Genomic DNA, 72,089 nt, shown 5'->3' on the forward strand with positions numbered 1-72,089 from the left:
ATATTCATAAGAAACATTAAAGATAAAAGTAAACTACAAATACATCTTTCTTGTGGGTCAAATATTCAATGTGGTGAGATAACAATTCTCCCAGAACTGACTGATACCTTTGTTGCAAAAACTTCTAGTAAATGCACTAGCAATGGTCGGGAAATTCAGAAAAAAAAAAATAGAAACACTACAAAAATCTGTGACTGGATTTTAGCCCTGTGAGAATCCTGCACTCCGTCCACAGGGCCTGCCTGTGGCTGAGGAGGAGGAAGCTCTGGAAATGTTTTGATGTCAGAGGAAGTGAATCCCGGTGTGGCATGGGCACACTGCTTTTGCCTATGCCATAGATGGGCAGTGGACTCGTTGTCTTGAGGGCTGATTCAAAAAGTGTGGGTGCAGAGGGGCTGGGATTGGAAGCCCCTGGGCACTGAGTCTGTGCAGACCCCCACAATGTGCCTCTGTGCTGATAGTTCTGTTCATCATCTCAACTTGGTGAAGGACCCTGTGACTTGAGACCTGTTGGAGAATTGCAACCAAAAGGGCACTTTACAGGGATGCCTGGGTGGCTCAGTGGGTTAAAGCCTCTGCCATTGGCTGAGGTCATGATCCCAGAGTCCAGGGATCCAGCCCCACATCAGGCTCTCTGCTCAGCAGGGAACCTGCTCCCCCCCCCCTCTCTCTGCCTACCTCTCTGCCTACTTGGGATCTCTGTCTGGCAAGTAAACAAAATCTTTTTTAAAAAGGCACTTTACTGAGGAAGGCATGATCTGATTCAGAAGCTCTGACTTGACTTCCAGATGTTCCAAATGAAACCTGCACCCATATAATTCCTGAGAAGACAGTCTGAAGAAACTGATCATAGAATAGATCACCTCCAACAAATGCCTTGGACTATGTTCAAAAAGCACGAGTTTGTATCCCTACAACATATGGGGTGTCATTTGCCTGGACTTGTGGGTGTGTATGCAGTGGGAAGTATGCTTATTGGTGAAATCCTGTGTTCCCTGACATAGGCTTCCTTGAGACTCAGATTCTTACGGCTTCTGTTGGACTCAGGATTCAGATTCCCCTGTTCATCAGCACTTATCATAGATTATTCCAGAGAAAAGTACCCAGGAAGGGGCCAGAAAGTTGGAGCTTATGATATAGATATGGAGCAGAGAAATAGACTGAGACAACTGTGCCTTAGCCGTGGGACCTAAGGAACAAGAGTTTGGATTGTGTACACCACATTTTGGATTCCCCTCCACCTCACTGTCCCTAACACAACACAGGTAAGGGATCCTGATGCTCATGCTCATGGAGGCATCCCTCCCCAGCTGTGCTTCACTCCCTCCACTGTGTGGACCCTGCCCTGGGCCTACAGCACCTCTCCCTGCTGACCTGGCCTTCCTCAGGGACTGGGATCCCAGGACAGAAAGTCATTATCTACTGTCCTGGAAGAAGCAAACACAATGTGGCTGAAAGGTATAATTTTGACTCATCGGCACTTGAGATATGTCCTCAAAACTCTGGACCCCTAGCAACAAGCATATACTCTTGGGATATTGGTTCTCTTTATTGTCTCCATGTCACTCTTGATTGCATCTGAAGGATGAAGCTGAACACCATGAACCAGCACAATGAAAATGTCCTAGTACCCTTCTTGTGCCTCAGGCATGGGGAGAAATGAGATTCACGCTTCATGAGCACAGCAGCCAATTTCATCTCTATATGCAGACAATGTTAGGTTGATTCTTTCTCCATTTTTTGTCAGTGTTTCCTCCTATGATCAACTAAGGAAATGAAAAAAAAATTAGTTTGTATTTGGGCTTCTTTGAGTATACCCCAACTCCATACATTTGGTGAGTGCAGGAGAATTCTCGGTTTATACTCAGATTTATGCAGTCCCATACTCAGTGATTCAAACCTTTCTGCAACCCTGTTGGTGGGTCCAAGCCTTGTGCTCTGACTCCTTATGTGATATAGGCTTTGGATAAAGTGAGCAGAGTCACCAAATCTCCCCTCTCCATAAAAATTTTTTTTAAAGATAGATCATATATTTGTTTGTTTGTTTAGAGAAAGCAGGAATGGGAGGTGAGGGACAGAGGGAGAGAGACAATACCAAGCAGACTCTCATGACTCTGAGATTATGATCTGAGATAAAATTAAATGCTGGGCACTCAACTAACTGGACCACCCAACACCACTCTCATATCTTATATTGTTTTCGTTCTGGTTTCCGGGCTCTGCAGGCACATCCGTCCATAAAGATTGTGCTAATGAGTGAAGACTCCCATAGTGTAATACCACAGCCTAGATGGCTAAATCAATATATCATTATTTTCTCACAGTTCTGGAGTGTTATCAGTTTTTGTTTGTTTGTTTATTTGTTTGTTTTGTTGTTGTTGTTGTTGTTGTTTTAGGCCCTCTCTTTGGTTTGCAGATGGTCAAGCACCTTTGGGTCCTCACATAGCCTTTCCTCTGTGTGCTCAAATATAAAGTCTCTACTTCTTTTTATAAAGACACCAGCCCTATTTATTAGGACAGCAACTTTATGACCTCATTTACCCATAATTACATCCTTCAGTGCCTTGCCTCCAAACATGACAGTGTGAGTTAGGGTTTCCATATTGGATTTTGAGAAGACACAGTTCAGTCCATATCAAGGGGTGAGGACAGACACCAGGACCAGAGTCCACCTGTGCCTGCCTCAGGATACCCAAATGTCCAGATCCCTCACTGCATTCCAGACTTGGGTCTAGGAGCTCAGCTCACAGTGCAGGAAATACAGGGTGTGTCCCTATGCTCAGAAAGCTGACATTACCTAGGGGAAGAGAGAGGACTCACAAGCAAAATACACTGTGTCTCAAACTGACTTCCCACATGGGGCTGAAATGTCTCTGCAGTCCCAGGTAACAACCACAGAACAAAGCTTCTGGATGAGAGAAACTGGCCCTCCCTGGCCAACAAATCAAGAACCCTAGCTTTCAGGATGACTGGACCAGATCATTCCACCATATTTCCTGACAACATGGTGACCAGGAAGGAGATTGTCTGATTGGTTTGGGAAACAGAGGACGTGTTTCATTGACTAACCATGTAGCTGAGAGACATGGGGTCCAAAGAGAAGAAAATGATGGAAGGTTCACCAAATAGCTTCTCAACATCTGCTTTCTCTTCCCTTCACCTTTCTTTTTTTTTTTCCAGACAAATTAATTTTATTTTTAAAAAAATTTTATTATATTTTATTCACCCTCTTAGAAATTCATGTTAGGATACAGACTATGGACTGTGGTATCTGGGATACAGGACACAGGCCTGGCAGTTCCCATCCCATAAAACTACACATTGTCCCCCTGAGCAGTCTTTTGTTCCTGTACCCATCCAATTTCAGGCCAAGACACCCTCACTTCCTGTGCAGGAAATACAGGGTGTGTCCCTATGTTCACAGCGCAGTGTGGTGATCTGAAATTTAGGTGGTCTCATGAGAGGCAGAAAGTAGAAAAAATGTTGCTCACAGGATGGTCTCCTATTCCCAGAGGTAGTAATAACGACAAGGAGTTCCTAGAAACTTCAGTGTGGCCACTTCCAAACACACCACATCTGGCTCCTCTCCTCCACCAGTCCCTCTGTCAGGTGAGTACCAGACTCCAGTATAATCACAGGAACCACTTCTTTTGTTCATACTTCATACAAGCCTCTGCCTGCTCCCAGGCTCCCTCAGTCACCTCTGTGTCCTTGCTGAGTGTCCCACCCTCATAGAGTCCTGCTAACAGGGATTGAAATCACAGTCTGTCTGACACTGATTCCACCATGACTTTGCCCCTCTGGGACACAGGCCAACTATTAAGAGTTACAATTGAACTCTCCCGGTTTTTCCCCCACCTTGGGCTCTCCTTGTTGGTGTCTTTCCAGAATGCTCCCTTTCTATTAATGTTATTTTATATCTTCATGTCTTGTGACATTTCTTTTTCCAAGTTCTAGTCTCTTCCTTATATTTTCAAACCTTCCCACCACTCAGATCATGATCCCAAACAATCACCTCCTGTCCATTGCCACTATAAGCACGTGTGGGGTGGATTTCAGTAAAAAGTTTACTTCCTAGGAATCACTCCAGGACCTAAGAAAAGTCATTCTGAGGTTAAATACTTCAGACCCAGACAAAACAGTGTGACAAGACTGGGTAGACTGGGTAGAAAGATCCCTGGGATATTTCAGTCAATATCCTCCAAATGTGACTGATTGTAATTTTCAAAATATTGCACTCATGACTCTCTTATAAATAGAGTATCAACATGGGTCACAAAATTTGACTCTTATTTTACTGATGGAGCCTGAAAAATGGAACGTATTTTAAATAATATTTTTTTAAATATAGTAATTAGATTCCACCAAGATATTTAAAAAAAAAAGATAATTTCTGTGTTGAAGATGAGCTCTTTCATGTTCTAAAAGGTAGCAAATTATGAGCTTTTCATTTGATGGAAGGACCAAGGGGTGTTGGATGTAAGTGATGAATCACGAAACTCTCTCTGAAACTAATGAAAAGTAAAGTAAATGAAAATAATAAAAGTTTATAAATAAATTAAAAAATAAAATTTGAAAAAAAATGAACTGTGGATTTATCTTCTCCTGTGAGAAAAATCATCAGCATGATTTCATATGAAACATTAAAGGAGGCCATCTAGACATTAGAATGCCCCATGTTGGACTTCCCATCTGATCCTCCAAAGGGAAACTATTTTCCCTCCATCCTCATGCACCTAGCTTTACCTGCTCCCACTTTGCTGCATAGCTCTGGCCTGTCTTCCTTTCCAGAGCCTCCACACATCATGCTGATCCAGTAAGCAAGCCCATTGACCTGACCAAACAAAGCCCACCTTGCTGGGCTCTTCAGGCCCTTCTCTGCCTGAGTCTCCTTTTTCTGAATGCTCATGCCCTTGTTGCTGAGATTCCTCTTCCCCTGAGTCATGTTATTCATCTCTTTCTCCCTCTGTTTATACACACCAAGTGGACTCTTCATCTAAACCCAAGGGACCTTTGAGTTATGTTCTTGCTCTCTCTTCTGTCCTTTTGTCTCAGGTTCCCTTTTCCTGGGATCCCATCAGGCTCCATACCCTGATCCATGGGTGCAGCAGTACAGTCTCTGGTCTTTCTGCATCCAGTGGTGAAGGTGAGGTAGGGAGGTCCATATTTGCCTCCCCCAATCTTGATTCTTCTTCACTGGAAGGTCCATGAGGCAGAGGAAGAAGCTGTCAGGCTCAGACTGGCTTCCACTGACAACCACTGCAGCCAAAACCAGGCAGGGGCCCAGTAAATAGTTACCATTGCAGACATGCCCCTCACCACTCAGGCCACGTGACACTGGGCCTGGATGGGGACCTGTCAGCTGTGTACATACTCCTTCTTCTGCCCCCACACTGACAGGAAGCAATCCAGCTTCACTCTCAGGCCTTTGAACTATGATTTGTTTGCCCAGGGACCAAAAGGGGGCACTGATGACCTGTTCTGTGGTCCTTACACAGCTGCTCAGTGAGGACCATTCAACAAAGGGAAACTGCTTGGAGGCTGGGCCCTGTGCTCCCTGATGGGGACTCAGTGGCTGTAACATCTCTGGCCTTGCTGAGTCCCCTGAGTAGAGACCTGTGTGTGATCTCAGCCCTCTCCCCAAGGCTAAAGCCAACTACTATCATTCTCAGTGTGTGGTATGAGCTGAGCTCCACCACCAGGGCTCAAGGAGGAGCTGGGCAGTCATTGGATGGACCCCATGTTCATGGACAGCCCCTCCTGTGACAGAGGATGGAGGAGGAAAGGAGACCGGGGATAGCTCATCCCATTGTGGGGACAGGAGCCTGTGACATCATGGCCTGGAGTTTTAGCCCTTTGCCCTGTCACTGCAGAAGTATGGGTTCACTTCTGGGACACAGACCAACCTATCAGCCTATGTCAGCCACTCTGGCTTAGAAGTCTAGATAAATTTAATCTGATGCCTGATGAATCACCCTTAAATTTGTTAGCAGGTTCCATGTCCTAGTCTATGCTGACTCAGCCGCCTTTTCTTTCTCTGCATCCCTGGGATCATCAGCGAGATTCGCCTTCATCGTGAGCAGTGTGGGGACCTCTGCCTTAACCTGGTTTCAGCAGCAGCCAGGAAGCCTCCCGAGCATCTGCTGAGGTGATACTCAGACTCAGCATTTCTCTGGGATCCCCAGCCACATCTCTGGCTCCAAAGATGCCTTGGTCAATTCAGGGTTTCTGCTCATCTCTGGGCTGCAGCCTGGGGATGAGGCTGAGGATTACTGTCATACAATTCTTGACAGAGGAAGCAGCTTTCATTACTCACAGTGTCTCACATAATGAGGAAACTGGTCAAAAACCTCTGGACCTAATAATCTTGTTTGCCATACTCTTTTCAGTAAATAAGCTTGCCTGAAGAGACATGCAAGATTGTTTCTTCTACATAATGATCTATCATTCAACAGGGAAAGAGAGTGTCATATAAGGCATGTAGAGTAGACAAATGGGGAGATCCCAGGAAGACACAAACCGTTACTGTAGCAGAGCCCAACTACACATTGTCACTCAATCTGGGGAAGATGAACAGGAATAAGTATTGTGTTTACAATTGAACACGCACAATACAAAAACATTAATCCACAATCAATTTCACCATCTTATTCCATATAGTATGACCTAGTGTCACTGATAATGTATCCACAGCTGATATGCTGACAATAACCCTGGTCACAGACCCAGTCTCTTCCTTCTGAACCAGCTACACATGAACTTGGAAAAGATCCTAGACTCTCTTTGACAACCCCCCCCCCCCCACACACACACACAGATCCTCCTCCTCTTCTCCTCTCTGCTCTTGCATCTCTCAGGCTTCAGGCTCTCTGTCTGGCTCTTCAATCTGAACTACATCTCCATGTCAAGATTTCAGGGGAAACTGGAAATGATCATGCTATAGATTCCAGTTTCCAGGGTCCATCTCTAGGGAGAAAGATAACCAGAAAATTGCCCTGCATGAAATCCTTCATATTCTACATTTTGCTTCTGTCACTCAAGAGTACCTAGACTTATGATATAGAAAATAATGAAAAGGTCTGCTTTCAAATTGGTCTTCACTGACTAAATGAATCCTTCCCTATAGAGAACATAGGGCCCCTGACTCAGTGCTGCACCCATGGAGTTCAGAGCCCATGAGATGTGGGACACAACCCCCTGTTTTCTCAAGGCTGGACTCTCATTTCCTCAGTCAACCCCTGACACCTCCAGAGAAGCTGGACTTCTGCTGGGGGAATCCTCTGTTCTGACCTAGGTCCACAGGGTTGTAATATCAGGGACATGGTTCCTCTTAACTCCAAATCTCCTCCATTCAGATATGGGAAATTGGACAAAAACTTCCAGTCTAGTTGGTCTTGGTAATAGAACTTCCTTCATCTAGTCATGAGTGGCTTAGTGAGCAATTGCTCTGTCCCAAACATGCTAAACACAAAGCACAGGGAGTACAGCTATGCCCACCCCTGGACACAGGGATGGGCATAGCTGTACTCCCTGTGCTTTGTCCAAATTTTTACTTCCTGGAGGCTCTGTCTGTTTGGTAATTCTGTCTCTGAGATGGCTCTGAAGTTTATAGAAACAGCTTCTTCTTGGGGTTCACTGGGCACCATGTCAGCTTTTTTCCTGCAGGACCAGATTTTAGGAACAAATTTATAGGCTCCTACTCAACTGAAAACAGAAGAAAATTATTTCCCCCTTTTTCCTCATCTGTGCTTTTAACCATAAATTCCATCCATTTTCTCTCTGTGACAAATAAAGATCTGACAAAAGTACACAAGTCATTGTACTTGCACCATATCATTGGCATTGCCCCTGAATTTAAATCAATCTGACTGAGTTAAATTTAGATAAACTAACCTGCATCCATTTCAGGTGCACAGTTGGCCAAATGGTTACTAATAAATAAAATGTGTCACTGCATCACTGTCACATCAGCAGTGTCACTCCTTCCCTTATAGGACCTCCTACAGGTCTGTCCCTTGTACTCTGTGGTCAGTGCCAAACATACTCATGTTTCAGGGCTTCTGTGGACTTGTGTCTGTACTGGGAGTTCTGAAACTAGGAGGGAAACACTGCCCAGAGTGTCTGTAGAACTGTTGTTAGGAGCAGGTAGAAACGGTGACAGATGACAAAGATGTTCAATGAGCATCACCTCTCGGAATGCATGTCAAGGTTTCTACAAACAACCTAGAGACAAATGTTCTCCATCTCCTCAGTGCTTGTGCTGGAAACCACAGAGAAGTCACATAAACAAGGAGCCAAGTGTCCATGGGGACCTGTTATTGCACTGAACTCCGCCCTGATCTAAGGGGAGTTTGTGCGGAGACACCGTTTGAGTTCTGATCCATGAGAGCTATGGATAGACTCACTCTGAGGTTCTGAGTCCAGCATAAAGTATGTCCTACTATGATGGGAGGAAACATAAGGGGAGGCCTGGCCTGGCTTTAATGCATAGACAGTGGTCAGTGTAGTGGGAATGCCACTTTCTGATGAGGTCTGGTCAACATATCACACAAGGATATGTCTGAGTCTGGACACCAGAGGGTGTTTGTGTCCCATTTATCAGGGCTCAGAGGTGATCAGATGTGGGACCTGCCACCTGGCCCTGAATGTGTCTGGGTTCCCAGCTGGAATATTCCCAGCCCTGGCCCCACACAGACCTTCCTCTGACCACACCCATGACATCTTCAGGCAGATGGACTTGACCCAGGACCAGTGAGGGTTCAGAGAGCTGGGAGTCTTATTTACATAAATGGTCCCACCCCCTCTCACAGGATGAAGAGGGAGAGAGAACTGAGGAGGCTCTGCTCAGCTGTGGGGCCACAGAAGGCAGGATCGGTGATGACCTCCACCATGGCCTGGTCCCCTCTCCTCCTCACACTCCTCATTCACTGCACAGGTGACTGGATGTGGGTATAGGGGAAGGGTCCCTAGGAGGACATGTGAGGTACTTTTTCTCCTCTTGTCTGCAGACCACAACATCACCCTCTCTGTGTCTCTCCCCCTTGCAGGGTCCTGGTCCCAGTCTGTGCTGACTCAGCCACCCTCTGTGTCTGGGACCCTGGGCCAGAGGGTCACCATCTCCTGCACTGGAAGCAGCAACAATATTGGAGATTATGGTGTAACCTGGCAACAACAGCTCCCAGGAACAGCCCCCAGAACCATTATCTATGCTAATACCTATCGACCTTCAGGGGTTCCAGATAGATTCTCTGGCTCCCAATCTGGCAGCGATGCTACCCTGACCATCACTGGGCTCCAACCTGAGGATGAGGCCGAGTATTACTGTGCAACATGGGACAATAGTCTCAGAGCTCACACAGTGTCACAGTCCTGTGGGGAAGTGAGACAAAAACCTACTTACCCATTTGCAAAGTGAATGAGCACCCCAGAGGCTGCCTGATTAGTCTCTGCCTGTGATTCTCCTTATTCTTTCTTTGACACCCTGGCCCAGGTTGATCCTGGGGCACCCCCTGGGAATGGTGGCTGCGTTTCTCCTTTCTGCCCTCACAGTTGATCAGAGGAGCTCAATTTAGACAAAGGGCCTCAAAGGAAATAGAAAGTTTTTCCTTATGAGTTGGAACAATTTACTTCTAAGCTAGTGTACATTCATTTATCATCTTCTGATTTTTCAGTAAATGAAATCCTTTCAGGTCATGAGGCCAGCATGGTCCCTCGGCACTGCTCCTGCTGTAGCTCTCTGTGCAGCTGGAATCATTATTGGTTTAGCTTTAACCAAATGACCAGTTCTGGTTAGTATTTGATGTTTGAATGGAATACATGAAAAATTTCAAACATAAAATTATAAAAGCCAAAGAGGGAAACACACACACACACTTTCTAAGGATAAGCCCTCATGTGAATGCTTATGGAAACTATTCATAATCTCACCTCAAGGCAGTCAAAAATCTGCACACTTATTTTCATACTAGCTTTTCATAAAATGACCAAGACTTGAGGTAACAAAGGTGTCCTTTAATATGATGGGGATATCAGTCAAAATGTAAAGGAAATGAGCTCTTGATTCTGAAAATATACATGAATTTTAAATGCCCATTTCTTAGGAAAGAAGAACCTCTAAAAGGCTGCATTATGTATAATTGTGGTTGTATCACATTTTGGATAAGGCAGGAATCCAGAGGCAGTAAAGAAACCAGGGATTGACGGGAGGTGAGGATGGAGGAGGAGGGTGCATGTGTGAAGCAGCTACTGTATTTGTGGTGGTTTCACTCTTGTGCAGGGCACTGTGATGGTGGCCGCACTGTGTGACTGGGTTGTCACAGCCCAGTAAACTACAGCATAGCGAAAGCATCATAGTGCATGCATGGAAACTCATTTAGGAGTCTGGGGTCCATGACAGAGGGCACAGCGCGACTTCATCCTGTCCTCTGCTCTACAAAGGTATGAACCTGCCTCACTGAAGAGGGAGGAAAGCAAGGTGTGGACCTGAGTAATTTGAAAGGTGTTTTATGAAAGGGGAAAAGAAACTGCACATGAGCCCCTTATTCCCATTGGCAGAGTTGTGTCCCATGGGGTGAGTAGTCAGTAATGTGATATTTCTGAGCTGTGCCTGGAATTGAACAAATAAGTCAATAATCACAAATGGTGGGAACCAGTGTTCTCCCTTTCAGGAACAAAAGTTCATGCTTTGTGCAGGTTTCAACCTCTTCATAACCAGTGCTGTGGTTGGACTCACCCTTGTGGTCCTTATTATGACTGCAAGACACCCTTCTGCTATAACACAGAAAACTTTGAAAAATGAAGGTGTACTATTTACAAAACCTGGAAATTATACAACACAACTGGGGCCACAGAGGTCATGGGTGGACAAAGCAAACCTGTGCCCTCCCCACCAGGAGTGTGGACAGAGACTCAGGTGACAGAGTGATGACCTGGGGTGAGAGATAGAGATCAAGACACAGAGAGACAGAGAGAGACCAAACCTGTAGGGACCCACAGTGTAGTCCTTGGGTGAAAGTTCACTGATGCTTTTGTCTTTCTGCTCTCAGCCCTGGGGATAGTGTTGACACCCTGCCTCACTCTAATAACGGAGAAGCATGGAGCCATGGAGGCAGTTGAAGACAGTCCTCAGGGAGGAGATTTAGCAGGGGATTCTGAGTCAAGTGAGGCCATGAAACTGCAGCCCAAGGAAGGCTGAGTGTGCCTGTCTTCTGTGGAGACTGTCAGGGGAACCACACATTGGAGGCAAGGGTAGGAAACTCTGCTCTGGGCTCCTGTTCCCTTATGTCCATCAGCGGGGACCATGGTCGAGGCAGCAGGGGCACTGTGATCCTGTCCCTGGGCCCATCATGTGATGGCAGCTGTGGAAACAGCTCCTTCCTGAGTCTGGGCCCAGGGCCATCTGCTTTCACTATAGGGCCCCTAGATATCATGTGGGTCCTCAGAGTCCTCTCCCCATGACAGACACTAAAAAGAAGAAGTAGGGGTGCAGACTAGTGACCAGAATTCAGTGCTCCTCCCACTGGGGACAGAAGGGGATGAGAGAGAGCCTGTAGCTCTGCCTCCCCATGACTGAAATTCCTGCGGATGTGCAGGTGGGGTGAGAAGTTTGGGTTCTTCTTTGTTCCCATTTCTTCATGATGCCCACTGTCCCAGGCACTTCAGCCTGACCTTGGACATTCACACTCATGCTCCTAAATGAAGGTCTGCAAACATCACCACCAAACTCATCTTCATTGTCTTCAGCCCTCCCAGGAACATTTATGTGGGAAAGACAAAGCGGGGTTAGTCCTGTCTTATTCTTTCACCCAGCTCACCACGTGGGAGCCTGAGCAGAAGGTAGGACATCTCTAACACACATGTTGCAAGAATGATGAAGGGATTAAATATGGGATCCAGCCTGGACTGAGAAACTCTGCTTCCAGAACTCCTGTCACCCACTCTGTATATGGAGACAGTGCCCGGGTTTCTGTCCCAGGCTCCTGCCCCTCCTACGTGCCCAAACCTGCCCCAGAGACTGGTCAGCCCAGTTAGACACTAGCATCAGGGGTGGACATTGCTTACTGTCACTCAAGGTCATGGTCCACCATTCCCAAGCTTTAAATTTTGTGTTTCTGCTTGTTTTCCAGATCTTCAACTCTTTCATGAACCGACACACATCTTACTATCTAATTTTCTACTGCAGTAAACAGCAGCACCACCCAGTGGGTCAGTCAAAGCAGAAATCCCCAGTTCTCACTATACTCTTCCTCCTTCTCTCCCCCAGTTCCTTCTGCTCCACAATCCTGAACATGTTCTTTGAGCACAACTTCCTTTATCCTTACCTCTTGTTTCCTGCATCAGTTATTCTTCCCAGACCACATAGGGTCTTCAATCCTGCACTGTTGTGTCCATACTCCCATTCTGGGTTCACATTGTCACCAGATGAATTTCCTTCTATGAAATTGCCATTTCTTATCCCGACTTGATTATATTCATGGCCTGGTTTGAGTTTTCCTTCTATGACTCCATGTGCAGGACATGGTCACTCCTCTCTTGAGAAGAACTTGGAAGGTCCTTCCTTGGAGGAACTCTCTCAATGTCCCAGGAGGTGAGATAATTTCATGATTTTGTATGATTTCAGTTTTCTGGACATTCCCATTCTCCCAGGAGTGCTTATTTCTTGATGACTTACCCTCATATTGCAGACATTGAATTCATGTTCTTTCAATCAGACCCAAAATAGTGCTTCGCACAGTTGTTCGGGTCATTGCTGAAGGCTACAATGCAGCCCTGAGGAGTCAACCTCAGGACACTGAGGCTGCTGCAGCCAGGAATGCAACCAGCAGGAGGTATTGTGAATCTCCCTGGGCCCTGCAAGGGGGCCCTCCCAGCTGCAGGAGCCCCTGGTTTCAAGGCTGGGCAGAGACTAAGTTGTCTCCTGTGGTCGCTGATGAGACCCACCAGCCTAGTCCCTCAGGGCCTGGCAGAGGCTCCTGTGAACGATTCTGTGGGTGTCCCCACAGTTGCTCCCTCCATCCCCTCCTGGGTCCCACTCACAGCAGGCCCTTCCCTTAGACTTCTTGTCCTCAGGTCCTATCACTGCTACTGAATTACTAATCAAGTGGGGTCTGGGAGAGTCTGGAAGGGGATGCAAATTTGCGTAAAGAGCATTTTCATTTCCCTGGGAGCAGTTGGAAGGATAAGACAAGCCTGCAACAGGCCGGCTCCACTGTGGGTTCCAGGGGCTGTGTCACCACGTCCAGGACTCCTTTCCTCCTCTTGATCTCTCTCTGCTCAGGTAGGCACATCATCTGACTTCTCAGGGAAACTCCCAGATACTACTAATGCCTAAGAATCAGAAACTCCCAGCATAAATGTCCCATCACCAATGAGTGAATGCCTTTGCAGTCTATCTGTCCCAGCCTGTGCTGATCCAGCCACCCTCCTTCAGGGCATCTCTAGGAACAATAGTCAGACTCATCCGCACTCTGAACAGGGACATCAGTACGGCAGCTATATGATGTACTGATATCAGCAATAGCCAGGGAGCCCTCCCAGGTTTTTCCTGTACTAATACTCAGTCACAGACAAGAAGTGGGGACCTGGGCAGAGAGAGAATATCAAGACGAAGAGAGGAACCAACAAGGGGAAGACTAATTCTCCCCTCTCTCCCACTTGGAAGAGCCCTGAGCCTCCTCTGACAGGACTGGGAGCAATGACCTTTCCAAGTGTGTGTGACTCTCCTCCACTGTGAGCCTTTAACCCCATGGAGAAATTGGATGCTGGTCTCCCTCAGCTGCTGGGGAAGCCAAGTCATCTCCTCCTTCTTCCTGTGACTAGGACCATCACCAGCCCAGAGTGATGCAGGGATTAGACATGGAGGGATGGCAGAAGCATATTTACATGAACATATATTCCTAAGAATAAAAGAAAAGAATGACTGAAACTCAGTGTCCCCAGTTCCATAGTGGGCCTCAGGAGGCTGAGGTATTATGTTTCCTACATGGCTACATATTCCTTTGCAACATATAATCCACATGAGATCGCTCTGTTACCCAAGTGCAGCTCACTGAAGAGTGCCTTTCCTCACTGCAGGTGGTGGTGTCACCTGAGTCCTACCTGATATAGGATTCCAGGAGAGTCACCTGCTCCCTCCTGGTGTCTGGAGCAACAGGAACATCCAACTTAGCACAATTATGATCCCTGCCCAGCTAACTAAATATCAGGGAGCACAATGGGGAACAAGGTTCTTCTAATGGGAGGACATGTTGTGGGGTATCTTGAGAGGAGTAAGGCAGTGGAACTCCCACAAAGTGGAAGACACAATTTTCTCAACTCACAAGGGCATCTCTGAGTTGAAAATTTCCTGATCAGTGACTGGACCAATCTTCTCCTTTTCCTCGTCGTCCTCCTCCTCCTCCTCCTTCTTCTACTTCTTAAGATTTATTCTTATTATTATGGACATTGGGGAGGGTATGTGCTTTGGTGAGTGCTGTGAAGTGTGTAAACCTGGTGATTCACAGACCTGTACCCCTGGGGATAAAAATATATGTTTATAAAAAATAAAAAATTAAAAAAAAAGATTTATTTTTATTTATTTATTTATTTATTTATTTATTTATTTAGAGAGAATGAAGGGAAGGGCAACCCTGAAGTCAGGGCCTAAGCCAAAATCACATGTCACACAGTTAACTGACTGAGATTCCCAGGTGTCCCAGTGACTAGATCAATTTTCTTGCTGGTTCTCTGTGCCTGTCCTGCTTCCTCATGCCCGAGCCATTCATTCCACCATACTCCACAGATTCCTCAGAAAACTGCTGTCTGGAGAAGCAGGGACGATATGCTGGGAACCTGCAATCAACTTAGGCAGAGGGAGTCCTTTCTCTATGCATTAGATGCTCCTCCCTCCTCCTACGTTTCCTTGTTTCAACTTCTTCCTGTGCCATGGCATCCCTACAACTCTGATAGCCAACCCCAAAGAGTAATTGAACCGTCCCTATCCCAACCTATTTCTCAGTGGATGGAGCAGGGGGGGGGGGTCCTACCTTCACTTGGAATTCCTTGAGGGACCTCTCTCCTCTTTTTCCAACATTTCGAGTCATAGCCTGGACCATGTTCCTCTCAATCCCTTCTGAGAATCTGTTACTTATTTCTGCTTCCACTTTCCCTTTCTCATACCTACCCTAGTCCATGACCAGAAGCTGATATGGGATACACATGTGGAATGGATATTTGGTCACAAACAACTACCCCATAGAGAGAAGATGCATCATGCCCTGGGGGCGGGGGCAATGTTCTGGTGAATATCCATGTGTCTTCCTGAGTGTCCTCATTAAGTTCCTTCCTCACATGGGGATCTCATAGGTGGGCTGGACACACAGATCTTGGGGAGAACTAATGGTTTTTGGCAATCTCATCACCTAAGGATTCACTCCAATGATCCCAATTACCCTCTAGCAAGCATCCCTGAACATCATGCACATGTCAGATCATATGAATATCTATTTTTATGTTGGTCAAATTATTGATACTATATGTGAAAATGATGCGATTGATAAATATCTGGCTCTCACTGAACAGGATAAATGCACTATAATTTGTATAAATTAGAAAAAAAACTGAAAAACTCTCAGGTTTGGAGTATATGAATCAATGAAATAAAAGTATAATTATCTTTTATTTCTTTTTACTTTTTCTTTTTTTACTTTCATTTATTTATTTACAACATAACAGTATCATTATTTTTTCACCACACCCAGTGCAATCCGTGCCCTCTATAATACCCACCACCTGGTACTCCGACCTCCCACCCCCCTGCCACTTCAAACCCCTCAGATTGTTTTTCAGAGTCCATAGTCTCTTGTGATTCACCTCCCCTTCCAATTTACCCCAACCCCCGTCTCTCTAACTCCCCATGTCCTCCATGCTGTTTGTTATGCTCCACAAATAAGTGAAACCATATGATAATTGACTCTCTCTGCTTTATTTCACTCAGCATCATCTCGTCCAGTCTCGTCCATGTTGCTACAAAAGTTGGGTATTCATCCTTTCTGATGGAGGCATAATACTCCATAGTGTATATGGACCACATCTTCCTTATCCATTCATCCGTTGAAAGGCATCGTGGTTCTTTCCACAGTTTGGTGACCGTGGACATTGCTGTGATAAACAATGGGGTACAGATGGCCCTTCTTTCACTACATCTGTATCTTTGGGGTAAATATCCAGGAGTGCAATGGCAGGGTCATAGGGAAGTTCTATTTTTAATTTCTTTTCTTTTTTCTCTGAGATAGACTTATTTATTTATTTATTTTTTCAATTTATTAATTTCAGAAAAACAGTATTCATTATTTTTTCACCACACCCAGTGCTCCATGCAATCCGTGCCCTCTATAATACCCACCACCTGATACCCCAACCTCCCAGCCCCTGCCACTTCAAACCCCTCATATTGTTCTTCAGAGTCCATAGTCTCTTGTGATCCACCTGCCCTTCCAATTTACCCCAACTCCCTTCTCTTCTCTAACACCCCTTGTCCTCCATGATATTTGTTATGCTCCACAAATAAGTGAAACCATATGATAATTGACTCTCTCTGTTTGACTTATTTCACTCAGCATAATCTCTTCCAGTCCCATCCATGTTGCTACAAAAGTTGGGTATTCATCTTTTCTGATGGAGGCATAATACTCCATGTGTATATGGACCACATCTTCCTTATCCATTCATCCATTGAAGGGCATCTTGGTTCTTTCCACAGTTTGGTGACTGTAGCCATTGCTGCTATAAACATTGGGGTACAGATGGCTCTTCTTTTCACTACATCTGTATCCTTGGGGTAAATACCCAGGAGTGAAATTGCAGGGTCATAGGGAAGCTCTATTTTTAATTTCTTGATGAATCTCCACACTGTTTTCCAAAGAAGCGGCACCAACTTGCATTCCCACCAACAGTGGAAGAGGGTTCTCCTTTCTTCACGTCCTCTCCAACACATGTTGTTTCCTGTTTCGTTAATTTTGGCCATTCTAACTGGTGTAAGGTGATATCTCAATGTGGTTTTAATTTGAATCTCCCTGAGGGCTAATGATGATGAACATTTTTTTCATGTGTCTGATAGCCATTTGTATGTCTTCATTGGAGAAGTGTCTGTTCATATCTTCTGGCCATTTTTTGATATGTTTGCCTGTTTCGTGTGTGTTGGTTTTGAGGAATTCATTATATATCCTGGATATCAACCTTTTGTCTGTACTGTCATTTGCAAATATCTTCTCCCATTCCGTAGGTTGCCTCTTTGTTTTCTAGACTGTTTGCTTTGCTGTGCAGAAGCTTTTGATTTTGATAAAGTCCCAAAAGTTTATTTTAGCTTTTGTTTCCTTTGCCTTTGGAGACATAACTTGAAAGAAACTGCTGTGGCTTATATTGAAGAGATTACTGCCTATGTTCTCCTCTAGGATTCTGATGGATTCCTGTCTCACATTGAGGTCTTTTATCCATTTTGAGTTTATCTTTGTGTATGGTGTAAGAGAATGGTCTAGTTTCATTCTTCTACATATAGCTGCCCAGTTTTCCCAGCACCATTTATTGAAGAGACTGTCTTTTTTCCACTGTAATTTTTTCCATTTTTGTTGAAGATTATTTGCCCATAGAGTTGAGGGTCCATATCTGGACTCTCTACTCTGTTCCACTGGTCTATGTGTCTGTTTTCATGCCAGTTCCATCCCATCTTGGTGATCACAGCTTTGTAGTAAAGCTTGAAATCAGGTAACGTGATGCCCCCAGTTTTATTTTTGTTTTTCAACATTTCCTTAGCGATTCCTGAACTTCATCAAATCTATCTATGAATGACCCACAGCAAATATCATCCTCAATGGGAAAAAGCTTGCGTCCTTCCCATTGAGCTCAAGAACACGACAAGGAAGCCCACTCTCACCACTCTTGTTCAACATAGTATTAGAAGTCCTAGCAACAGCAATCAGACAACAAAGTGAAATAAAAGGTATCCAGATTGGTAATGAAGAAGTCAAACTCTCTCTCTTTGCTGATGACATGATTCTTCATATGGAAAACCGAAAAGACTCCACCCCCAAACTTCTAGAACTCATACAGCAATTCAGCAACGTGGCAGGATACAAAGTCAATGTACAGAAATCAGTGGCTTTCTTATACACTAACAATGAAAATACAGAAAGGGAAATTAGAGAATTGATTCCATTTTCTATAGCACCAAGAACCTTAAGATACCTGGGAATAAACCTAACCAATGAGGTAAAGGATCTGTACTTGAGGAACTACAGAACACTCATGAAAGAAATTGAAGAAAACACAAAAAGATGGAAGACCATTCCATGCTCTTGGATCTGAAGAATAAACATTGTTAAAATGTGTATACTGCCTAGAGCAATCTATACTTTTAATGCTATTCTGATCAAAATTCCACCGGTATTATTCAAAGATCTGGAGCAAATAATCCCAAAATTTGTATGGAATCAGAAGAGACCCTGAATCGCTAAGGGAATGTTGAAAAATATAATTATCTTTGAATAATTTATACTAAACATTGCTTATGCTTTTAACTGCACAGTCCCAATGTAAATATATTGTTGAATTAGTGGGGTGGAATGCCTTTTCCCCCTCTATCTTCACGTAATCCAATAGTCCAAGGTGGGTGTCAAAGCTTGAGAGGTTATCTTTGGATGTCACTGAACCTCTCAAAAAAAGAGTAGTCTGGGCCCATGGAGAAGTTAGTTGGAGATGATGGAGGCTGGAGTAGGGAGTGGGGAGTTGGTCAACCAGCAGAGAGGGCCTGGGTGTGGGGAAGTTGGTGTCCTCTCCCAGGGACCACCCCCTGAGGAAACAGAGAGATGGAAGCAGAGCTGTCTTCTCTGTCCTGACAAAATCACTGGTTTAGAAGCACAGAGTGGACTCCTTCCTGAGCCTCCTGATTACTTCTTTACCTGTACCAGTCAGAAAATGGTGCTTCCAAATATGTTTAACAAATAACTACATAAGTTCTAGAACATATTAGTGAGTTATTTCTCAAACTAAAAATTAAAAAAATAAACTTTATGCATTTTTTATTTATCCATAAGTATTGTAGGCAGAGCAGGTTCAATTTAGTTCTTACGCTCATCCTATTTTCAGAGTCTGTTTCAGAGTCTGTTTTCAGAGTGTTTCAGAGATCACTCATTTCATCCACATGTATTCAGAGCTTCCTCCCTCTTCCTTCATTACATGTTCCTACTCTTCCAAAAGAGGGAACATGTTCTGTTATCACCCGTAAGTTGTGTCTATCTAGCATCAACTACAGAAGTCCATGTAGTAAATTCCCTACAACAACCAGGTGATTTTCTTTACAGCAACAGTGAAGAAGCCCACAAGGACATTAAACAACAACATCATCATCATCAACAACAACAACAACACAACAATCAATTCTATTTAAGGTAACATCAAAAAGAATAGAACTTTTAGGAGTCAACTTAACCAAGTAGGCAAAAGCCTGTAAGTTGAAAAGTGCAAAGGATTGCCGAAAATACTAAGATTTAATTAAGTGAGAGGAGCCCACATCCATCAGTTGGACGACTTAATATTGTGAACGTATAACCAACACCACCCAAATCCATCTCCACATTCAGTTCTCTCCTCCCATGAGCTTGTTGCCCCCAGTTTAATCCCACAATGTCTGCTGCTCACCCCCTGCTTGTTGGAGGGTTTTGAGTAAATGTCTGTTCTTTGGACTCAGGTTTAGACACTCAATTCCCATGAGTTCCATATTAGTCCATGAGGGTTTTCAGTGTAGGAGAGATAGAAGAACCCCTCAACTGAAGAGGGCTCCCTTTACAGTAATGTTCTGTGTATACCAATCTTCATACTAATTAAAATTATAAAGTTGATTTAAAGAGTATTAAATATATAAGAGAGTCAAATATGAAAGCATCTTTCAGGCTAAATTTCAAGGAAACTTTGAGCCCAGAAAAGTCAGCAAAGGAAAGTGACTACTTTCCTGGCACCATTCTGTTCTCATGGCAGAGACTGGCATCATAAGTCCTTGTAGTCCTTGCAGGCTCAGGGGACCTCACAGGAGAATCTAAACCCTCAACAATAGCAACGACTGCCAAACTGGATGACAAGTCCATGTAGAATTACTACAAGATGTGAACCACCTTGGTACTTTGAGAAGGTTAAGCCTTTTATTTGGTTCAAGATGACAGTAGACTGATTATGACCCAAGCTCCTGGAAGAGGTAAAACCCAATGTCAGATAATCCTGAAATATCTGCTAAAATAAAGTGTGCAACACACCATGTATTTAGCCATCCGGAGATTGTTAGTGACCTGGAAAAAAACTGTCAGCTCAAACACCACAGAGGGCACCTCTTCATTCTACTGCACTGGGCAGTGGCATTATTCTACATTCAATTACAAAAGTCTGGACATCTTTCCAAGAGCACTGGGAGGTGTCAGAGGCCCTGGAGAGCTTGGTGTCTCAGCCCAACAGGTGCTGCTATGGGACTGCACTGGTGTGGACAGGCTTCTGGTCCAAGGTAACTAGGGCAATACTCTAATAATTCTTGCACACTTGGTAGGCAGTGTCTTCACTGATGTGTGACTGCAGCATCTGTGTCCCCGCATCTGCATGGGGGCTCATTTCTGACTCACTCCCTCCTTCCTGCCTCATTCTCTACCCCAAGGCATCCTTGCCCAGGCTGGTGCTCAGACTGAGACAGAAAGGCCCACACCTGGAGAAGTTGCATCATGAAAATAATTCACCTTCCATGCTACCTGGGTCTAGAACAAGGCATCCATGGGCAGGAGAGGGAGGGTGCCAACAGTGTGGCCTTAGCCAGAAAAACTCTGGGGCTTCTCTGTACTGCCATGTTTCTTCTATAACCTCCTCCCTCATAGACAAGGAGTCCCATTTAGGCCTGAGGAGAAAAATAACCTGGGTTGAGGGAGGCATTTGCCCTACTTTGCTCCCAAACAAAGGCCCATTCTGTCTGTCACCTTACAGCCTCCAGTTTTCCTTCCAGGGCCCTGTCAGACTGTTCTATCCAGGGCACTTGGTCCTGTTTAGGGGGGAAGGAAATTTTGTATATATGTCATATTTATTATAAATTATAAGTAAATATTACATATTAGAAAATTGTATATATTATGTAAACATATAGACATATATTAAATGTGTATGATATATTGAATGGATATGAATATCATTATATATATTCTGATAAATATATATAATATAGATATCATATCTAATGTAAAATACTGTAGATTATATATAAACATTTTATCATATGTATGTTACAAGTTGCATGGTGCATATACTTATCATGTATTATCAGTTTTACATTTAAGTACTATAAGTTATATATAGAGGGAGGGAGAAGAAAGTGATGTTAATGCGTGTGGGAATTAATGTCAATTTGTTCCATCCTGAGTTAAATCTGGATACAGTCAGGTGTGTACACACAAAGGGCTCTGTATTTGCAGCAAATAAGGACATCACAGGGAATAATTGCACAAACTTGTCTCTGAGAACAGGAGAGAGTCAGTTCTTCTTCTTCTTCCTTTTTTTTTCTAATTGTAGAAACTATTTTATTTTTTATTAATTTCTTTTCAGTGTAACAGAATTAATTGTTTATGCATCACACAAAGGGCTCCATGCCATACATGTCCTCCATAATACCCACCACCTGGCTCCCCCATCCTCCCAAACCCCACCCCTTCAAAACCCTCAGATTGTTTTTCAGAGTCCATAGTCTCTCATGGTTCATCTCCCCTTCCAATTTCCCCCAACTCCCTTCTCCTCTCCATCTCCCTATGTCCTCCTTGTTATTTGTTATGCTCCACGAATAAATGAAACCATATGATACTTGACTCTCTCTGCTTGACTTAATTGACTCAGCATAATTTCTTACAGCTCCATACATGTTGATACAAAAGTTTCATATTCATCCTTTCTGAGAGAGGCATAATACTCCATAGTGTATATGGACCACATTTTCCTTATCCATTCATCCGTTGAAGGGCATCTTGGTTCTTTCCACAGTTTGGCGACCATGGCCATTGCTGCTATAAACATTGGGGTACACATGGCCCTTCTTTTCACTACATCTGTATCTTTGGGGTAAATACCCAGTAGTGCAATTGCAGGGTCATAGGGAAGCTCTATTTTTAACTTCTTAAGGAATGTCAACACTGTTCTCCAAAGTGGCTACACCAACTTGCATTCCTACCAATAGTGTAGGAGAGCTCCCCTTTCTCCACATCCTTTCCAACACATGCTGTTTCCTGTTTAGCTAATGTTGGCCATTCTAACAGGTGGAAGGTGGTATCTCAAAGTCATTTTAATTTGAATCTCCCTGAAGGCTAGTGATGATGAACATTTTTTCATGTGTCTGATAGCCATTTGTCTGTCTTCATTGGAGAAGTGTCTGTTCATATCTTCTGCCCATTTTTTGACAAGATTATCTGTTTTGTGTGTATTGGGTTTGAGAAGATCTTTATAGATCCTGGATATCAGCCTTTTGTCTGTACTGTCATTTGCAAATATCTTCTCCCATTCCGGGGGTTGCCTCTTTGTTTTCTTGACTGTTTCCTTTGCTGTGCAGAAGCTTTTGATCTTGATGAAGTCCCCAAAGTTCATTTTCGCTTTTGTTTCCCTTACATTTGGAGACATAACTTGAAAGAAGCTGCTGTGGCTGATATCGAAAAGATTACTGCCTATGTTCTCCTCTAGGATTCTGATGGATTCCTGTTTCACATTGAGGTCTTTTATCCATTTTGAGTTTATCTTTGTGTATGGTGTAAGAGAATGGTCGAGTTTTATTCTTCTACATATAGCTGTCCAATTTTCCCAGCACCATTTATTGAAGAGACTTTCTTTTTTTCACTGTATATTTTTTCCTGCTTTGTCGAAGATTATTTGACCATAGTGTTGAGAGTCCATATCTGGGCTCTCTACTCTGTTCCACTGGTCTATGTGTCTGTTTTTATGCCAGTACCATGCTGTTTTGGTGATCACAGCTTTGTAGTAAAGCTTGAAATCAGGTAACGTGATGCCCCCAGCTTTATTTTTGTTTTTTAACATTTTCTTAGCAATTTGGGATCTCTTCTGATTCCATACAAATTTTTGGATTATTTCCTCCAGCTCTTTGAAGAATACTGGTGGAATTTTTATCGGAATGGCATTAAAAGTATAGATTGCTCTAAGAAGTATATATGTTTTAACAATATTTATTCTACCAGTCCAAGAGCATGGAATGGTCTTCCACCCCTTTGTGTCTTCAATTTCTTTCATGAGTGTTCTGTAGTTCCTCAAGTACATATCCTTTACCTCTTTGGTTAGGTTTATTCCCAGGTAGCTTATGTTTCATTGAATTACAATAAATGGATTCAATTATTTAATTTCCCTTTCTGTGTTTTCATTGTTAGTGTATAAGAAATCTACTCATTTCCATATATTGACTTTGTATCCTGCCACCTTACTGAATTGCTATATGAGTTCTAGTAGTTTGAGGTGGTGTCTTTTGGGTTTTCCATTTAAAGTATCATGTCATCTGCAAAGAGAGATTTTTACTTCTTCACTGCCAGTTTGGATACTTTTTATTTCTTTTTGTTGTTTGATTGCTGTTGCTAGGACTTCTAATATGACATTGAACAGGAGTGGTGAGAATGGGCATCCTTGTCATGTTCCTGATTTTAACGGGAAGGCTGCAAACTTTTTCCCATTGAGAATGATATTTGCTGTGGGTCTCTCATAGATAGATTTTAGGAAGTCCAAGAATGTTCCCTCTATCCCTATAATTTGAATCGTTTTAATCAGGAACAGATGCTAGATATTATCAAATGCTTTATCTGTATCAATTGAGAGGATCATGTGGTTCTTCTCTCTTCTCTTATTAATTTGTTCTATCACATTAATTGATTTGCAAATGTTGAACCATCCTTGTAGCCCAGGGATGAATCCCACCTGGTCGTGGTGGATAAACTTTTTTTTTTTTTTTTAATTTTTTATTTTTGATAAACATATATTTTTATCCCCAGGGGTACAGGTCTGTGAATCAACAGGATTACACACTTCACAGCACTCACCAAATCACATACCCTCCCCAATGTCCATAATCCGACCCCCTTCTCCCAAACCCCCTCCCCCCAGCAACCCTCAGTTTGTTTTGTGAGATTAAGAGTCACTTATGGTTTGTCTCCCTCCCAATCCCATCTTGTTTCATTTATTCTTCTTCTACCCACTTAAGCCTCCATGTTGCATCACCACTTCCTCATATCAGGGAGATCATATGATAGTTGTCTTTCTCTGCTTGACTTATTTCGCTAAGCATGATACGCTCTAGTTCCATCCATGTTGTTGCAAATGGCAAGATTTCATTTCTTTTGATGGCTGCATAGTATTCCATTGTGTATATATACCACATCTTCTTGATCCATTCATCTGTTGATGGACATCTAGGTTCTTTCCATAGTTTGGCTATTGTGGACATTGCTGCTATAAACATTCGGGTGCATGTGTCCCTTTGGATCACTACATTTGTATCTTTAGGGTAAATACCCAATAGTGCAATTGCTGGGTCATAGGGCAGTTATATTTTCAACATTTTGAGGAACCTCCATGCTGTTTTCCAGAGTGGCAGCACCAGCTTGCATTCCCACCAACAGTGTAGGAGGGTTCCCCTTTCTCCGCATCCTCGCCAGCATCTGTCATTTCCTGACTTGTTGATTTTAGCCATTCTGACTGGTGTGAGGTGATATCTCATTGTGGTTTTGATTTGTATTTCCCTGATGCCGAGTGATATGGAGCACTTTTTCATGTGTCTGTTCGCCATCTGGATGTCTTCTTTGCAGAAATATCTGTTCATGTCCTCTGCCCATTTCTTGATTGGATTATTTGTTCTTTGGGTGTTGAGTTTGCTAAGTTCTTTATAGATTCTGGACACTAGCCCTTTATCTGATATGTCGTTTGCAAATATCTTCTCCCATTCTGTCAGTTGTCTTTTGATTTTGTTAACTGTTTCCTTTGCTGTGCAAAAGCTTTTGATCTTGATGAAATCCCAGTAGTTCATTTTTTCCCTTGCTCCCCTTGCCTTTTGCGTTGTTCCTAGGAAGATGTTGCTGCGGCAGAGGTCGAAGAGGTTGCTGCCCGTGTTCTCCTCAAGGATTTTGATGGATTCCTTTCGTACATTGAGGTCCTTCATCCATTTTGAGTCTATTTTTGTGTGTGGTGTAAGGAAATGGTCCAATTTCATTTTTCTGCATGTGGCTGTCCAATTTTCCCAGCACCATTTATTGAAAAGGCTGTCTTTTTTTCATTGGACATTCTTTCCTGCTTTGTCGAAGATTAGTTGACCATAGAGTTGAGGGTCTATTTCTGGGCTCTCTATTCTGTTCCATTGATCTATGTGTCTGTTTTTGTGCCAGTACCATGCTGTCTTGATGATGACAGCTTTGTAATAGAGCTTGAAGTCCGGAATTGTGATGCCACCAACGTTGGCTTTCTTTTTCAATATCCCTTTGGCTATTCGAGGTCTTTTCTGGTTCCATATAAATTTTAGAATTATTTGTTCCATTTCTTTGAAAAAGATGGATGGTATTTTGATAGGAATTGCATTAAATGTGTAGATTGCTTTAGGTAGCATAGACATTTTCACAATATTTATTCTTCCAATCCAGGAGCATGGAACATTTTTCCATTTCTTTGTGTCTTCCTCAATTTCTTTCATGAGTACTTTATAGTTTTCTGAGTATAGATTCTGTGTCTCTTTGGTTAGGTTTATTCCTAGGTATCTTATGGTTTTGGATGCAATTGTAAATGGGATTGACTCCTTAATATCTATTTCTTCTGTCTTGCTGTTGGTGTAGAGAAATGCAACTGATTTCTGTGCATTGATTTTATATCCTGACACTTTACTGAATTCCTGTATAAGTTCTAGCAGTTTAGGAGTGGAGTCTTTTGGGTTTTCCACATATAGTATCATATCATCTGCGAAGAGTGATAATTTGACTTCTTCTTTGCCGATTTGGATGCCTTTAATTTCCTTTTGTTGTCTGATTGCTGAGGCTAGGACCTCTAGTACGATGTTGAATAGCAGTGGTGATAATGGACATCCCTGCCGTGTTCCTGACCTTAGCGGAAAAGCTTTCAGTTTTTCTCCATTGAGAATGATATTTGCGGTGGGTTTTTCATAGATGGCTTTGATGATATTGAGGTATGTGCCCTCTATCCCTACACTTTGAAGAGTTTTGATCAGGAAGGGATGTTGTACTTTGTCAAATGCGTTTTCAGCATCTATTGAGAGTATCATATGGTTCTTGTTCTTTCTTTTATTGATGTGTTGTATCACATTGACTGATTTGCGGATGTTGAACCAACCTTGCAGCCCTGGAATAAATCCCACTTGGTCGTGGTGAATAATCTTTTTAATGTACTGTTGAATCCTATTGGCTAGTATTTTGTTGAGTATTTTCGCATCTGTGTTCATCAAGGATATTGGTCTATAGCTCTCTTTTTTGGTGGGATCCTTGTCTGGTTTTGGGATCAAGGTGATGCTGGCCTCATAACATGAGTTTGGAAGTTTTCCTTCCATTTCTATTTTTTGGAACAGTTTCAGGAGAATAGGAATTAGTTCTACTTTAAATGTTTGGTAGAATTCCCCCGGGAAGCCGTCTGGCCCTGGGCTTTTGTTTGTTTGGAGATTTTTAATGACTGTTTCAATCTCCTTACTGGTTATGGGTCTGTTCAGGCTTTCTATTTCTTCCTGGTTCAGTTGTGGTAATTTATATGTTTCTAGGAATGCATCCATTTCTTCCAGATTGTCAAATTTATTGCCGTAGAGTTGCTCATAGTATGTTCTTATAATAGTTTGTATTTCTTTGGTGTTAGTTGTGATCTCTCCTCTTTCATTCATGATTTTATTTATTTGGGTCCTTTCTCTTTTCTTTTTGATAAGTTGGGCCAGGGATTATCAATTTTATTAATTCTTTCAAAGAACCAGCTCCTACTTTCGTTGATTTGTTCTATTGTTTTTTTGGTTTCTATTTCATTGATTTCTGCTCTGATCTTTATGATTTCTCTTCTCCTGCTGGGCTTAGGGTTTCTTTCTTGTTCTTTCTCCAGCTCCTTTAGGTGTAGGGTTAGGTTGTGTACCTGAGACCTTTCTTGTTTCTTGAGAAAGGCTTGTACCGCTATATATTTTCCTCTCAGGACTGCCTTTGTTGTGTCCCACAGATTTTGAACCGTTGTATTTTCATTATCATTTGTTTCAATGATTTTTTTCAATTCTTCTTTATTTCCCGGTTGACCCATTCATTCTTTAGAAGGATACTGTTTAGTCTCCATGTATTTGGGTTCTTTCGAAACTTCCTTTTGTGGTTGAGTTTTAGCTTTAGAGCATTGTGGTCTGAAAATATGCAGGGAATGATCCCAATCTTTTGATACCGGTTGAGTCCTGATTTAGGACCGAGGATGTGATCTATTCTGGAGAATGTTCCATGTGCACTAGAGAAGAATGTGTATTCTGTTGCTTTGGGATGAAATATTCTGAATATATCTGTGATGTCCATCTGGTCCAGTGTGTCGTTTAAGGCCTTTATTTCCTTGCTGATCTTTTGCTTGGATGACCTGTCCATTTCAGTGAGGGGAGTGTTAAAGTCCCCTACTATTATTGTATTATTGTTGATGTGTTTCTTTGATTTTGTTATTAATTGGTTTATATAGTTGGCTGCTCCCACATTGGGGGCATAGATATTTAAAATTGTTAAATCTTCTTGTTGGACAGACCCTTTGAGTATGATATAGTGTCCTTCCTCATCTCTTATTATAGTCTTTGGCTTAAAATCTAATTGATCTGATATAAGGATTGCCACTCCTGCTTTCTTCTGATGTCCATTAGCATGGTAAATTCTTTTCCACCCCCTCACTTTAAATCTGGAGGTGTCTTCGGGCTTAAAATGTGTTTCTTGGAGGCAACATATAGATGGTTTTTTTTTTTTTTTATCCATTCTGATACCCTGTGTCTTTTGACAGGGGCATTTAGCCCATTCACATTCAGGGTAACTATTGAGAGATATGAATTTAGTGCCATTGTATTGCCTGTAAGGTGACTGTTACTGTATATGGTCTCTGTTCCTTTCTGGTCTACCACTTGTAGGCTCTCTCTTTGCTTAGAGGACCCCTTTCAATATTTCCTGTAGAGCTGGTTTGGTATTTGCAAATTCTTTCAGTTGTTGTTTGTCCTGGAAGCTTTTAATCTGTCCTTCTATTTTCAATGATAGCCTAGCTGGATATAGTATTCTTGGCTGCATGTTTTTCTCGTTTAGTGCTCTGAAAATATCATGCCAGCTCTTTCTGGCCTGCCAGGTCTCTGTGGATAAGTCAGCTGCCAATCTAATATTTTTACCATTGTATGTTACAGACTTCTTTTCCCGGGCTGCTTTCAGGATTTTCTCTTTGTCATTGAGACTTGTAAATTTTACTATTAGGTGACGGGGTGTGGGCCTATTCTTATTGATTTTGAGGGGCATTCTCTGAACCTCCTGTATTTTGATGCTCGTTCCCTTTGCCATATTGGGGAAATTCTCCCCAATAATTCTCTCCAGTATACCTTCTGCTCCCCTCTCACTTTCTTCTTCTTCTGGAATCCCAATTATTCTAATGTTGTTTCCTCTTATGGTGTCACTTATCTCTCGAATTCTCCCCTCGTGGTCCAGTAGCTGTTTGTCCCTCTTTTGCTCAGCTTCTTTATTCTCTGTCATTTGGTCTTCTATATCACTAATTCTTTCTTCTGCCTCATTGATCCTAGCAGTTAGAGCCTCCATTTTTGATTGCACCTCATTAATAGCTTTTTTGATTTCACCTTGGTTAGATTTTAGTTCTTTTATTTCTCCAGAAAGGGCTTTTATATCTCTCGAGAGGGTTTTTCTAATATCTTCCATGCCGTTTTCGAGCCCGGCTAGAACCTTGAGAATTGTCTTTCTGAACTCTAGATCTGACATATTACCGATGTCTGTATTGATTAGGTCCCTAGCCTTCGGTACTGCCTCTTCTTCTTTTTTTTGTGTTGAATTTTTACGTCTTGTCATTTTGTCTAGATAAGAGTAAATGAAGGGACAAGTAAAATACTAAAAGGGTGGGAACAACCCCAGGAAAATATGCTTTAACCAAATTAGAAGAGATCCAAAATCGTGAGTGTGGAGAAAGGGGATAAAAAGAGGTTCAAAAAGGAAGAAAGAAAAAAAAAAAAACAAAAAGAAAAGAAAAAGAAAAAAAAGAAAAGAAAAGAATTTTTAAAAAAAGAAAACACCTAAGAAAAATGTAAATATATATATATATATATTAGATAAACTAGTAAAAAATCGTTAAAAAAGAAAAAGGTACCAGATACAAAAATATTTTACCCGAAGCGAGAAAAAAAAAATGAAAAAGAAAAAATTAAATTAACTGCAAGACTAAAAAAAATCACAGGAAAAAAGCCATGAGTTCCGTGCTTAGCTTTCTCCTCCTCTGGAATTCTGCTGCTCTCCTTGGTATTGAAACCGCACTCCTTGGTAGGTGAACTTGGTCTAGGCTGGATTTCTTGTTGATCTTCTGGGGGAGGGGCCTGTTGTAGTGATTCTCAAGTGTCCTTGCCCCAGGCGGAATTACACCGCCCTTACCCGGGGCCGGGGTGAGTAATCCGCTTGGGTTTGCTTTCAGGAGCTTTTGTTCCCTGAGCGCTTTCCGTAGAGTTCCAGAGGACGGGAATACAAATGGCGGCCTCCTGGTCTCCAGCCCGGAGGAGCCGAGATCCCAGGGCCCCACTCCTCAGTGCGCCCTCAGAGAACAGCGCCCAGTTACTCCCGTCTGCCTGACCTCCGGCCGCGCTCCGAGCTCTCCGAGCCTGCGACCGGTTCAAGGTAACACGGAGCTGCGAGCTTACTGTCAGCTCTGCCTCTGTAGCCGGCTTTCCCGTTCCAATACCCGCAAGCTCTGCGACACTCAGACACCCCAGATCCTTCTGTGACCCTGCGGGACCTGAGGCCACACTGACCCCGTGTGGGCTTTGCCCTGGGTAGCCTCTGTAGCGATGTCCCTCAGCGGAACAGACTTTTAAAAGTCCTGATTTTGTGCGAGGTTGCTCCGCCGCTTGCCGGGAGCCGGCCCCTCCCCCCGTGGACTATCTTCCCGTTGCTTTGGATTCACTTCTCCGCCGGTCCTACCTTTCAGAAAGTGGTTGTTTTTCTGTTTTCAGAATTGCTGTTCTTCTTCTGTTCGATCTGCCGTTGGGTTTTCAGGTGTTTGCAATCTTTAGATAAGCTATCTAGCTGATCTCCGGCTAGCTGAAGCAGTCTCAGCTTGCTACTTCTCCGCCATCTTGACTCCTCCCCCCGTGGTGGATAAACTTTTAATGTGCTGTTGAATCCTGTTTGCTAGGATCATGTTGAGAATCTTAGCAATCATATTCATCAGTGATATTGGTCTGAAATTCTTCTTTTTGATCAGGTCTTTGCCTGGTTTGGGATCAGGGTAATGCTGGCTTTATAGAAAGAGTCTGGAAGTTTTACTTCTGCTTCAATTTTTTGAAACAGCTTCAGGAGAATAAGTGTTATTTCTTCTTTGAAAGTTTGGTAGAATTCCCCAGGGATTCTGTCAGGTCCAGGGCTCGTTTTTTGGGAGGTTTTTGATCACTGCTTCAATCTCGTTACTAGATATCAGTCTGTTTAGGTTGTAAATTTCTTCCTGGTTCAATTTTGGGAGTTTACAGTTTTCCAGGAATGCAACAATTTCATCTATGTTGATTAACTTATTGGCATATAACTGTTGATAATAACTTCTGATGATTGTTTCTACTTCCTTGGTGTTCGTTGTGATCTCTCCCTTTTCATTCATAATTTTATTTTATTTTATTTTTTTTATCTTTAATATAATTTTTTATTTTTATAAATATGTATTTTTATCCCCAGTGGTACAGGTCTGTGAATCACCAGGTTTACACACTTCACAGCACTCACCAAAACACATACCCTCCCCAATGTCCATAATACCACCCCCTTCTCCCAAACCCCCTCCCCCCAGCAACCCTCAGTTTGTTTTGTGAGATTAAGAGTCACTTATGGTTTGTCTCCCTCCCAATCCCATCTTCTTTCATTTATTCTTCTCGTACCCACTTAAGCCCCCGTGTTGCAACACCACTTCCTCATATCAGGGAGATCATATGATAGTTGTCTTTCTCCGCCTGACTTATTTCGCTAAGCATGATACGCTCTAGTTCCATCCACGTTGTCGCAAATGGCAAGATTTCATTTCTTTTGATGGCTGCATAGTATTCCATTGTGTATATATACCACATCTTCTTGATCCATTCATCTGTTGATGGAGATGTAGGTTCTTTCCATAGTTTGGCTATTGTGGACATTGCTGCTATAAACATTCGAGTACACGTGCCCCTTTGGATCACTACGTTTGTATCTGTAGGGTAAATACCCAATAGTGCAATTGCTGGGTCATAGGGCAGTTATATTTTCAACATTTTGAGGAACCTCCATGCTGTTTTCCAGAGTGGCAGCACCAGCTTGCATTCCCACCAACAGTGTAGGAGGGTTCCCCTTTCTCCGCATCCTCGCCAGCATCTGTCATTTCCTGACTTGTTGATTTTAGCCATTCTGACTGGTGTGAGGTGATATCTCATTGTGGTTTTGATTTGTATTTCCCTGATGCCGAGTGATATGGAGCACTTTTTCATGTGTCTGTTGGCCATCTGGATGTCTTCTTTGCAGAAATGTCTGTTCATGTCCTCTGCCCATTTCTTGATTGGATTATTTGTTCTTTGGGTGTTGAGTTTGCTAAGTTCTTTATAGATTCTGGACACTAGTCCTTTATCTGATATGTCGTTTGCAAATATCTTCTCCCATTCTGTCAGTTGTCTTTTGATTTTGTTAACTGTTTCCTTTGCTGTGCAAAAGCTTTTGATCTTGATGAAATCCCAAGAGTTCATTTTTGCCCTTGCTTCCCTTGCCTTTTGCGTTGTTCCTAGGAAGATGTTGTTGCGGCTGATGTCGAAGAGGTTGCTGCCTGTGTTCTCCTCAAGGATTTTGATGGATTCCTTTCGCACATGAGGTCCTTCATCCATTTTGAGTCTATTTTCGTGTGTGGTGTAAGGAAATGGTCCAATTTAATTTTTCTGCATGTGGCTGTCCAATTTTCCCAGCACCATTTATTGAAGAGGCTGTCTTTTTTCCATTGGACATTCTTTCCTGCTTTGTCGAAGATTAGTTGACCATAGAGTTGAGAGTCTATTTCTGGGCTCTCTATTCTGTTCCATTGATCTATGGGTCTGTTTTTGTGCCAGTACCATGCTGTCTTGATGATGAAAGCTTTGTAATAGAGCTTGAAGTCCGGGATTGTGATGCCACCAACCTTGGCTTTCTTTTTCAATATCCCTTTAGCTATTCGAGGTCTTTTCTGGTTCCATATAAATTTTAGCATTATTTGTTCCATTTCTTTGAAAAAGATGGATGGTACTTTGATAGGAATTGCATTAAATGTGTAGATTGCTTTAGGTAGCATAGACATTTTCACAATATTTATTCTTCCAATCCAGGAGCATGGAACATTTTTCCATTTCTTTGTGTCTTCCTCAATTTCTTTCATGAGTACTTTATAGTTTTCTGAGTATAGATTCTGTGTCTCTTTGGTTTGGTTTATTCCTAGGTATCTTATGGTTTTGGGTGTAATTGTAAATGGGATTGACTCCTTAATTTCCCTTTCTTCTGTCTTGCTGTTGGTGTAGGGAAATGCAACTGATTTCTGTGCATTGATTTTATATCCTGACACTTTACTGAATTCCTGTATAAGTTCTAGCAGTTTTGGAGTGGAGTCTTTTGGGTTTTCCTCATAGAGTATCATATCATCTGCGAAGAGTGATAATTTGACTTCTTCTTTGCCGATTTGGATGCCTTTAATTTCCTTTTGTTGTCTGATTGCTGAGGCTAGGACCTCTAGTACTATGTTGAATAGCAGTGGTGATAATGGACATCCCTGCCGTGTTCCTGACCTTAGCGGAAAAGCTTTCAGTTTTTCTCCATTGAGAATGATATTTGCGGTGGCTTTTTCATAGATGGCTTTGATGATATTGAGGTATGTGCCCTCTATCCCTACACTTTGAAGAATTTTGATCAGGAAGGGATGTTGTACTTTGTCAAATGCTTTTTCAGCATCTATTGAGAGTATCATATGGTTCTTGTTCTTACTTTTATTGATGTGTTGTATCACATTGGCTGATTTGCGGATGTTGAACCAACCTTGCAGCCCTGGAATAAATCCCAGTTGGTCGTGGTGAATAATCTTTTTAATGTACTGTTGAATCCTATTGGCTAGTATTTTGTTGAGTATTTTCGCATCTGTGTTCATCAAGGATATTGGTCTATAGCTCTCTTTTTTGGTGGGATCCTTGTCTGGTTTTGGGATCAAGGTGATGCTGGCCTCATAAAATGAGTTTGGAAGTTTTCCTTCCTTTTCTATTTTTTGGAACAGTTTCAGGAGAATAGGAATTAGTTCTACTTTAAATGTTTTGTAGAATTCCCCCGGGAAGCCGTCTGGCCCTGGGCTTTTGTTTGTTTGGAGATTTTTAATGACTGTTTCAATCTCCTTACTGGTTATGGGTCTGTTCAGGCTTTCTATTTCTTCCTGGTTCAGTTGTGGTAGTTTATATGTTTCTAGGAATGCATCCATTTCTTCCAGATTGTCAAATTTATTGCCGTAGAGTTGCTCATAGTATGTTCTTATAATACTTTGTATTTCTTTGGTGTTAGTTGTGATCTCTCCTCTTTCATTCATGATTTTATTTATTTGGGCCCTTTCTCTTTTCTTTTTGATAAGTCGGGCCAGGGGTTTAACAATTTTATTAATTCTTTCAAAGAACCAGCTCCTACTTTCGTTGATTTGTTCTATTGTTTTTTTGGTTTCTATTTCATTGATTTCTGCTCTGATCTTTATGATTTCTCTTCTCCTGCTGGGCTTAGGGTTTCTTTCTTGTTCTTTCTCCAGCTCCTTTAGGTGTAGGGTTAGATTGTGTACCTGAGACCTTTCTTGTTTCTTGAGAAAGGCTTGTACCGCTATATATTTTCCTCTCAGGACTGCCTTTGTTGTGTCCCACAGATTTTGAACCGTTGTATTTTCATTATCATTTGTTTCAATGATTTTTTTCAATTCTTCTTTAATTTCCCGGTTGACCCATTCATTCTTTAGAAGGATGCTGTTTAGTCTCCATGTATTTGGGTTCTTTCGAAACTTCCTTTTGTGGTTGAGTTCTAGCTTTAGAGCATTGTGGTCTGAAAATATGCAGGGAATGATCCCAATCTTTTGATACCGGTTGAGTCCTGATTTAGTACCGAGGATGTGATCTATTCTGGAGAATGTTCCATGTGCACTAGAGAAGAATGTGTATTCTGTTGCTATGGGATGAAATGTTCTGAATATGTCTGTGATGTCCATCTGGTCCAGTGTGTCGTTTAAGGCCTTTATTTCCTTGCTGATCTTTTGCTTGGATGATCTGTCCATTTCAGTGAGGGGAGTGTTAAAGTCCCCTACTATTATTGTATGATTGTTGATGTGTTTCTTTGATTTTGTTATTAATTGGTTTATAAGTTGGCTGCTCCCACATTGGGGGCATAGATATTTAAAATTGTTAAATCTTCTTGTTGGACAGACCCTTTGAGTATGATATAGTGTCCTTCCTCATCTCTTATTATAGTCTTTGGCTTAAAATCTAATTGATCTGATATAAGGATTGCCACTCCTGCTTTCTTCTGATGTCCATTAGCATGGTAAATTCTTTTCCACCCCCTCACTTTAAATCTGGAGGTGTCTTCGGGCTTAAAATGAGTTTCTTGGAGGCAACATATAGATGGATTTTTTTTTTTCCATTCTGATACCCTGTGTCTTTTGACAGGGGCATTTAGCCCATTAACATTCAAGGTAACTATTGAGAGATATGAATTTAGTGCCATTGTATTGCCTGTAAGGTGACTGTTACTGTATATGGTCTCTGTTCCTTTCTGATCTACCACTTGTAGGCTCTCTCTTTGCTTAGACGACCCCTTTCAATATTTCCTGTATAGCTGGTTTGGTGTTTGCAAATTCTTTCAGTTTTTGTTTGTCCTGGAAGCTTTTAATCTCTCCTTCTATTTTCAATGATAGCCTAGCTGGATATAGTATTCTTGGCTGCATGTTTTTCTCGTTTCGTGCTCTGAAAATATCATGCCAGCTCTTTCTGGCCTGCCAGGTCTCTTTGGATAAGTCAGCTGCCAATCTAATATTTTTACCATTGTATGTTACAGACTTCTTTTCCCGGGCTGCTTTCAGGATTTTCTCTTTGTCACCGAGACTTGTAAATTTTACTAATAGGTGATGGGGTGTGGACCTATTCTTATTGATTTTGAACGGTGTTCTCTGAACCTCCTGAATTTTGATGCTCGTTCCCTTTGCCATATTGGGGAAATTCTCCCCAATAATTCTCTCTAGTATACCTTCTGCTCCCCTCTCTCTTTCTTCTTCTTCTGGAATCCCAATTATTCTAATGTTGTTTCCTCTTATGGTGTCACTTATCTCTCGAATTCTCCCCTCGTGGTCCAGTAGCTGTTTGTCCCTCTTTTGCTCAGCTTCTTTATTCTCTGTCATTTGGTCTTCTATATCACTAATTCTTTCTTCTGCCTCATTTATCCTAGCAGTGAGAGCCTCCATTTTTGTTTGCACCTCATTAATAGCTTTTTTGATTTCAACTTGGTTAGATTTTAGTTCTTTTATTTCTCCAGAAAGGGCTTTTATATCTCTCGAGAGGGTTTCTCTAATATCTTCCATGCCTTTTTCGAGCCCGGCTAGAACCTTGAGAATTGTCATTCTGAACTCTAGATCTGACATATCACCAATGTCTGTATTGATTAGGTCCCTAGCCTTCGGTACTGCCTCTTGTTCTTTTTTTTTGAGTTGAATTTTTCCGTCTTGTCATTTTGTCCTGAGAAGAGTATATGAAGGGGCAAGTAAAATACTAAAAGGGTGGCAACAACCCCAGGAAAATATGCTTTAACCAAATTAGAAGAGATCCCAAATCGTGAGGGGGGAGAAAGGGGATAAAAAGAGGTTCAAAGCGAAGAAAGAAAAAAAAAAAAAAAAAAAAGAAAAAAAAAAAAAAAAAGAAAAGAATTTAAAAGAAAAGAAAACACCTTTCAGAAAGTGGTTGTTTTTCTGTTTCCAGAATTGCTGTTCTCCTTCTCTTCGATCTCCGATGGATTTTCAGGTGTTTGCAATCTTTAGATAAGCTTACTAGCTGATCTCCGGCTAGCTGAAGTATTCTCAGCCAGCTACTTCTCCGCCATCTTGACTCCTCTCATTCATAATTTTATTAATTTGGGCTTTCTCTCTTTTCTTTTGGATTAGTGTGGCCAATTGATATTATTGATTCTTTCAAAAAACGATCTTCTACCATCATTGATACATTCTACTGTATCTCTAGTTTTTACCTCATTGATTTCTGCTCTAATCTTGACTATTTCCCTTCTTGTGTGTGGAGTTGGCTTAATTTGTTGTTGATTCTCCAGTTCTCTAAGATGTAGAGACAGTTGCTGTATTTTGGATTTTTCAATTTTTTAAATTTATTTTTTATTTTCAGCATAACAATATTCATTATTTTTGCACCACACCCAGTGCTCCAAGCAATCCGTGCCCTCTATAATACCCACCAACTGGCACCCCAAGCTGCCATCCCCTGCCACCAAACCCCTCAGACTGTTTTTCAGAGTCCATAGTCTCTCATGGTTCACCTCCCTTTCCAATTTACAACTCCCTTCTCCTCTCTAACTCCCCATGTCCTCCATGCTATTTGTTATGCTCCACAAATAAGTGAAACCATATGATAATTAGCTCTCTGTGCTTGATTTATTTCACTCAGCATAATCCCTTCCAGTCTTGTCCATGTTGCTACAAAAGTTGGGTATTCATCCTTTCTGATGGAGGCATAATACTCCATAGTGTAAATGACAGTACAGAGAAAGGGTTGATATCCAGGATCTATAATGAACTCCACAAACTCAACACACACAAAACAGACAATGATATCAAAAAATGGACAGAAGGTATGGACAGAACTTCTCTAATGAAGAACACATACAAATGGCTATCAGACACATGAAAAAAATTTTCATCATCACTAGCCATCAGGGAGATTCAAATTAAAACCACATTGAGATATCACCTTACACCAGTTAGAATGGCCAAAATCAACAAGACAGGAAACAACATGTTTTGGAGGGGATGTGGAGAAAGGGGAACCCTCTTCCACTGTTGGTGGGAATGCAAGTTGGTGCAGCCTCTTTGGAGAACAGTGTGGAGATTCCTCAAGAAATTAAAAATAGAACTTCCCTATGACTCTTCCATTGCACTTCTGGGTATTTACCCCAAAGATACAGATGTAGTGAAAAGAAGGGCCATCTGTACCCCAATATTTATAGCAGCAATGGCTAAGGTCGCCAAACTGTGGAAAGAACCAAGATGACCTTTAACGGATGAATGGATTTTTCATTTTTTTTTAAGGGAGACTTGGATGCTATGTATTTCCCCCCTAGGATCGCTTTTTCTGTATCACACACATTTTGGGCCAAAGTGTCTTTATTCTCATTGGTTTCCATTAATTATTTTAGTTTTTCATTGATCTCCTGGTTGATCCAAGCATTCTTAAGCAAGGTGGTCTTCAGCTTCCAGGTGTTTGAGTTCCTTCCAACTTTTTGATTGAGCTCCAGTTCCAAAGCATTGTGATCTGAGAATATGCAGGGAATAATCTCAGTCTTTTGGTATCAGTTGAGCTCTAATTTGTGACCCAGCATGAGGTCTATTCTGGAGAATGTTCCATGTACACTTGAGAAGAATGAGTATTCTGTTGTTTTAAGGTGGAATGATATATCTATGAGGTCCATTTGGTCCAATGTGTAATTCAGTGCTCTTGTTTCTTAATTGATTTTCTCATTGGATGATCTGCCTCTACCGAGAGAGGCATGTTTAGATCTCCTACTATTAATGTATTCATATCAATATGACTCTTTATCTTGGTTAACGTTTTCTTATGTAATTGGCTGCTCCCATATTGGTGACATAGATATTTGCAACTGTTAGATCATCTTGGTGGATAGCCCCTTTAAGAATGATGAGGTGTCCTTCTGTATCTCTGACTACATTCTTTAGTTTAAAATCTAATTTATATGATATGAGAATCACTACCCCAGCCTTCTTTAGAGGCTCATTGGCATGAAAGGTTCTTCTCCATCCCTTCACTTTCAGTCTGCGTGTATCCTTAGGTTTGAAATGGGTCTCTTGTAGACAGCATATGAATGGGTCCTGTTGTTTTATTCAATCTGTAACCCTGTGTCATTTTTATGGCACATTTAGGACATTCACATTGAGAATTATTATTGAGAGATATGTTTTTGTTGACATCGTGTTTCCTTTGAAGTCTTTCTTTCTGTAGATTGTCTCCATATATTTCTGTTAAATGATATTCTTAGGCTTTTTCCTCTTTTACATAACTCCCCTTAATATTTCCTGCAGTGTCGGCTTGGTGGTCATATGCTCTTTTAAGCCTGGATGGTCTTGGAAACTCTATTTCTCCATTCATTTTTTAATTTTTTTTTAAAATTTCTTTTCAGCGTAACAGTATTCATTGTTTTTGCACCACACCCAGTGCTCCATGTAATCCGTGCCATCCCTAACACCAACCACCTGGTTCCCCAAACCTCCCACTTTCCACTCCATTCATTTTTGAATGTCAGTCTTGCTGGGTAAAGTATTCTTGGCTACATATTCTTCTCATTTAGTTACCCGAATATGTCTTGCCAGCCCTTTCTGGCTTGTTAGGTTTCTGTGGATAGGTCTGACATTATTCTGATGGGCTTTCCTCTGTACGTAAAGCGCTTCTTTGTCCTAGCTGCTTTCAATAGATCCTGTCTACAATTATGATTTCTCAAGTTTACTATCAGATGCCTTGATGTTTTTCTAGATTCTATAATCTTGGGGGGAAACCATTCTGCCTCTAGTGCATGAACGCTGGTTCTAGTCACAAGATTGGGAAAATTTTTATGGATAATTTGTTCTCCTATATCTTCTAGTCTTCTTTCTTTCTCCTCCCTATCAGAGATTCCAATAATTCTGATGTTGGAACATTTCATGGTGTCATTTATTTCCTTAATTCTATTTTCTTGGTTTTTAAGCTGTTTGTTCCAGGCTTCCTTCTGATCCTTTCTCTCTATATGTTTATCCTCCAGATCACGAATTCTATCTTCTGTCTCAGTTACCCTAGCTTTTAGAGAATTTCCATTAGATTGGAGCTCATTGAGAGCATTGTGAACATCATCCCTGGTGGCTTTCAGTTCTGCCCTAATCAATTCCACTTTGTCATCCTTGGCTTTCTCCAACCTAGCTATTGCCTGGATTATTGTCAGCCTGAATTCCCTTTCCGACATATTGTTTATTTCGATAGCCATTAGCTCTGTTGCAGAAGACCCACCTCTGAATTTTACTTCTGTTGGTCATTTTGGTGAGAGATGACTGAACAGATGTAGCTGAATGTGTCAACCATGGTGCAGGCATGGTGCACCCTGGAACACTTCTGAGCAATCAGGAGTCCCCACCCAAATGAAAGAAAAAAGAACGAGAGAAAAAAGAAAAAAATAGAAAAAAAAGAGAGAGAGAGAGAGAGAGAGAGAGAGAGAGAGGAAATAAAAGAAAGATAAAATAAAAGAGAAGGCCCAGCCCAGAGGGGCCCCTAGGTAAGATTTATTAAGTATTCCAACAAAAACAGACAAACAGAGAGACTGATAAAAGTAGATGACAAGAGAAAAATAAATAAATATATGTATAAAACCAAACCAAACCAAAACAAAACAAAGAATCTCATCAAAAAGAAGCCCAAGAGTAGGATTTATATACTACCAGGACAAACACAAATACACAGAAACACTGGCAGAAAAAAAAAAAAAAGATGAGAGAATGTTTATATATTCTCAGTGTGGGGGAGGAAGGTTATTTTTATTCTTCCTGGATGTATCTTAATATCTTTGTTAAAGGACTTAACTTTCCTAAGATAGACGGGGATTAGAAATTGGTTTAACTATAGAGGTAGCATTGATTGGGAAAAAGGATTACCTTGAAGATTAACTTGATATGAATAATAAAAAAATTAAAAAAAGAATAAACTAAACTAAAATTAAAAAATAGAAAAGCAAAGGAAAAGCACAGGTGTATGTATCAAATAGTTGAGGTTAAAAGGTCATTATGGAACTTGATGTACTGGACATCTCACTGTGATGGTAAACAGGTTAAAAAATTATCTATAAAAAAAAAGAACCTGGGGCGCCTGGGTGGCTCAGTGGGTTAAGCCGCTGCCTTGGGCTCAGGTCATGATCTCAGGGTCCTGGAATTGAGTGCTGCATCGGGCTCTCTGCTCAGCAGGGAGCCTGCTTCCCTCTCTCTCTCTGCCTGCCTATCCATCTACTTGTGATTTCTCTCTGTCAAATAAATGAATAAAATCTTAAAAAAAAAAAAGAACCAGAATAGTGGGGACAAATTAAAAATAAATCTATGAAGTATTGGTGGTTGTTCTCTTGTCTTTTTTTTTTTTTTTTTTTTTTTTGGTTGGCTTTCTGGGGGAGGGGCCTGCCAAGTGGATTTTCAGTCAATGATGACCAGTTTTTCAGGCTTTTGTTCTCTGGAGTTTTTTTTTTTTTTTTTTTTTTTTTTGTTCATTTGTTTTCTCTTGCCTTGTTGGCTTTGGGTGGTTTTTGGAGGTTTAGAGGAAAGCGAACTGCACCCAGACCTCCCTCTTAGAAAGAAGCCTCAGTCTCTTCCCTTCTGGGTGCTCCAGAGCACATAAATACCCCCTTGCCTGTTGGCAGAGCAAGTTCCCAATCTCACGGTGCCTGAGAACACAGGAACTCCTGCTTGTACCTAAAACCATGACAGCAGCAGCTGTCTGGGCAGCTCCAGACTGCCAGAGAGGTCCCAAACAGTAATAGCACACTGAAGTTTTCCTACTGGCCCAGTCTGGGAGTGCTCAGTCTCTTCAGGTCTGAGAGCACTGGGATGGGGCCTGCATGCACCTCTCTCAGGAGAGGCTGTGGGGCGCTACTCAGACTCTGGTCTCGAGGCCTGCATACATGGAGAGTGCAAAGAGCTGTGGTTCTGCCAGCTGGTGAGTCTCCCCGCGCCTCACAGAAGCCACCACCCAGGCTCTCTCAGGCATGCTTGCTGCTCAGGGACCAAGACCTTGTTCCTTCCCTGCACACTCTCTGTCTCAGTGCTAGGGGTGGCTGTCCTGGGTTTGGGGATTTAAGCCCCTTTCCCAATTACCCCAATTCCCACAATTTCCCCCCAGAATCCTTGCCCTTTTTGAGTGCTTTCAACCAGACTCCAAGTTAGTGCTGGTCCCCAGTCACAGGGCACTCTCGTATTGGATAATTACTTTCCAATGGGTCATTTCTGATGGCTCCCTCCCCCTTTTGTTTATCTTCTGATATCAGTCCAATGTTCCGACTCCACTTTACCTGCCTACTGGCATCTTCTGCCCCTATAGAGATCCAGAAGTGTATAATTCTAATATCAGGCTGATTTCATGGGTGATCGGAATCCCTTGGTAGGTAATCAGCTCAATTTAGGGTACAGGTTGAAGCGGCGCCTCCTCCTAGTTCCCTGTCATCTTGTCCTGAGTCAGTTCTTTTTATTATTTGGGATGAATATTCATAAGGGGAGCTTTTCATCCCATGTCAAGGTTGGAATAAGGGTGTCAGGAGTACTGAGAACCCAGCCCTCTTCAGGCATCCTCTGTTGTGTTACTGCAGACTGGGCTCCTCCTAGTGCAGAGACTTTCACATTATAACAAAGCAGAGGTGGCTTTCCCACAGTGAAATGGCTAGGGACTTGCTCCCAGAGCCAGATTACACTGGAAAGAGTTCGAGTTCCTTATCTAGAGTTGTGCAGCCTGGTTTCCTTGGAAATAACACTGAGGGTTTCACCACTGATTTGCTGTCTCTGATGTGGTTAGACTATTTCCTGGCCTGGGAGAGACTGCCAAATTTTGCATTCCCTTAAACTTTTTAACTAGTGGACTTTTTTTTTTTTTCATTTCTTCTTAATTCTGACACCTCTTAGGAAGATCTACAAGATGTGGGCTGGGAAAGTGAAGCTGCTGGGGCAGAGATCATGGGAAATAGCTGGGGGTCTTAACCAACTTCTCTTGTGTCAGGAGAGCTATATCTCAATTTTTGTTTGTTTGGTTAGTTTTGTTTTTCCCATGGGTACCCCTAGGTTTTTATGCTGACACATGGATCCACTTAGGGGATTCCTTGTGTATCATGATTGTCCTTCAGAAATGAAAAGCCCAGCCAAAGGACAGTTCTCTTCTGGGGCAACCAGCATCACCCTAGAATCAGCAGGGGTTGGTGTGTGTGGGATTCTGCCTGCTCGTTTCAACATTGTGAGGGACTCCTGGGCTCTGGGTTCTCCTCCAACCCCCAGTTTCCCAACCCTTGTGCTCACCACTATATTCAGACTTCTCCATAAGAAAGGATTCTTCTGACCCGTGATGACTTGAGAATGTTTGTGATAGTTTCTCAGGGTTCCCTTCAAGGTCTGGGATCCTTGCTAAATGCTGTGATTCACCAATTTAGTCATAATGAAATATATTTCATTATTTCTCAAACTCAGGATTTTATTTGCTCTTTCTAAGGAATATAATATTGGTCACTTATTTCTATATTTTATGATGACTTACAGAAGTTGACACATTTTTTTCCAGATATGTCCATTATTCTTTCTAATTCTTCCTTTTTCTTTTAGCTTTGGGTCCTCCTTATCTTCAAATTTGGTGCACCTAAAATTGCATACCTTTCTCCAGTGTATCAAAGGATCTTTTGATAAACAGACCCAACATGATTGGGTAGAAACCTTTGTGTGATGTAATCTGGGCTCTCACAGACATTGAGGAGGGTGAACAACAACAAACCATATTGCATGGAACAATGTACTAGTAGTTATGAAATTAATATAAAATCATACTTTATTCACATCATGATGAACACAGATTTGACACAGGTGGACATTCCTTAAATGGGTATTTAAGGAATGTAGGGGAGTTGGGCCCGAGTGTATCAGTCAGTGAGGCATCTGCCTTAGGTTTCAGTCATGACCTCAGGGTCCTAGGATCAAGCACTGGGTCTGGCTCATCAGGGACTCTGCTTCTCCCTCTCTTTCTGCACTACTCCCAGCTTATACATGTGCTGTCTCTCCCCAAAATAAATAAAATCTTGAACAATATAAAGAATGTAGGGGAGAGTGAATGAATGAATGACAGACGAATGGATGGATGGATGGATGGATGGATGGATGAGTGAGTGGTGTAGACTAAGCCCTCACAGAGGTATTTACTGTATTACCTATGTCCTCCTTATGGGAGACAGAAGGTGTTTCTCAGCTCTGGTCATCTGTGTTTCCACCCCTCTCCACAGGTCACACCATGGTGGCCATATGACAGAGGGACAACACACTATCAGCAGGCCCCAACTGCTCTCTTACCTGGCCTCACCTGTGTCAGTCTGGGCATTCCCATCAAGGTGGGAAACACCTTCCATCAACCTGACATTCTGGATCATCCATCCTTCTTTCACAGCCCAGGGTCCATACGGTTACCTCCCAGTATCACACCTGGGGACATGTGACATTTATCCCTTCCCTGTTTCCTCTGCTGTCTGCTTCCTCCAGCCACCTTACTGGTGTCCCCTTCCATGTCTCCCTGTCCCAGATTCTATAGAACTTCCAACAGAGCTAAATCCCTAATGACCAGAACTGACTAGAAGCCCATCAAATGGAGGGGAGGTCACAGGATGGTCCCTCCATTGTTCCTGCTCTGTCCCCACAGCCCCAGTGTGTCCCGTCAGTGTTGCTCAGGAAGGACCCAACATTCTCACACTTGGTGTCCTCCTGTGTGAAGATGTGTGCCCTCTCTGCAAGCTCTTGTTTACACTCAGCAACCAGATCCGGGCCACCTCCTCTGAGCCCTCCTGTGGGGGAAGATTCTTTCTTCTCTCTGATCCCTGTATCTTGTCCTCAGCTCCACAGAGATTCACAGGCTTTCCAGGTCAGGACTGCACTTGTACCTCCTGCTAAACCCCAGTTCATGGAGAAAGCCTGATCAGGGACAGCACACCAGGACGTTTGTCCTTTCCTGCAGGGTCACTGTCACATGGTGGGAACACAGGTTTTCACAGAAGCAGGTGAAGGAGAGGCCTGTCATCTATTGGAATGAAGGAGAGATTCTCCCAGAGACCAACAAGGGGCACTGTGTGACTGTCTGGGGGTTTCTGCAGGACAGCATCTCCCAGTAGGTCAGTCTTCCACTGACAGGAGGCCTGAAAACTGGGTCCCTAGTTTTCAGTAGAGATAGGCTGGTATAATATCCTTGAGGCTGGATAAGTCCCTTGACCAGGACCTGTTAGGTCCCAGGAGCTACTTCCTCCAGGCCCACCATAGGGAATCTAGTACATCAGGAATTCTCCCTATCAAAGGCCCACAGAACTGGAAATGCACAGGAGGGAGAACCAGGGGTGGGTCTCATTTGCATGAGCAGGCCCTCCTTTTAGACGGGGGATAAGACAGAACAGGGGCAGCCAGTTTCAGCTCTGTGAGCTAAGAAGAGGCTGTGTCATCATGGCCTGGAACTCTGTCCTCCTTGTGCTCTTGTCACTGCACAGGTAGGGACAGGCCCCAGAGCAAGAGGGTGGTCCCCCAGACCAATAGATCCCTCTGGCTCAGTTTCTCAACCACACGCACCCTAACACTTCTCTTCATTCTGATGTGTCTGTGCTTGCAGGTTCCCTGTCCCAGCCTGTGCTGACCCAGCCGCCCTCCCTCTCTACATCTCCAGGAACAACAGCCAGACTCACCTGCTCCCTGAGCAGGGACATCAGTGTTGGTAGTAAATACATGTACTGGTACCAGCAAAAGCCTTGAAGTCCACCCCAATTTTTCCTGTTCTACTACACAGATTCAGACAAGCAGCTGGGACCTGGGGTCCCCAGTCATGTCTCTGGTTCCAAAGATGCCTCCACTAATATGGCAAGTTTGCTCACCTCTGACCTGCAGCCTGAGGACAAGGCTGACTATTACTGCAGTGTAGGTTACAGCAGTGGGAGCAGTTTTCGTTACTGACAGTGTCTCAGACAATGAAGAAGTGAGACAAAAACATCTGGACTTTGTCTCCGAGCCTCTTGTATTGAGAAATATTTGTGGAGCTTCCTATCAGATGTATGCCAGTGGTGCTAAGCACCATGACAGTCACAGATGAGAGAATGGGGCAAAATCCTGGTTTCAAGTGGTGACACATATATTGAGGTGATTAATTCCTTCACTGGTGACAGCAGTAGAACATATTCCCCAGGAATTTGGGCATGAGATGGGGCCCCGCTGGAACTCTGTCCTTTCCTTACACATGCAAACCCATGGAGACTCTCAAATGTTAGATAAAATGTATATTAATACTAATAAATATTGGCATCACTAATACATTTTGCCTTGCTACACATGTAGAATAGAAGATGACATCCACCCAGAAGCACCACACATAATATTATGTTTTAGGAATCACACATATATGAATATTTTATTTTAAGATTTTATTTTTAAATACTCTCTAAACCCAGCTTGGGCTCAAACATGCAACGATGAGATCAAGAGTCTCATGGCCTAGGGACTGTGCCAACCAGGCACACGTCTAGGTGCTTATTTCAGGACAGAGTGTCACCTGAGGCTTATTGTATCCACTAAGTCCTGCTTTTTGCCTCCAAATGAGAAAGCTAATTAGAGAGATGAACTTTCTGAGGAGCCTCCCATCCTTAACAGAGATTTTACCAAAAAGCTGTTTGTTTGCTACTCGGAACTGGCAGTGAGCCTGGAGTTCAGAACCTATACTGTCTGAGTGTACTGCTTTTAACTTAAAATGAAGTCTCTGGGTCAAATGTGTAAAAATCCCTGCAGCTTAGCTCAAGGTCACTCACAGTTTGTGTGGTTGTGAGTTTCGTGTTTTTTTTTTTTTTTTTCCCTTTCATTTTAGAGTCAAACACACAATTCTTGGAGCCACAGAATTCTCAGGGCCTCTGTGATGGAAAGCACATATATATGTACACACACACAAATATAAATACATAATTTATATATAAACACATAAATAGAAATATGATTATATATATAATAAAATCATATATATGTGTGTATATATGTATATATACACACATGCATACACATGGAGAGAGAGAGAGAGAGAGAGAAAGCATGCTTTTCTCCACTTTGCATCACAAATTAAGTTTCTTGCCTTGCAGGAGGTCTTAAAGCAGGCTCTTAAATTAAATTAAGTTAATTAATTATTTTTAAAATTTTATTTCTTTGATTTATAATTTTATATCATAACATTATAAGATTTTATGTTTTTATTTATTCATTTATTTAATTTGAGAGAGAGAGAGAGTGAGAGAGGGAACACAAACAGGGGAAGTGGGAAAGGCAGAAGCAGGCTTCCCAAATGGCAGGGAGCCCAGTGTGGGGCTTGAGCCTAGGACCCTGGGACCATGACCAGAGCCAAAAGCTGATGCCCAATGACTGAGCCATTCAGGCGCCCCAGGCTCTTAATTTTATTTTATTATTATTATTTTTTAAATACTTTATTTATTTGTTTGACAGAGATCACAAGTAGGCAGAGAGGCAGGCAGAGAGAGGGAAACAGACTCCCTGCTGAGCAGAGAGCCTGATGCGGGGCTTGATCCAAGGACCCTGAAATCATGACACAAGCTTAAGGCAGAGGCTTTAACCCACTGAGCCACCTAGGCGCCCAAGGCTCTTACTTTTAAAATAAAATAAAGCAGAGTCTTTACTGTGAGAAAGAGAAATGTTTCATTGTAATTTAGTGGCAAATTCAAATATGCCTGGGAGATAGGCTTCCTGTTGAAAGTTTCCAGTTCAGTTTGGTAATGCTTGAAGCTGCTACCATGATTAATTCAGGGGGATGTATTTGCAGTAGTTGCCAAAAATTGCATTTAAATGTGCCTCTGCTGACAATCCATGGAGGGAAGTAACAACGTGACGATCCACAGCCACAGCCCAGATTTACCTGATTGTCCAAAAGGCATTATCGTTCTCTGTATACCAAGTTAATCTTTATTATTTCAACATTTAGTTCCTATTTTGTTTAAAACAGTTCATGTCTTCATGGGTTTCCAGGGAACAAATGGATTCTGCATTTATGCTTTATGTCTGTATCATCATGGGATATTAACAGGCAGCCTTTATATTTTTGGCCATTTTTTCTTGTTTCCATTCTAATAGCATATAGGAATGTATCATTCCTACTGTAAAATCTTTTCACAAAACTATTCGCAATCAGTGTGTCTTCTTTGGTGAGTATTACTTGGTTTTAAAAAGATAAGGAGATTGTTTTTGTACTTACTGTTGAATTTTTAGAGTTTTTTATATATTTTATATATTCTGTGTGCACATTTTGAGAATAAATGAAAAAAGTAAGTGATAAAAACAGTCCATTTGTTCACAGTCATGTGAGAGAAGAGAATGGAAATTACCAAACTGTAAGTTAGTGCAATGGCACCCTTGTTGTGCTGATTTTTAATTGAAGGGAAATTAAAACTTGGATTTAAGGATAGAAAGAATCACTGGGAAACTACCATACATTAAGGCTCAGAAAGCTATCCAGAAAGTGGAGAATGAAATTCTCGATAAAAATAAAAAAAAATACACAAGAGGATATGCATTGCTCAGTTCTCACAGAAGGAAAGATGGATTGATGGATGGATGGATGCATGCATGCATGCGTGGGTGGATGGATGGAAGGAGGGGAGGAAAGGAGGATGGGAGGGAGGAAGGGAGAAAGGGAGGGAGGCAGGAGGTGTTCCTTAATCAATGACTCACACAGTATCATCTGTCCTTCCAGATTCTATTCCTTGAGGTCACTTTCCTGACCTAGAGCTCACTCTCCAGTGACCCTATGTTCTCCTTTCCAAAGACCACCATGCAGTCCATGATTCTTTGCCCCAGGATTCCTGGGTTGGCCTTGACTGACACTAACAGGCCTCCAGAGCTGGGTGAAGGAATGGAAGGGAACGACCTGAGGAGTAGGGGTTTGTGTTAGGGCTCCTGGATTAACAGGGCTGGGAAGAATGAAGGAATCCATACTTCTTAAAGGATTGACTGAGGGGGAGGAGTCAAGATGGTGGAGAAGTAACAAGCTGAGACTACTTCAGCTAGCAGGAGATCAGCTAGATAACTTATCTAAAGATTGAAAACACCTACAAATCCAATGGCAGATTGAAGAGAAGAAGAACAGCAATTCTAGAAACAGAAAAACAACCACTTTCTGAAAGGTAGGACTGGCGGAGAAGTGAATCCAAAACAACGGGAAGATAGACCCCGGGGGGGGGGGGTGGCCAGCTCCCGGCAAGTGGTGGAGCAACAGAGCACAAAATCAGGACTTTTAAAGGTCTGTTCTGCTGAGGGACATCGCTCCAGAGGCTAAACCGGGGTGAAGCCCATGTGGGGTCAGCGTGGCCTCAGGTCCCGCAGGGTCACAGAAGGATCGGGGGTGTCTGAGTGTTGCAGAGCTTACAGGTATTAGAATGGGGAAGCCAGCTACAGAGACAGAGCCGAGGAGTGAGCTCCCAGCTTGGGGTTACCTTGAACCGGTCACAGGCTCGGTGAGCTTGGAGCATGGACGGAGACCAGGGAGATGGGAATAATTGGGCGTGGTTCTCTGAGGGTGCACTGAGGAGTGGGGCCCCCGGTTCTTGGCTCCTCCGGGCCGGAGACCGGGAGGCCGCCATTTTCATTCCCGTCCTCCAGAAATCTAAGGAAAGTGCTCAGGGAGCAAAAGCTCCTGAAAGTGAACCCGAGCACATTACTCAGCCCGGCCCCTGGTAAGGGTCATCCCGGTCCCTGGTAAGGACGGTGCAATTCCGCCTGGGGCAAAGACACTAGAGAATCACTACAACAGCGCCCCATGCCCCCAACCAAGAAGATCAACAAGAAATCCAGCCAGGACGAAGTTAACCTACCAAGGTGTGCAGTTTCAATACTGAGGAGAGCAGCAGAATTCCAGAGGAGGAGAAAGCAAAGCACAGAACTCATGGCTTTATCCCCATGATTCTTTAGTATTACAGTTAATTTAATTTTTTTCCTTTTCAATTTTTTTTCTGATATTTTTTTTATCTTACCCTTTTCTTTTTTAACGTTTTTTTTTAACATTTCCAGTCATTTATTTATTTATTTTTAAATTTTTAAAATTTATTTTCAGCATAACAGTATTAATTATTTTTGTACCACAATAAGTGCTCCATGCAATCTGTGCCCTCTATAATACACACCACCTGGTACCCCGACCTCTCACCCCCCGCCCCTTCAAAACCCTCAGATTGTTTTTCAGAGTCCATAGTTTCTCATGGTTCATCTCCCCTTCCAGTTTACCCCAACTCCCTTCTTCTCTATAACTCTCCATGTCCTCAATGCTTTTTGTTATGCTCCACAAATAAGTGAAACTATATGATAATTGACTCTCTCTGCTGGATTATTTCACTCAGCATAATCTCTTCCAGTCCTGTCCATGTTGCTACAAAAGTTGGGTATTCATCCTTTCTGATGGAGGCATAATACTCCATCGTGTATATGCACCACATCTTCCTTATCCATTCGTCTGTTGAAGGGCATCTTGGTTCTTTCCACAGTTTGGTAACCACAGCCATTGCTGCTATAAACATTGGGGTACAGATGGCCCTTCTTTTCACTACATCTGTATCTTTGGGGTAAATACCCAGGAGTGCAATAGCAGGGTTATAGGGAAGTTCTATTTTTAATTTCTTGAAGAATCTCCACACTGTTCTCCAAAAAGGCTGCACCAACTTGCATTCCCACCAACAGTGTAAGAGGGTTCCCCTTTCTCCACATCCCCTCCAACACACGTTGTTTCCTGTCTTGTTGATTTTGGCCATTTTAACTGGTGTAAGGTGATATCTCAATATGGTTTTAATTTGAATCTCCCTGAGGGCTAGTGATGATGAACATTTTTTCATGTGTCTGATAGCCATTTGTATATCTTCATTGGAGAAGTGTCTGTGCATATCTTCTGCCCATTTTTTGATATGATTGCCTGTTTTGTGTGTGTTGAGGTTGAGGAGTTCATTATAGATCCTGGATATCAACCTTTTGTCTGTACTGTCATTTGCAAATATCTTCTCCCATTCCGTGGGTTGCCTCTTTGTTTTCTTGACTGTTTCCTTTGCTGTGTAGAAGTTTTTGATTTTGATGAAGTCCCAAAAGTTTATTTTAGCCTTTGTTTCCTTTGCCTTTGGAGACATATCTTGAAAGAAGTTGCTGTGGCTGATATCGAAGAGATTACTGCCTATGTTCTCCTCTAGGAGTCTGATGGATTCCTGTCTCATGTTGAGGTCTTTTATCCATTTTGAGTTTATCTTTGTGTATGGTGTAAGAGAATGCTCAACTTTCAATTTTCTACATATAGCTGTCCAGTTTTCCCAGCACCAGTTATTGAAGAGACTGTCTTTTTTTCCACTGGATATTTTTTCCTCTTTTGTCAAAGATTAATTGATCAGAGAGTTGAGGGTCCATATCTGGGCTCTCTACTCTGTTCCACTGGTCTATGTGTCTGTTTTTAATGCCAGTACCATGCTGTCTTGGTGATTACAGCTTTGTAATAAAGCTTGAAATCAGGTAACGTGATACCTCCAGTTTTATTTTTGTTTTTCAACATTTCCTTAGCGATTCGGGGTTTCTTCTGATTGCATACAAATTTTAGGATTATTTGCTCCAGCTCTTTGAAAAATACTGGTGGAATTTTGATTGGAATGGAATTAAAAGTATAGATTTCTCTAGGCAGTATAGACATTTTAACAATGTTTATTCTTCCGATCCAAGAGCATGGAATGGTCTTCCATCTTTTTGTGTCTTCTCCAATTTCTTTCATGAGTGTTCTGTAGTTCCTTGAGTACAGATCCTTTACCTCTGTGGTTAGGTTTATTCCCAGGTATCTTATGGTTCTTGGAGCTATAGTAAATGGAATCGGTTTTGTAATTTCCCTTTCTGTATTTTCATTATTAGTGTATAATAAAGCCACTGATTTCTGTACATTGACTTTGTATCCTGCCACGTTGCTTAATTGTTGTATGAGTTCTAGTAGTTTGGAGGTAGATCATGCTTAATATATTCATCTATACAACCCCTCAACCACCTCTCACCAAAATGACTATGAGGAGGAATACCCAACAGAGGCCAAATTCAGGGAGGTCCCCTCTCCATCATAACTGTTGGCTGTGGACATAAACAGTATGTTGGAAAGAGAATTCAGGATAACAATTATTCAGGCAATGGCTAGGTTGGAGAAAACCAGTAGTGACAATGTAGAATCTCTAATGGTAGAAGTGAGAGTTGACCTGACAGAAGTTAAAAATTCTATCAGTGAAATTCACTCTAATTTTCTAATTTCAATCTATACTCTAATAGCTAGGGTAATCAAGGCAGACAATAGAATTAGTGATCTAGAGGACAAACTGATAGAGAAAAAGGATCAGGAGGAGACCTGGAACAAACATCTTAGAAGCCACAAAACGGATTTAGGGAAATAAATATGCCATGAAATGTTCCAACATCAGAATTATTGGGGTCCCTTTTGTGGTGGAGAAATAAAGAAGACTAGAAGTTAGAGTTGAACAAATTTGGGATGAAAATTTCCCAAGTCTGAGGAATGGAACAAGGTTTTATTTCCCAGAGGCTTAAAGGGTACCCACCAAGGTCAATAAATCTAGAAAGGCCTCAAGATACTTAACTCTGAATTTCACAAATCATGATTTCAGTCAGGATGTCTTAAGGGCAGCTAGAGAGAAGAGATTCCATACCTACAGAAGAAGCATCATCAGAATAATGTCAGGCTTGTCCACAGAAATCTGGCCATCCTGAAAGAGCTGGCAAGGCATATTCATGACACTAAATGAGAAGAACCCACAGCCAAGAATACTTTATCCAGCAAGCCTGACATTAAAAATGGATGGAGAGATAAAGAACTCCAAGACTGGCAGGGTTTAAAAGAGTATTTGACCACCAATCTGGCACTACAAGAAATATTAAGGAGGAGGGTTCTATAGAAGAAGAAAGAACCACACAGTAAAATAGGACATAAATGTGCAGAGACAACCTATAGAATCAAAGACTTCACAGCCAATATGATGCCAATAAAAACGTAACTTTCAATGATCACTCTCAATGTTAATGGCCTAAGTACTCCCATAAAATGGCCCAAGGTTGCAGACTGGATAAAATGACAGGGCATGCCCATATGCTATCTACAAGAGACATATTTGGAACTGAAAGATACATTAAAACTGAAAATGAAGATATGGAGAACCATATTTAATAGCAATGGGCCTCAAAAAAAAAAAAAAAAGCTGGGTTAGTGGTTCTCATCTCAGGTAAATGAGATTTTAAGCTGAAGACTGTAGTCAGATATAGAGAAGGACACTATGTCACTCTTAAATTCCCTATCCACCAAGAAGATCTAACAATTGTATTTAGTTATGCTCCCAATGTGGGAGCAGCCAACTACATAGCCCAACTCTTAATCAAAATAAAGAGTCATATTGATATGAATAATTGTAGGAGATATTAATACACCACTATATAATAGATCATCCAAGTTAAAAAAAAATAATAAAGAAACAATAGCTTTTATTGATATATTGGACCAGATGAACCTCATAGATATCTGCAGAATATTCCACCCTAAAACAACAGAATACTCATTCTTCTCGAGCACACATGGAACAATCTCCAGAATAGACCGTATGCTAGGTCACAAATCAGGAATCAACTGATATCAAAAGACTGAGATTATTTACTGCATACTCTCAGACCACAATGCTTTAAAACTGGAACACAATCACAAGGAAGTTTGGAAGGAATTCAAACACATGGAAGCTAAATACCATCCTGCTCAAGAATGTTTGAATCAACAAGGAAATTAAAGAAGAACTTATATAGTTCATGGAAACTAGTGAGAATGCAGACACATTGGTCCAAATCCTATGGGATACAGCAAAGGTCATCCTAAGAGGGAAATGCATAGTCATCCAAGCCACATTAAAAAAAAAAAAAGAAAGAAAGAAAGAAAGAAAAGAAAAATTCAGAATGCAAAATCTTTCCTTACACTTTAAAGAACTGGAAAATCAACAAATTAAGCCAAACCCACACACAAGAAGGGAAATAATCAATATTATATCAGAGATCAATGAGTTAGAAACTAGAAATACAGTAAAACACATCAATGAAACTAAAAGCTGGTTCTTTGAAAGAATCAATAGAATTTTTGATTCTATTGAAAGAATTGGCCAAACTAATCCAAAATAGAAGAGAGAGGACCCAAATTAATAAAATTACAAATAAAAGGGGAGAGATCACAGGTAACACCAAGTAATATGAAACGATCATCAGAAATTATTATCAACAGTTAGATCCCAACAAGTTAAGCAACTTAGAAGAAAATGATGTGTTCCTGGAAACCTATAAGCTTCCAAGAATTAAACAGAAAGAAATTGAAAACCTGAATAGACCAATACCTAGTAACAAGATTGAAGCAGTGATCAAAACCTCAAACAAACAAAACAAAACAAAACAAAAACAAAAACAAAACAAAAACAAAAACAAAACAAAACAAAACAAAAAACAAGAGTCCAGGACCTGATAGATTTCCTGGGAAATCTACCAAACATTCAAGAAGAAATAATACCTAGTGTCCTGAAGGTGATTCAAAAAATAGAAACAGAAGGAAAATGTCAGATTTTTCCTATGAATTCAGTATTACCCTCATCCCAAAACCAGGGAAAAGACTCCATCACAAAGGGGAATTTCAGACCAATATCCCTAATAAATATGGATGTGAAAATTCTATATAAGATCCTAGCTAATACAAATTTTTGGATTATTTGCTCCAGCTCTTTGAAGAATACCAGTGGAATTTTGATTGGAATGACATTAAAAGTATAGATTTCCCTAGGCAGTATAGACATTTTAACAATGTTTATTCTTCCAATCCAAGAGCATGGAATGGTCTTCCATCTTCTAGTGTCTTCAATTTCTTTTATGAGTATTCTGTAGTTCCTCAAGTACAGATCCTTTACCTCTTTGGTTAGGTTTATTCCCAGGTATCTTATGGTTCTTGGTCCTATAGTAAATGGAATCGATTCTCTAATTTCCCTTTCTATATTTTCATTATAGGTGTCTAAGAAAGCCATTGATTTCTGTACATTGGCTTTGTATCCTGCCACGTTGCTGAATTGTTGTATGAGTTCTAGAAGTTTGGGGGTGGAGTCTTTTCGGTTTTCCATATAAAGAATCATGTCATCTGTGAAGAGAGAGAGTTTGACTTCTTCATTGCCAATTTGGATACCTTTTATTTCTCTTTGTTGTCTGATTGTTGTTGCTAGGACTTCTAATACTATGTTGAACAAGAGTGGTGAGTGTGGGCATGCTTGTCGTGTTTCTGATCTCAAAGGGAAGGCTGCAAGCTTTTTTCCATTGAGGATAATATTTGCTGTGGGTCTTTCATACATAGTTTGATGTAGTTCAGGAATGTGCCCTCTATCCCTATACTTTGAAACATTTTAATCAGGAACGGATGCTGAATTTTGTCAAATGTTTCTTCTGCATCGATTGAGAGAACCATGTGGTTCTTCTCTCTTCTCTTATTAATTTGTTCTATCATATTGATTGATTTGCGAATGTGGAACCATCCTTGTATCCAGGGATGAATCCCACCTGGTCATGGTGGATAATCTTTTGAATGTGCTGTTGTATCCTGTTTGTTGAGAATCTTAGCATCCATATTCGTCAGTGATATTGGTCTGAAATTCTCCTTTTTGGTAGGGTCTTTGCTTGGTTTGTGGATCAGGGTAATGCTGGCTTCCTAGAAAGAGTCTGGAAGTTTTCCTTCTGCTTCAATTTTTTGAAACAGCTTCAGGAGAGTAGGTGTTATTTCTTCTTTGAAAGTTTGGTAGAATTCCCCAGGGAATCCGTCAGGCCCTGGGCTCTTGTTTTTTGGGAGGTTTTTGATCACTGCTTCAATCTCGTTAATAGATACGGTCTATTCAGGTTGCCAATTTCTTCCTGGTTCAATTGTGGGAATTTATAGTTTTCCAGGAATGCATCCATTTCATCTAGGTTGCTTAGTTTATTGGCATATAACTGTTGATAATAACTTCTTTTTTTTTCCAATACTGTTTTATTTTTTTTAATTAATTTTTTATTTTCTATAAACATATATTTTTATCCCCTGGGATACAGGTCTGTGAATCACCAGGTTTACACACTTCACAGCACTCACCAAAGCACATACCCTCCCCAATGTCCATAATCCCACCCCCTTCTCCCAAACCCCCTCCCCCCAGGAACCTTCAGTTTGTTTTGTGAGATTAAGAGTCACTTATGGTTTGTCTCCCTACCAATCCCATCTTGTTTCATTGATTCTTCTCCTACCCACTTAAGCCCCCATGTTGCATCACCACTTCCTCATATCAGGGAGATCATATGATAGTTGTCTTTCTCTGCTTGACTTATTTCGCTAAGCATGATACGCTCTAGTTCCATCCACGTTGTCGCAAATGGCAAGATTTCATTTCTTTTGATGGCTGCACAGTATTCCATTGTGTATATATACCACATCTTCTTGATCCATTCATCTGTTGATGGACATCTAGGTTCTTTCCATAGTTTGGCTACTGTGGACATTGCTGCTATAAACATTTGGGTGCACGTGCCCCTTTGGATCACTACGTTTGTATCTTTAGGGGAAATACCCAATAGTGTAATTGCTGGGTCATATGGCAGTTCTATTTTCAACACTTTGAGGAACCTCCATGCTGTTTTCCAGAATGGCTGCACCAGCTTGCATTCCCACCAACAGTGTAGGAGGGTTCCCCTTTCTCCGCATCCTCACCAGCATCTGTCATTTCCTGACTTGTTGATTTTAGCCATTCTGACTGGTGTGAGGTGATATCTCATTGTGGTTTTTTTTTTTAATATAATTTTTTATTTTTTATAAACATATATTTTTATCCCCAGGGGTACAGGTCTGTGAATCACCAGGTTTACACACTTCACAGCACTCACCAAAACACATACCCTCCCCAATGTCCATAATACCACCCTCTTCTCCCAAACCCCCTCCCCCCAGCAACCCTCAGTTTGTTTTGTGAGATTAAGAGTCACTTATGGTTTGTCTCCCTCCCAATCCCATCTTCTTTCATTTATTCTTCTCGTACTCACTTAAGCCCCCATGTTGCATCACCACTTCCTCATATCAGGGAGATCATATGATAGTTGTCTTTCTCCGCTTGACTTATTTCGCTAAGCATGATACGCTCTAGTTCCATCCATGTTGTCGCAAATGGCAAGATTTCATTTCTTTTGATGGCTGCATAGTATTCCATTGTGTATATATACCACATCTTCTTGATCCATTGATCTGTTGATGGACATCTAGGTTCTTTCCATAGTTTGGCTATTGTGGACATTGCTGCTATAAACATTCGAGTACACGTGCTCCTTTGGATCACTATGTTTGTATCTTTAGGGTAAATGCCCAATAGTGCAATTGCTGGGTCATAGGGCAGTTCTATTTTCAACATTTTGAGGAACCTCCATGCTGTTTTCCAGAGAGGTTGCACCAGCTTGCATTCCCACCAACAGTGTAGGAGGGTTCCCCTTTCTCCACATCCTCGCCAGCATCTGTCATTTCCTGACTTGTTGATTTTAGCCATTCTGACTGGTGTGAGGTGATATCGCATTGTGGTTTTGATTTGTATTTCCCTGATGCCGAGTGATATGGAGCACTTTTTCATGTGTCTGTTGGCCGTCTGGATGTCTTCTTTGCAGAAATGTGTGTTCATGTCCTCTGCCCATTTCTTGATTGGATTATTTGTTCTTTGGGTGTTGAGTTTGCTACGTTCTTTATAGATTCTGGACACTAGTCCTTTATCTGATATATCGTTTGCAAATATCTTCTCCCATTCTGTCAATTGTCTTTTGATTTTGTTAACTGTTTCCTTTGCTGTGCAAAAGCTTTTGATCTTGATGAAATCCCAATAGTTCATTTTTGCCCTTGCTTCCGTTGCCTTTGGCGTTGTTCCTAGGAAGATGTTGCTGCGGCTGAGGGCGAAGAGGTTGCTGCCTGTGTTCTCCTCAAGGATTTTGATGGATTCCTTTCGCACATTGAGGTCCTTCATCCATTTTGAGTCTATTTTTGTGTGTGGTGTAAGGAAATGGTCCAATTTAATTTTTCTGCATGTGGCTGTCCAATTTTCCCAGCACCATTTATTGAAGAGGCTGTCTTTTTTCCATTGGACATTCTTTCCTGCTTTGTCGAAGATGAGTTGACCATAGAGTTGAGGGTCTATTTCTGGGCTCTCTATTCTGTTCCATTGATCTATGGGTCTGTTTTTGTGCCAGTACCATGCTGTCTTGATGATGACAGCTTTGTAATAGAGCTTGAAGTCCGGAATTGTGATGCCACCAACGTTGGCTTTCTTTTTCAATATCCCTTAGCTATTCGAGGTCTTTTCTGGTTCCATATAAATTTTAGCATTATTCGTTCCATTTCGTTGAAAAAGATGGATGGTACTTTGATAGGAATTGCATTAAATGTGTAGATTGCTTTAGGTAGCATAGACATTTTCACAATATTTATTCTTCCAATCCAGGAGCACGGAACATTATTCCATTTCATTGTGTCTTCCTCAATTTCTTTCATGAGTACTGTATAGTTTTCTGAGTATAGATTCTGTGTCTCTTTGGTTAGGTTTATTCCTAGGTATCTTATGGTTTTGGATGCAATTGTAAATGGGATTGACTCCTTAATTTCTCTTTCTTCTGTCTTGCTGTTGGTGTAGAGAAATGCAACTGATTTCTGAGTATTGATTTTATATCCTGACACTTTACTGAATTCCTGTATAAGTTCTAGCAGTTTTGGAGTGGAGTCTTTTGGGTTTTCCACATATAGTATCATATCATCTGCGAAGAGTGATAATTTGACTTCTTCTTTGCCAATTTGGATGCCTTTAATTTCCTTTTTTTATCTGATTGCTGAGGCTAGGACCTCTAGTACTATGTTGAATAGCAGTGGTGGTAATGGACATCCCTGCCGTGTTCCTGACCTTAGCGGAAAAGCTTTCAGGAAGGGATGCTGTACTTTGTCCAATGCTTTTTCAGCATCTATGGAGAGTATCATATGGTTCTTGTTCTTTCTTTTATTGATGTGTTGTATCACATTGACTGATTTGCGGATGTTGAACCAACCTTGTAGCCCTGGAATAAATCCAACTTGGTCGTGGTGAATAATCTTTTTAATGTACTGTTGAATCCTATTGGCTAGTATTTTGTTGAGTATTTTCGCATCTGTGTTCATCAAGGATATTGGTCTATAGCTCTCTTTTTTGGTGGGACCCTTGTCTGGTTTTGGGACCAAGGCGATGCTGGCCTCATAAAATGAGATTGGAAGTTTTCCTTCCATTTCTATTTTTTTGGAACAGTTTCAGGAGAATAGGAATTAGTTCTTCGTTCAATGTTTGGTAGAATTCCCCTGGGAAGCCGTCTGGCCCTGGGCTTTTGTTTGTTTGGAGATTTTTAATGACTGTTTCAGTCTCCTTACTGGTTATGGGTCTTTTCAGGCTTTCTACTTCTTCCTGGTTCAGTTGTGGTAGTTTATATGTTTCTAGGAATGCATCTATTTCTTCCAGATTGTCATAGCATGTTCTTATAATAGTTTGTATTTCCTTGGTGTTAGTTGTGATCTCTCCTCTTTCATTCATGATTTTATTTATTTGGGTGCTTTCTCTTTTCTTTTTGATAAGTCGGGCCAGGTTTTATCAATTTTATTAATTCTTTCAAAGAACCACCTCCTACTTTCGTTGATTTGTTCTATTGTCTTTTTGGTTTATATTTCCTTGATTTCTGCTCTGATCTTTATGATTTCTCTTCTCCTGCTGGGCTTAGGGTTTCTTTCTTGTTCTTTCTCCAGCTCCTTTAGGTGTAGGGTTAGGTTGTGTACCTGAGAACTTTCTTGTTTCTTGAGAAAGGCTTGTACTGCTATATTTTCCTCTCAGGACTGCCTTTGTTGTGTCCCACAGATTTTGAACTGTTGTATTTTCATTATCATTTGTTTCCATGATTTTTCTCAATTCTTCTTTAATTTCCCAGTTGACCCATTCATTCTTTAGAAGGATACTGTTTAGTCTCCATGTATTTGGGTTCTTTACAAACTTCCTTTTGTGGTTGAGTTCTAGCTTTAGAGCATTGTGGTCTGAAAATATGCAGGGAATGATCCCAATCTTTTGATACCAGTTGAGTCCTGATTTAGGACGAAGGATGTGATCTATTCTGGAGAATGTTCCATGTGCACTAGAGAAGAATGTGTATTCTGTTGCTTTGGGATGAAATATTCTGAATATATCTGTGATGTCCATCTGGTCCAGTGTGTCGTTTAAGGCCTTTATTTCCTTGCTGATCTTTTGCTTGGATGATCTGTCCATTTCAGTGAGGGGAGTGTTAAAGTCCCCTACTATTATAGTATTATTGTTGATGTGTTTCTTTGATTTTGTTATTAATTCATTTATATAGTTGGCTGCTCCCACGTTGGGGGGATAGATATTTAAAATTGTTAAATCTTCTTGTTGAACAGACACTTTGAGTATGAGATAGTGTCCTTCCTCATCTCTTATTATAGTCTTTGGCTTAAAATCTAATTGATCTGATATAAGGATTGCCACTCCTGCTTTCTTCTGATGTCCATTAGCATGGTAAATTCTTTTCCACCCCCTCACTTTAAATCTGGAGGTGTCTTCGGGCTTAAAATGAGTTTCTTGGAGGCAACATATAGATGGGTTTTATTTTTTAATCCATTCTGATACCCTGTGTCTTTTGACAGGGGCATTTAGCCCATTAACATTCAGGGTAACTATTGAGAGATATGAATTTAGTGCCATTGTATTGCCTGTAACGTGACTGTTACTGTATATGGTCTCTGTTTCTTTCTGATCTTCCACTTGTAGGCTTTCTCTTTGCTTAGACGACCCCTTTCAATATTTCCTGTAGAGCTGGTTTGGTATTTGCAAATTCTTGCAGTTTTTGTTTGTCCTGGAAGATTTTAATCTCTCCTTCTATTTTCAATGATAGCCTAGCTGGATATAGTATTCTTGGCTGCATGTTTTTCTCGTTTCGTGCTCTGAAAATATCATGCCAGCTCTTTCTGGCCTGCCAGGTCTCTGTGGATAAGTCAGCTGCCAATCTAATATTTTTACCATTGTATGTTACAGACTTCTTTTCCCGGGCTGCTTTCAGGATTTTCTCTTTGTCACCGAAACTTGTAAATTTTACTATTAGGTGACGGGGTGTGGGCCTATTCTTATTGATTTTGAGGGGCATTCTCTGAACCTCCTGAATTTTGATGCTCGTTTCCTTTGCCATATTGGGGAAATTCTCCCCAATAATTCTCTCCAGTATACCTTCTGCTCCCCTCTCTCTTTCTTCTTCTTCTGGAATCCCAATTATTCTAATGTTGTTTCGTCTTATGGTGTCACTTATCTCTCGAATTCTCCCCTCGTGGTCCAGTAGCTGTTTGTCCCTCTTTTGCTCAGCTTTATTCTCTGTCATTTGGTCTTCTATATCACTAATTCTTTCTTCTGCCTCATTTATCCTAGCAGTGAGGGCCTCCATTTTTGATTGCACCTCATTAATAGCTTTTTTGATTTCAACTTGGTTAGATTTTAGTTCTTTTATTTCTCCAGAAAGGGCTTTTATATCTCTCGAGACGGTTTCTCTTATATCTTCCATGCCTTCTTCGAGCCCGGCTAGAACCTTGAGAATTGTCATTCTGAACTCTAGATCTGACATATTACCAATGTCTGTATTGATTAGGTCCCTAGCCTTCCGTACAGCCTCTTGTTCTTTTTTTTGTGTTGAATTTTTCCGTCTTGTCATTTTGTCCAGATAAGAGTATATGAAGGGGCCAGTAAAATACTAAAAGTGTGGCAACAGCCCCAGGAAAATATGCTTTAACCAAATTAGAAGAGATCCAAAATTGTGAGGGGGGAGAAAGGGGATAAAAAGAGGTTCAAAAAGGAAGAAAGAAAAAAAAAAAGAAAAAAGAAAAAAAATAAAAGAAAAGAATTAAAAAAGAAAACACCTAAGAAAAATGTAAAAACGAAAAAATATATATATTAGATAAACTAGTAAAAAATCGTTAAAAAAGAAAAAGGTAACAGTTAAAAAAAATTTTACCCGAATGCGAGAAAAAAAAAAATGAAAAAAAATTAAATTAACTGCAAGACTAAAAAAAATCACAGGGAAAAAGCCCTAAGTTCCGTGCTTGGCTTTCTCCTCCTCTGGAATTCTGCTGCTCTCCTTGGTATTGAAACCGCACTCCTTGGTAGGTGAACTTGGTCTCGGCTGGATTTCTTATTGATCTTCTGGGGGAGGGGCCTGGTGTAGTGATTCTCAAGTGTCTTTGCCCCAGGTGGAATTGCACCGCCCTTACTGGGGCCGGGGTGAGTAATCCGCTCGGGTTTGCTTTCAGGAGCTTTTGTTCCCTGAGCGCTTTCCGTAGAGTTCCGGAGGACGGGAATACAAATGGCGGCCTCCTGGTCTCTGGCCCGGAGGAGCCGAAAGCCCAGGGCCCTACTCCTCAGTGCGCCCTCAGAGAACAGCGCCCAGTTACTCCCGTCTGCCTGACCTCCGGCCGCGCTCCGAGCTCACTGAGCCTGCGACCGGTTCAAGGTCACCCCAAGTTCGAGCTTACTGTCGGCTCTGTCTCTGTAGCCGGCTTTCCCGTTCCAATACCTGCAAGCTCTGCGACACTCAGACACCCCTGATCCTTCTGTGACCCTGCGGGACCTGAGGCCACGCTGACCCCACGTGGGCTTCGCTCCGGTTTAGCCTCTGGCGCGATGTCCCTCAGTGGAACAGACTTTTAAAAGTCCTGATTTTGTGCGCAGTTGCTCTGCTGCTTGCCGGGAGCCGGCCCCTCCCCCCGGGGTCTATCTTCCTGTCGCTTTGGATTCACTTCTCCCCCTGTCCTACCTTTCAGAAAGTGGTTGTTTTTCTGTTTCCAGAATTGCTGTTCTTCTTCTCTTTAATCTGCAGATGGATTTTCAGGTGTTTGCAATCTTTAGATAGGCTATCTAGCTGATCTCCGGCTAGCTGAATCAGTCTCAGCCTGCTACTTCTCCGCCATCTTGACTCCTCCCCCCTGATAATAACTTCTGATGATTGTTTCTACTTCCTTGGTGAAGTAGAAGTTGTGATCTCTCCCTTTTCTTTAATAATTTTATGAATTTGGGCTTTCTCTCTTTTCTTTTGGATTAGTGTGGCCAATGGTTTATTGCTCTTATTGATTCTTTCAAAAATCCAGCTTCTAGTTTCATCGATACGTTCTACTGTATCTCTGTTTTCTACCTCATTGATTTCTGCTCTAACTTTGATTATTTCCCTTCTTATGTGTGGAGTTGGCTTGATTTGTTGTTGATTCTCCAGTTCTTTAAATTGTTGAGACAGCTGCAGTGTTCTGGATTTTTCAAATTTTTGAGGGAGGCTTGGGTGACTATGTATTTCCCCCTTAGGAACAACTTTGCTCTATCCCAGAAGTTTTGTACCAAACTGTCTTCATTGTCATTGGTTTCCATGAATTGTTTCAGTTCTTCTTTGATCTCCTGGTTGATCCAAGCATTCTTTTTCTTTTCTTTTTTTTATTAATTTATTTATTTTCAGCATAACAGTATTCATGTTTTTTTTTTCTTACCACACCCAGTGCTCCATGCAGTCTGTGCCCTCTATAATACCCACCAACTGGTACCCCAACCTCCCACCCTCCCCCGCCACATCAAACACCTCAGATTGTTTTTCAGAGTCCATAGTCTCTCATGACTCACCTCCCCTTCCAATTTACCCCAACTCCCTTCTTAAGCAAGGTGTTCTTTAACTTCCAGGTGTTTGTGTTCCTTCTGAACTTTTCCTTGTGATTGAGCTCAAGTTTCAAAGCATTGTGATCTGAGAATATGCAGGAAATAATCTCAGTCTTTTGGTATTGGTTGAGTCCTGATTTGTGACCCAGTATGTGGTCTATTCTTGAGAAGCCTCCTTGTGCACTTGAGAAGGAGTAATCCAAAAATTTGTATGGAATCAGAAGACACCCCGAATCACTAAGGAAATGTTGAAAAACAAAAATAAAAGTGGGGGCATTACTTTACCTGATTTCAAGCTTTACTACAAAGCTGTGATCACCAAGAAAACATGGTACTGGCATAAAAACAGACACCTAGACCAGTGGAACAGAGTAGAGAGTCCGGATATGGACCCTCAACTCTATGGTGAAATAGTCTTCGACAAAACAGGAAAAAATATCCAGTGGAAAAAAGACAGTCTCTTCAATAAATGGTGCTGGGAAAACTGGACAGCTATATGTAGAAGAATGAAACTCGACTATTCTCTTACACCTTGCACAAAGATAAACTCGAAATGGATAAAAGACCTCAACGTGAGACAGGAATCCATAAGAATCCTAGAGGAGAACTTAGGCAGTAATCTCTTCGATATTAGCCACAGCAACTTCTTTCAAGATATGTCTCCAAAGGCAAAGGAAATAAAAGTGAAAATAAATTTTGGGACTTCATCAAAATCAAAAGCTTCTGCACAGCAAAGGAAACAGTCAAGAAAACAAAGAGGCAATCCACGGAATGGGAGAAGATATTTGCAAATGACAGTCCAGACAAAAGGTTGATATCCAGGATCTATAAAGAACTCCTCAAATTCAACACACACAAAACAGATAATCATATCAAAAGAGGGTAGAAGATATGAACAGACACTTCTCCAATGAAGACATACAAATGGCTATCAGGCACATGAAAAAATGTTCATCAACACTAGCCATCAGAGAGATTCAAATTAAAACCATATTGAGATATTACCTTACACCAGTTAGAATGGCCAAAATTAGCAAGACAGGAAAGTGCATTTGTTGGATGAGATGTGGAGAAAGGGGAGCCCTTTTCCACTCTTGGTGGGAATGCAAGTTGGTGCCGCTTCTTTGGAGAACAGTGTGGAGATTCCTCAATAAATTAAAAGTAGAGCTTCCCTGTCACCTTGCCATTGTACTACTGGGTATTTACCCCAAAGATATGGATGTTGTGAAAAGAAGGGCCATCTGTACCCCAATGTATATAGGAGTAATAGCCACAGTCTCCACGGAAAGAACCAAGGTGCCCTTCAACGGATGAATGTATAAGGACGATGTGGTGCATATACACTATGGAGTATTATGCCTCCATCAGAAAGGATGAATACCGAACTTTTGTAGCAACATTTATGGGACTGGAAGAGATGATGCTGTGTGAAATAAATCAAGCAGAGAGAGTCAGTTATCAAAAGGTTTCACTTATTTGTGGAGCATAACAAATAGCCTGGAGGACATGGGGAGTTAAAAAGGAGAAGGGACTTGGGGGAAATTGGAAGGTGAGTTGAACCATGAGAGACTATGGACTCTGAAAAACAATCTGAGGGGTTTTAAGTGGTGGGGGGTTAGGAGGTTGGGGGAACCAGGTGGTGGGTATTAGAGAGGGCATGGATTGCATGGAGCACTGGGTGTGGTGCAAAAATAATGAATACTGTTATGCTGAAAATAAATAAAAAATAAACTAAAAAATAAAAGAAAATACAAGTTCCTAACTAATAGTATCCAATAGTGCATGAAAGAGGTTATCCACCATGACCAGGTGGGATTTATCCGTGGGATGCAAGGGTGGTTAAACATTCTAAAACAATTAGTGTGGTCAAACAAATCAATAAAATAAGAGAAAACAATCATGCAGTCCTCCTTTTTGATGTAGAAAAAGCATTTGATCAAATACAACATCCGTTCCTGGTTAGAACATTTCAAAGTGTATGGATAGATGAAACATTCTTCAACTTCATAATATCTCTTGATGAAAAACCCACAGCAAATGTCATTCTCAATGGGGGAAAGCTGACAGTCTTCCCTTTGAGATGAGGAACACAAGGATGCCCACTCTCGCCACTGTTATTCACCATAGTACTAGAAGTCTTAGGAACAGTAATCAGAAAACAGAAAGAAAGAAATAAAAGGTATTAAAATTTCAGAAAAAGAAGTCAAACTCTCTCTCTTCACAGATGAGATGATACTTTATATGGAAAACTCCAAAGACCCCATAACCAAACTACTAGAACTCATACCGCAATTCAGGAATGTGGCAGTATACAAAATCAGTGCATAGAAATCAGGTTTTTTTATACACTAACAGTGAAAATATGGAAGGGAAAATTAGAGAATCAATTTCACTTACTATAGCACCAAGAACCATAAGATACTTTGAAATAAACCTAACCAAATAGGTAAAGAATCTGCATGGAAGGAACTACATAATACTCAGGAAAGAAATTGAAGAAGGCCCCCAAAATGGAAAAACATTCCATGCTCATGGATCAGAAAAATACATACTGTTAAAATGTTCATAATGTCAAGAGCAATCTGTATGTTCAACGTCATTCTGATCAAAATTCCACCAGCATTTTTCAAAGTGCTGAAAGAAACAATCCAAAAATATGTATGGACCAGAAAGACCCCGTGGAAAAAAGACAGTCTCTTCAGTAAATGGTTCTGGGAAAATTGGACAGCTATATAAAGAAAAAATAAAACTTGATCACTCTTTTAAGCCATGCACAAAGATAAACTCAAATGGAAGAAAGACCTCAATGTGAGACAGGAATCTTTCAAAATCCTAGAGGAGAACATAGTCTGTAACCTCTTAGAAATGCGCCATAGCAACTTTTTTCAAGACATGTCTCCAAAGGCAAAGGAAACAAAAATATAAATGAACTTTTGAGACTTCAAGATAAAAAGGTTTTGCACAGAAAAGGAAAGATTCAACAGATCATATAGGCAACCCACTGAATGGGAGAAGTGATTTCCAAATGACACTGTAGATAAAGGTTTGATATCCACAATCTGTAAAGAACTACTCAAATTCAACACCCAAAAAAGAGATAATCACATCAAGAAATAGCAGAAGACATGAACAGACACTTCACTAAAGAAGGAATCCAAATTGCTAACAGACACATGAGAAAAATATTTATCATCACTAGTCATCAGGGAAATTCAAATCAAAATCACATGGAGATACTACTTACACCAGTTAGAATGGCCAAAACCAACAGTACAGGAAACAACAAATGTTGGAGGGGATGTGGAGAAAAGGGAGCCCTTTTACACTGTTGGTGGGAATGCAAGTTGGTGCAGCCACTTTGGAAAACAATGTAGAGATTCTTCAAAAAAGTAAAAACAGAGCTATCTTATGACTCTGCAATTGCACTATGGGCTATTTACCCCAAAGATACAGATGTAGTGAAAAGATGTGCCATGTGGACCACAATGTTCATAGCAGCAATGGCCACAATTGCCAAACTGTTGAAAGAGCCAAGATAACCTTCAACAGATAAATGGATAAAGAATATATGGTCCAGGGCACCTGGGTGGCTCAGTGAGTTAAAGCCTCTGCCTTCGGCTCAGGTCATGATCCCAGGGACCTGGGATCGAGCCCTGCATCAGGATCTCTGCTCAGCAGGAAGCCTGCTTCCCGTCTTCTCTCTTTGCCTAATTGTGATCTCTGTCTGTCAAATAAATAAATAAAATATTTTACAAAAAGAATATATGGTCCATATATACAATGGAATATTATATCTCCATCAGAAAGGATGACTACCCAACTTTTGTATCAACATGAACGGGTCTGGAGGAGATTATGCTGAGTGAAATCAGTCAAGCAGAGAAAGTCAAGAACTGTATGGTTTCACTTACTTGTGGAGCATAAGGAATATAATGGAGAACATTAGGAGAAGGAAAGGAAAAAAGAATTGGGGTAAATCAGAGGGGGAAATGAACCATGAGAGACTGTGGACTCTGAGAAACCATCTGAGGGCAATGGAGGAGAGGGGGTTGGGGGGAATGTGTGAACCTGGTGGTAGGTATTAAGGAGAGCATGTATTGCATAGAGTACTGGCTGTGGTGCATAAACAAGGAATCCTGGAAGACTGTAAAAGTAAAATAAAATTTAAAAAGAGAAAGCAATCAGAAGAATAATATGATGTTTGATAGAAGTACCCCTAAAATTTTACTCAGAGTATGTCCAAAAATAAATTAATTACTAAGAAATTGTGCATACATTATGAATTATGCATACATTATGGTTTAGAAATATATTTCCATATCAGTAATTAGTCTGGAAAGTATACTCATGAAAATTCTAATGGTATACTATTTAATATTTCAATGTTTTAGATTGTAAAATCCATTTTTGCCTTATGAGAAAACTAGTTTCATTGTGGAATATATCTCATTTTACACACTATTCAATAGTGTACTTTATATGCTTCTTGTTATGGACAAATAATTGTACTTAGGCCACATTATTTATCAAAAAAAGAATTTACTATATAATTTAAGGATTTAAGCAACAAAGTTAGTCACTCTAAAAAATGTTTATTTTGTCAATACATGAGCATGGAATATTTTTCCATCGTTTTTTGCCTTCCTCCATTTCTTTCATCAGTGTTCTTTAATTTCTAGAATATAGATCTTTTACCTCTTTGGTTTGATTTATTCCGATGTATCTTATGGTTTTTGGTGCTATTATAAATAAATCAAATCCATTTTTGCCTTATGAGAAAACTAGTTTCATTGTGGAATAAACCTCATTTTACACACCTTAATTGCTCTTCTTCTGTTATCATTATAGTGTGTAGAAATGGAACTGATTTATATGCATTGATTTTGTATCCTGCTGTATTGCTTGATTACTCTATGAGTTATAATAACATGGGGTGGAGTCTTTTGGATTTTCCACATAAAGAATCATGACTTCTCCAAAGAGAGATAACTTGACTTCTTCTTTGCCCATTTGAATAGTTTTTTTTTTTTAATTAGTTTATTTATTTTCAGAAAAACAGTATTCATTATTTTTACACCACACCCAGTGCTGCATGCAATCCGTGCCCTCTATAATACCCAGCATCTGGTACCCCAACCTCCCCCCCCCGCCACTTCAAACCCCTGAGGTTGTTTTTCAGAGTCCATAGTCTCTCATAATTCACCTCCCCTTCCAATTTACCTCAACTCCCTTCTCTCTAACACCCCTTGTCCTCCATGATATTTGTTATGCTCCACAAATAAGTGAAACCATTTGATAGTTGACTCTCTCTGCTTGACTTATTTCACTCAGCATCATCTCTTCCAATCCGGTCCATGTTGCTACAAAAGTTGGCTATTCATCCTTTCTGATGGAGGCATAATACTCCATAGTGTATATGGACCACATCTTCCTTATCCATTCACCCGTTGAAGGGCATCTTGGTTCTTTCCATAGTTTGGCAACCATGGCCATTGCTGCTATAAACATTGGGGTACAGATGGCCCTTCTTTTCACGACATCTGTATCTTTGGGGTAAATACCCAGGAGTGCAATGGCAGGGTCATAGGGAAGTTCTATTTTTAATTTTATGAGGAATCTCCACACTGTTCTCCAAAGAGGCTGCACCAACTTGCATTCCCACCAACAGTGGAAGGGGGTTCCCCTTTCTCCACATCCTCTCCAACACATGTTGTTTCCTGCCAAAATTAACAAAACAGGAAACAACCATTTGAATACCTTTTATTTCTTTTTGTTGTATGATTACTGTTGCTAGGATTTCTAGTACTATGTTGAACAATACTGGTGAGAAATAGACATCCCTGTCATGTTCCTGACTTTAAGGAAAAGTTCTCAGTTTTTCCCACATTAAGAATGATATTTGCTCTGGGCTTTTCATAAATGGCTTTTATGATATTGAGGTATGTTCCCTTTATCCCTATGTTTTGAAGAATTTTAATTAGGGAAGGATGTTGCATTTTGTCAAATGCTTTTTCTGCATTGATTGAAAAGATTACATGTTTCATGCATTTTGTTTTATTAATGTTCTCTCTCACATTGATTGAATTATGAATGTTAAAGCACCTTTGCATCCTAGGAATAAATCCCACCTGACAATGTTGAACAATCCTTTTAATGAACTGTAGGATCCTATTTGAAAAAATATTGTTGAATATTTTGGGATCTTATTCATCAAGGATTTTGGTCTGTAATTCTTTCTTGATGGAGTCTTTGCCTGGTTTTGGCATCAGGGTAATGTTGGCCTTATAGAACGAGTCTGGGAGTTTTCTTTCTATTTCTATTTTTTGAAAAAGCTTCAATAGAATAAGTATTATTTTTTTCTTTAAATGTTTGGCAAAATTCCTGGGAATCTATCTGGCTGGACTCTTGTTTATTTGGATATATATATTTTTTTATTTTTTTAAATTTATTTTTAGCCTAACAATATTCATTGTTTTTGTACCACACCCAGTGCTCCATGCAATCCATGCCCTCCATAATACCCACCACCTGGTACCCCAAACTCCCACCCCCCCGCCCCTTCAAAACCCTCAGATTGTTTTTCAGAGTCCATAGTCTCTCATGGTTCACCTCCCCTTCCAATTTCCCCCAACTCTCTTCTCCTCTTTATCTCCCCATGTCCTCCATGCTATTTGTTATGCTCCACAAATAAGTGAAACCATATGATAATTTTGATTATGGCTTCAATTTCCTTGCTGGTTATTGGTCTGTTCAGTCTATTCAGATTGTCTATTACCCCCTGTATCAGGCTTGGTAGTTTATATGTTTCCAAGAATACATCCATTTCTTCTAGATGTTTTTTAATTTGTTGGCTTACAGTTACTGGTAAATAATTTTAGTATTTTTTTCTATTTTCTTGGTGTTAGTTATGCTCTTTCCTCTTTCACAATTTACTAATTTGGGTCTTTCTTTCTTTCTTTCTTTCTTGAGAAGTCTAACCAGAGATTTATCTATCTTATTAATTCTTTCAAACAATATGCTTCTAGTTTCATCCTTCTGTTCTACTGTTTTTATGCTCTATTTCATTGACATTTCATTGATTTGTTTTCTAAACTTTATTATTTATCTTCTCCTGCTAGATTTAGGCCTTATTTGCTATTCTTTCTTTAGGTCCTTAAGGTGTAAGTTTATCTTCTGCATTCATTATTTTTCTACTTTTTTTTTTTTTTTTTTAATGAGTCTCGGGTAGCTATGTATTTCCCTCTTAGGACTGCCTTGCTGTATCCCATAAGTTTTGGACCAGTATGTTTTCATTCTCATTAGTTTCTTTGAATTGTTTAAGTTTTTCTTTCATTTCCTGGTTGACCCAATTATTGTTCATCAGGATACTCTTTAACATCTAGGTATTTGAGTTCCTTCCAAAATTCTTCTTTTGGCTGAGTTCCAGTTTCACAACATTGTGGTCTGAAAAAATGCAGCGGATAATCCAAATCTTCTGGTATTGGTTGAAACCTGACTTGTCACCCAGTTAGTAGTCTACTCTGGAGAAAGTTCAATACACATTCAATAACGAGTTTTGGTTTTTCTCTTTTTTTCTTTCCTTTGTCTCACTTTATTTATTTATTTGTTTATTTGTTTATATATTTATTTAATTTTAGGATAGAACCGTTTATCACACTAATGGGCCTCAAAATACAGCTGGGGTGGGGCATCTGGGTGGCTCAGTGGGTTAAGCCTCTGCCTTCAGCTCAGGTCATGATCCTAGGGTCCTGGGATCAAGCCCCACATCGGGCTCTCTGCTCAGCGAGGAGCCTGCTTCCCCCTCTCTCTCTGCCTGCCTCTCTGCCTACTTGTGATCTCTCTCTGTCAAATAAATAAATAAAATCTTAAAAAATACATCTGGGGTAGCAATCCTAATATCATACAAATTAGATTTTAAACCAGAACCATCGTAAGAGTTGTAGAGGAACATTATTTCATACTTGAAGTGTATATCCAATAAAAAAGATCTAACAATTATCAATATCTATGCCTCAAATATGGGAGAAGCCAATTATAAAAACCAATTAAAAACCAAATAAAGAAACATGTGGATAATAATACATTAATAGTAGGATACCCCAACACTCCATTCAATGCAATGGAGATCATCTAAGATCATCTAAGATGATAAGATCATTAAAGAAACAAGGGCTTTGAATGACACATTGAACCAGATGTACTTTGTAGATATATTGCACTAGTTCTCATCTCTGTTTAATGAAGGTTCCCTCTTAGTGTTATTTTGTTTGTTTTATGTTTCCATACATGACTGCCAGGTGATGCTGTAGGACTACCTATGGTCCCTACACAGTTGCTCAGTGAGAACACATCATTCCAAAGCAGTCTCGAGGACTTTTGAGAATCTGTAATCTTGCGGGGGGAGACTGGCATAAGGGATGGTCACTGTTTTCATGACAGCGACTCAGTAGCTGTGTCCTGACTGGCCTGGCAGAATCCCTTGAGCAAGGTCCTGTGTGTGGTCTCAGCAGGTGCTTCCTCCATGGAATGAACCAACTCCCATTCTCTTCAGTGTGTGGTGTGTGATGAGCTCCAGCACCAGGGCTCAGGGAGTGGCTGGGCAGTCCCTGGATGGAGCGCTTGCATGGACTGCATGGACAGCCCCTCCTTCGGCTGAAGGTGGGGGAAAAATGAGACTTTTGGCAACCCAACCCATGTTGGGTATCAGGGGCTGTGCCCCATGGCTTGGACTCTTTTCCTCTTCATGTTCTTGAGTCAATGCATAGGGAAGGATAAGTTTCAGGCATACAGGATATCAGCCTAGCTAGTTCATAACCTCTGGCTCATACCCTGTGAAATTTTACCTTGTGTCCACTCCATCACTCATGACCATGTGTATTTGCAAGTTTCTTGTCCCAATCTGTGCTGACCCAGCTGCCCTCCCTCTCAGGATTGCTGGCAACAACAGCCAGACTTGCCTAAATCCTTGAACAGTAGTTTCAGTGTTGAAAGCTATACCATAAGCTTGTTCTACTTTAAGCCAGT

General features: G+C 41.2%; 1 protein-coding gene and 1 pseudogene across 1 annotated transcript; both read left to right on the forward strand.

Annotated features, from left to right (window-relative positions):
* Nucleotides 1-8,790: 8,790 nt before the first annotated feature.
* LOC101693225 lies at nucleotides 8,791-44,387 on the forward strand. Its single transcript, XM_013050898.2, has 6 exons — nucleotides 8,791-8,935; nucleotides 9,048-9,379; nucleotides 12,126-12,204; nucleotides 12,514-12,586; nucleotides 12,711-12,827; nucleotides 44,234-44,387. The coding sequence occupies exons 1-6, from the start codon at nucleotides 8,812-8,814 to the stop codon at nucleotides 44,385-44,387; spliced, it is 879 nt and encodes a 292-aa protein (XP_012906352.2). The 5' UTR covers nucleotides 8,791-8,811.
* A 322-nt stretch (nucleotides 44,388-44,709) lies between these two features.
* On the forward strand, nucleotides 44,710-45,210 carry LOC106004665 (annotated as a pseudogene).
* Nucleotides 45,211-72,089: the final 26,879 nt, after the last annotated feature.

The sequence above is a fragment of the Mustela putorius genome, unplaced genomic scaffold (genome assembly GCF_011764305.1).
Source record: "Mustela putorius furo isolate JIRA1106 unplaced genomic scaffold, ASM1176430v1.1 tig00000081_pilon_pilon_pilon, whole genome shotgun sequence".
Lineage (NCBI taxonomy): Eukaryota > Metazoa > Chordata > Mammalia > Carnivora > Mustelidae > Mustela > Mustela putorius.

Excerpts from the sequence above, each read along its gene's own strand:
- LOC101693225 (XM_013050898.2), top strand. The coding sequence starts at position 8,812 with ATGAAGAGGGAGAGAGAACTGAGGAGGCTCTGCTCAGCTGTGGGGCCA. Across the intron at positions 8,936-9,047 it reads ACTCCTCATTCACTGCACAG|GGTCCTGGTCCCAGTCTGTG; the intron begins GTGACTGGATGT and ends TCCCCCTTGCAG. Across the intron at positions 12,828-44,233 it reads AGGAATGCAACCAGCAGGAG|GGTCACTGTCACATGGTGGG; the intron begins GTATTGTGAATC and ends CCTTTCCTGCAG.